The sequence below is a fragment of the Catharus ustulatus genome, chromosome 1 (genome assembly GCF_009819885.2).
Source record: "Catharus ustulatus isolate bCatUst1 chromosome 1, bCatUst1.pri.v2, whole genome shotgun sequence".
Taxonomy (NCBI): domain Eukaryota; kingdom Metazoa; phylum Chordata; class Aves; order Passeriformes; family Turdidae; genus Catharus; species Catharus ustulatus.
In genome coordinates, this window is record NC_046221.1 from 65,967,266 (window position 1) to 66,039,354 (window position 72,089).

The 72,089-nt window shown below is 40.2% G+C and overlaps 2 protein-coding genes and 1 long non-coding RNA gene across 5 annotated transcripts in view; 1 reads left to right on the top strand and 2 right to left on the bottom strand.

The window, feature by feature from the left end:
* Positions 1-13,130: 13,130 nt before the first annotated feature.
* RNF182 (ring finger protein 182) lies at positions 13,131-42,172 on the bottom strand. 2 transcript variants are annotated; one of them, XM_033072408.2, is made up of 4 exons: positions 41,990-42,172; positions 36,163-36,291; positions 21,675-21,755; positions 13,131-16,288 (listed from the first exon to the last, which is right to left on the bottom strand). In XM_033072408.2, exon 4 carries the CDS (start codon positions 16,079-16,081, stop codon positions 15,344-15,346), a length of 738 nt encoding a protein of 245 aa, XP_032928299.1. In that variant the 5' UTR covers positions 16,082-16,288; positions 21,675-21,755; positions 36,163-36,291; positions 41,990-42,172; the 3' UTR covers positions 13,131-15,343. The 2 variants fall into 2 exon arrangements, with proteins under 2 accessions (XP_032928299.1, XP_032928288.1); XM_033072397.2 differs by lacking the exon at positions 36,163-36,291.
* Positions 42,173-53,891: 11,719 nt separating this feature from the next.
* Positions 53,892-67,424, bottom strand: LOC116995930. 2 transcript variants are annotated; one of them, XR_004417845.1, is made up of 6 exons: positions 67,360-67,424; positions 64,602-64,674; positions 64,205-64,262; positions 64,000-64,094; positions 59,053-59,225; positions 53,892-54,575 (listed from the first exon to the last, which is right to left on the bottom strand). It is a non-coding gene; the product is annotated as an uncharacterized LOC116995930 (long non-coding RNA). The 2 variants fall into 2 exon arrangements; XR_004417834.1 differs by lacking the exon at positions 67,360-67,424 and having other exon boundaries at positions 64,602-65,078.
* CD83 (CD83 molecule) overlaps positions 66,987-72,089 on the top strand; it is a 13,703-nt gene continuing 8,600 nt past the window's right edge. Inside the window, exons 1-2 of the mRNA XM_033058965.1 lie at positions 66,987-67,244; positions 67,373-67,503. Of these exons, the coding sequence (XP_032914856.1) occupies positions 67,202-67,244; positions 67,373-67,503 (174 nt within the window). The 5' untranslated portion in view covers positions 66,987-67,201. The remainder of the gene's footprint in view (positions 67,245-67,372; positions 67,504-72,089) is intronic.

Genomic DNA, 72,089 nt, shown 5'->3' on the forward strand with positions numbered 1-72,089 from the left:
CCAGATCAAATTCTTAAAATAAACTGAATTTGAAAGTATAGAGCTAAAGGTGGGAGCATTTAAAGAAATTATTAGAACTCATTTTAAAAATGCAGAGACATAAAAATAAACAAAGCAGTCTGCCTAAATTGGCTGTTATCCCCTATGCTCCAGCATTGCTTTAACTGTGGTTTTCAGTGAGATAGAAGAAATTTTTTTTCAAAAATATTCCTATAATTTAGGCACTGTAATAACCTGCAATCTACAGTCTTTCAGGACTCAGAGAGGTTAGGTAACCACCTTTTGTTCAGCTCCTCATTCTCTATCATTTTCATCCTAAGCACCTAAGACAAAATGTCACAGAAATCTATGGGTTGATTTCTATTTCACCTGATTTAAACAATACTAAGTGCTGCAAATGTGTCCATTACTATCTTTAAAGATCTCCATAATGAGCAGGAGTATATCAGTGATTTGCACCTCTTCTGTTACTATCATCCACGCTTAATAAAGAACTCCAAAATCATCTCCATCTCTTGTCAAAGGCATTTTATTTTCACATGTTCTATATAAAATTTGTTGATGATTTGTAAAATGCAAATGAACTGTGGCCAGGTTGATAGATTTATCTTACCATAATATTATGACAGTTTACTTAATCATTTTATTGTGTGAACTGTGAAGATTGCCACTGCTGTGGAAACACAGCAGAAGGCTGCAAGAATGCACAAAGACAGCACCTCTGGAAGGTAAAGATACAATGCTTGGCATTGCTGCTCTAGTCTTAAGGGGGGAAAAAGGAATGATCTAAAAAATCCCCCAAAGACTCATTAAGAAGGATTCTATTTGCGCATTAGTGTATTGTTCTAAATTTACTTACTAATTTTGATGTCAACAGCGACCAGCACTAATGAAAAGCTTGTGCAACACCAGCGAATTTAGTAAAATAAAAAAAAAAAATAAGGAGTTAGATTACACCAAACAGTAATTACTAGTTCAATATTACACAAGACTGTAATTAACAGTTCAGTGTTACAAACACTATCAAAAGGCAACTGATGACACATTTACACAAACACCATGCTAGCAAAGTTTTGATATTGTATGTTTTCTTTCCTTTTGCTAGTGGTTCAAATGGCTTAGGTAAACTGAATGCCAGTAGGGAAATCTAGCCAAGTTAATGCTCTCTACTGTGTCCCAGTTCAGGACAGGTTTTAACATGCTGTTTAAATTCACCTTTGTCTGAAATAAATTTCCTAAACATGTGTTTGATAGTAGTATGTGCTAAGACCCCATTTCTTACAGCTGCACACACATTAATATTTTCCTTTGCGCCACAAAGATACAATCTAAATTTTAAACCCCTTCTGAGCACGACAAATAAGAATTCAGACTCATCTCACTAAGAGGAATCTTATAATGTAAACCACACTTCTCTCCAAAACAAATCCAATAAAAGGAAGCCAGTTTTATTCACATGTAGTCAGGCCCTATGGAAAGGCTGCTGTGAAGATTCAGGGCTGATCTCATTCTATAAAATTGTGGATTTCCTGCCTTTTAAAATTGTGAATTCCCTGGACCTTCTAATTGTATTTTAGAAAGACAGCAAGGGATACCAGTCTTAACAGGAAGTAATTGATTATGCAAGCTGAACAACAAATCAGAAGCATAAGAGGAGCTCATCAAAGTAAAGACAGCCGGATGCCCGTGGCAGGATTACCTAATAGACTATGCAAACCCCAAACTCAAATAAATACTGCACAGGGAAATGCTGACCCTGGCACCTTTCTAGATTCTGCTGTGGGCCTTCAATTCTGCTGACAAATGCATGGCACCATTTGCCTGAGAGGAGTGGCAGGGCATGTGGACCTATTTACCAAAGTAAATTAGAAAGATAAAAAACTTCAGTGCTTAACAGGGACCATCCTTGCTGCAGGAGGACTCACCCATGAAGACTCCCAGGACTCAAATCTGTCTCCATGAGGGCCCGAATCTGTGTCTATCCCCTTTCCATTTCTCTGTGCAGTTTCAGGGTGAGCTGGTTGGACAGCATAGGCTCAAGAATCACCATTATCAGTAAGATCCAGCTCTTATCTGTGGGATTGGATCAGGAAAGAGGAATACCTGTGTCAGATGGATCCCATGAGACTGCAGTGGGAAGCTTTCAGAGAGTATCATGCTGTTACAGTGCTGCCCTCACTGATTTACTGCCTCAGCTTGTACAAGTCTTTGATCCTAAATTGCATCACTTTGCAATGCAGCATTTGTACGTGTGTGTTGCTGCATCATGCTGCAGCTTTTGTGCTTCCTGTTTTCCACCACTTCTGGCTCAGAGATGGCCCCACTCTGGTGAGCAATGATGTAGCTTCAGCCAATCATCCCTGTGTCCACTGAGTTGTAGCTGCCTGATACGGGTGGGGAGGCAGACATCAGAGATTTCCAGGCAGGGAAACCTGCTTAGGTCATCATGCTAGAGCAGCAGGTCCCCTCAGCAAATCTAAATTACCTTTCTACTGCCTCCTAAATCTAAGTAATCTAATTCTAAATAAGATACTTTCTTGAGTGTTGGATTTATAGGTTTACTTAGAAATCATGCACCCCATGGTTTATGGTAACTGGAAGTTTACCCAAGACCAGTTTCTTGAGGTTCCTTTTCTAGCACCCTGGAAGTTTCAGGTAGGAGCAGGACTCACCTGTGTGGCAGGCAGAGCTTCCCTTGCACCTTCTTCTGGAATCTAACAAGCTGCTCTAGGAACACACTCTACCATTCTCCATCTTCATTCTTCGCCCCTCGCTGCTGCAGCTGCAAGGCGCGTTTCTTTGTTTGTGTCACCTTTAACATGCTAAGTCTTACATGTTTATGGTTTTAAAGCATGCTGGTGGGTTTTCATTGTCGTCCACTAGGTGTAGGAGGCATCTTATACACCTATTCCCCTACCCACAACAAAGAAAGGAGAAAACCCCACCAGTGACTTCAGCAACATCAAGAACTTTCACATATGGGCACATCTTGCTATGGTGCTGTGCCTGAGGATAGGTAGAGTGTGCAGCTTTTCACAACCACGGAAGCTGTATGCCCCTCCCTTGGTTTGGGGAGCACTCTTGATACAAAAATTTTTTGGTTTTGTTCTCTCTCTGTTAGCCTGCAGCATTCCCAGAAAGACTTCACACTGTAACAGAGCTCAGATAGATCACCAGTCCTACCTCTGTCTGTGCTCTTTGAACATGAGCTATCATCTCTGATTTGCAATTAAGATGCTGTAGAGGGACTAACAGCAGGAGCTTCTGGTACACTGAGCTACCGAAGCTTTTGTCAGCTTGAAGAATTCAAAGGTGAAGTCTTACAGCAAAGCAGCTGGAAAAAAACCACTCATGAAAATCTCTTTCAACAGTCATGTGTTAAGAAAACTGATGTAAAGCTGAAAGAAAAAATTACATACCTGAAGTATTTTTAACTTGTTGTTTGCTATATGTAGTAAATAAATTGTTAACTGGAAAGGATTTAAAATATATTAATGACACTGCTTTGATCTGCTTTTTCACTTTTCTCTAACCCTTCTTGTATTTGATGGTGGAAATTCTGACTTGCCTGTAGCTAAATTACCTATCACAAATTTTTTGCACAAACATTGGTGGCAGGGATATCCAGGTGCAGGGAGAAACACTCATTGCCATTGTAAAGTCTGAGCACTATTCTCTGTGCTAAAATAATAGCTCCATGGATCAATAAGAGTTTCACATAAAGAACTTAAAAGCAGGAAATATATTACCATTCTTTGAATATACCAACACACCTACCCTCTCTCTGTCCTTTAATGTTTGAGACTCTGAATGGTGGCTTTAGACAACTTTTGAAATGCAATTTTCACATTCTTGTTTGTTTTGACTGATGTCTTAATACAATATAAAGTGTTTGCCAGAAACAATCCTTCTCTGTCAGACAAAGGCATCAAAGTAAACATTCCTTGATTTGTACTTGGCAGGTGTTGAAGTAAACTCATGCCAATAGGAATTTTCTTTTACTACAGTTTTACTGAAACAATTGGTTATTAAATGAATCTAGGTGATTCAGAGGCATGCAACTCCTACAGTGTATTTTTTATAGTAGATTTTTCCCTTTTACCTTTACCTTGGATTTTTCCTTTACCAGAACAAATATAGAATTTTTCAATCATTCAGAGCAATGGGTAGTCCTGCATCTACCTTCAAGCATAAGAGTGACTTGATCAGGAGAACCACAGAGAGCTGCAGGGAGCTGACCAGTCATTAATTTCCTGCTCCTACCCACTCCTCTTCAAAAAATGTGAATATACTTGTCTTTTCCCTTCTTTCTGGTATTTATTCTATCCTTCCTGAACTCTTGGAGAGGATCACTGATAGGTCTGAGACAGCTTTAGCAGGATCTTTAGCCTAGGAAAAACTTATCTGACATGCCTGTCAGGAGCTAACCAGTGAGTCTCACTTTTTCTTGCCCACTTTTACCTGTCACTGATATTAATTTTATGAGCCATTTGTCACAGACAAAATTTCCTTATGGAAGAAGAGTCTTTCCAGAAGGCTTTTTGATCCAGAATGGGGCTTGAGTTTTCATTAGCCTCCACCTCCTGGTTTCACCTGCCCACCATACAGCCTTCCCTACTCATTACACATCACTGTCCCCTCTGGGGACCAGCACTCCTGCTCCCCCACTTCCCTGTGCTTCCCCATGGATGCTGCCCTACACTTTCCATATAGCAAAGCGCTGGAGCAACAGCATCCATGTTACCCTGTTTATTCTGTCTGAATTTGGAAACCATCACTGACCAGCATACAAGGAATTCTGTGGGAGTTTTTCCTGTAGTCTGAGGGTGCGCTCACAAGGAAGAGCAGCACACGTGGCACAGGCTGCTGGGACAACCACAGCAGAGATGATATAAGACATATACCTTACTCTTGTCACTTTGTGATTTCCCAGAGGTGTCTGGCACCACATGGTTCACCTGTATCTCCTTGGTCAAGGAGACAGCTGTGATTCATGTTTCTTACAAGCAGACACAGCTGGCAGGTAACATCCTTCAAGAAGCATCTCTGAATGCTGTCATTGTTCAAGGTCTGGGGGTCACAGTCTTCCCAAACCTCCCCATCTCTTGTTGCCATAGGGAAGAACAATCAGGTGATGTTGAGGTGCACTCCTGCCAGAGGCTTAATCCCAGGTCAAAACACCAATGCCTCCAGCAAAAGTAACCATCAGATAATTCGCTGTTCACAGAATGTGTCAATGGCAAGAGGAGCAGGTTCGCATCCCTTTGCAATGCGCAAGCAGCTACTGATATTTTCTGTGTTTGAGGAGGGAGAGAGCAGACTTTTAGCCTTAACATATCAAGGATATTGGTCTAAGCTACATTTACTTTCTAAACTTCATTTACTTTCCTCTTTGGAGCAATGCTAAGTGCTAAAAGTTCAGTCTCTATATCTAACAATGCTGCCTATTTCCCCAATTTATTTTTTAAGCTGCTTTTATGAGTACTGTTCAACAAAGAAACAAAGAACTTGCCAGTGAAGATCACATTCTCTCTCATTTTTTTATATACTACAATTTACTACCTATTTTCTAAACCTATGCATAAAGTTTTGTCAAGAAAAACAGAAGAAATATATGAAATTCTGAGGTGGTAAAAATGAAGTTGAAACTTCATGTTTGAATTTACCATGGAACGAAAAAAATGCTTGCATTTTAATCTGAGCTTTTATTTCTACATAGAAATAGGGATAGACAGCACACCTCCACCTTTTTCCAAGGATGGGTTACTTTCAGCTCAGAGTGGGTTTGGCCTACAATTCAGGGTTCAAATATCTGCAAGCTTAGAGGCTGGTGAGATCTGGATATCAGAACGCTGATCAGTTCTGGGCTATCCCTCAGCTTAACAGAGAAAAAGGAAGCAAAGCATGGCAGGGAAGGTTTTGCAATTTAAGAAATAAGCACTGTGTGAGTTTTTATATCTAGCCATCTTTAAACCAAAGTCTCATCCATTCAAAATGCAAATTACACCAGTGGCCACATACTGGCTAATGTGAATAAATCCTCCTATTCAACCCACTTTTACAAGATTACATACTGCACCCCTGTGAGTTGCACTCCTTTATGGTCTAACTGCACCTGAAGCCAGCAGAGTTACATGACACACTTACTTCTTGCAGTCCTGCTAAAAGAAGGAATAATTCATGCCAGGGGAGTGTTTGCTGAGCGGCTCCATTTCCCTGTGCACGTGTGTGCAAATCACATCCATGTCCCTGCAGCCAGGCTCCACTGACACCTCTCTGACAGCAAGGGACAACCTGCAGCTGGCAGCCTCCAAAAGCAGCAATTCTGGTGGACTCAGGCTTTAGGAGAACCTGAACTAAGGGTTTCCAGGCAAGAACATCCTTCTCTAAACCAGGGATCAGCCCTGTGTTTTTAATTACAGTCAGTTGGCAAGGCCAGAAAATGTAGGACTCCAATGCAAAATACATGCTGCAAACCACTTTCTGGCTGCAACCTGGAATGCTTCCTCATAAATACTGTCATTTTATTTCAAAAATACATGGTTGAGTGATCATCCAGAAATTTGTATAGCTTTCATTTAGTTTTTTTGCAGTCTTCCTTTGCACAAAATGCTTTACATACTTGTGCAGCAAACAAAAGTACTTTGTCTATTGGTTAAAACACTGTGAAATACTATCACATACTCACCTTCAGTCTATTTTTTAAACTGTTCCAATGAATAAAAGGAATAAAATCTGAAAGACTTTAAAACCAGACATTAAGAAATATGCTTATCATGACAAATCTTTACTGAAAAATTAAAGTTTTATTGAGTGAAACAATTGCTTTTACATGAGTACTTCATTATTTCAGATAGGAATGGTTATATTTTTGCCATTTGCTACCATGACATAGTTTCCTTGTCTGCAAGACTATGGTGGATTTTATTGTTCCACTCATGAAATAAACACAAACAAAAAGAAATTCCCACACAATGACTCCTCCTCATCTAAAAAATACAGTTATAGAAGGCAAAGTCACAGCAGCCAAACTCCTCTCATAAAACTCACGTTACATTTGGTAAGCCTCAACTTGATCTGGAATTTAAAATTTTTGGTGACAAAGTAAAAAGTAAAGCAATACATGATTAAAACCTCCTTTTTTCATGTTTGCTGGATTGAGAATTTCACTCTCCGTATCCATAATTCACAGGAGTGTACACACACATTCTTCACATCCTATCTGTCTTTGTACATTATTTCTGCAATCTCTTGTAGAGGATCTACAGCTGTTTGCCCTCTCCACCCAAGCCCTATTGTGTGATCAAGCCTTTTCCTCCATTTTGTTATTTTTTAAAAATCTCGTTCCTCCCACCACATTTTCAGCACCTTCATTAACTATCTGCATGATTCATACAGCCTCACTGACCTGGTTTTATTATTGTGTTTAACTACTAAAGCAAACAAAAAAGTCATTTACAGAGAGAGATTTGCAGCTGACCCTGGAAGTGCCCCAAAAAAATTCAGCCTCAGAATTTAATTCTTTGCTGAAAGACAATAAGCTCTATCTAGTTTTAATGCAATAATAATGTTTCTAAGAGTCACTCAGTTTTCCTAAGTAAAAGATGGGACACTGATGTAAAGAGCATCAGCATGAAGACCTCCAGGGTCTGCAAGGAACCTTCTATGAGGACAGCAAAATCCTGAGGTCCCTGCTTATATCTGGTAGGACATCTGGAGGAAGAGACCCCAAACTTTTGCCCTTCTAGGCAATATGAAGAAGCCAGTGTAATGGGCTTACTGTTTAAACAGCATCATTATTAATAATAAGGATTTATCTGAGAGCACCTCTTTTTCTTGGAATGAAGACAGAAGGACATGAAAAAGACCACAGGTCTTAAGGAAGTAAAAGATTCAGTAAAAGCTGTTTGAAAGAAAAATGCATTCTTGCAATAAAAAAAAGCTCTAGGCTATAGTTTGGGATGGCTGCAGCAACTGGGTGAGGTAGGCAGAGGGAGATGATGAGTGGCTGTTCAGTCCAGCAATGTCAGGCCACGTGCTTAATAGAGCTAAAATCCATGCAGTCTATGCCAAGTTTAAATTAAATATTCTCTGGAATCTACTGCACCCGTGTGCACCAGACAATTCAAACAGAGATATTAGAATGCACAGGATAAATTCATGTTAGCGAGTTTATCAAGGCACATCCATATAATATATAAACTAACAATAATCAAGTGTAACACCTCAGATGTGCTGTCAGGACCAATAAAAATGGCAAAGTGATAGCCATGGCCATAGGAGTACAGTCTTACCTGGTCACATGGCTTATCAACAAATGGCACTTACTAGAATCTATTTCTAAATGCTTCATCCTACCTCAAAGTAGAAAAGAAGAAGCAGTAGAAAAGGTTCAGGCAAGTGCAGTGGCTGGTGGTGAGCATAGAAAGCCTGCTGCCTAAGGAGAGATCAAATAGACTAGGATGCTCAGCTTAGACAAAAGGCAGCTGAGGAGAAGTATGAGGGATAAAACCATGACATTAATGTCTTCAAGGACAGATGAAGTTCTGAGGATTGTAGAACAGTGTGCCATCATACCTCAGAACTACTTTCCTTATTGGAATAAGTAGGGCAGATGTAACAAGTATCTCAGTAGTTTTTAAGACAAGCAGACCTTTTCCACCAAGTATAGAATTAAATTGTGGCACTCTATGCAGTGGGAATGTATAGGTGCCAAGACTATGAGTGGTTAAACACTTAAAGGAAATTAAAGGATTCCAAATAAATCCACAGGCAAGGATCAAACCCACAGACACAGCTCCATGTCAAGAGTTCTCCAAACTGCAGATTGCCATGCATTAGGAGGCATATGACAAGCTCTACATCTGTATGGGCTGTTCATACACCTTTTTTATGTGCATCCACTACAGCTCTGAGGTTAGACAGACTCAGCAAACCTCCCACCTGGCTCAAGGTCAGCATAAAGCATAGCACTGCTTTTTTAAAGTAAATAGCTTTTCAATTCAAAACCACATAAAATCTAGCTGTCCACCTAAGATTTCCTGAGTCACACTGCTCCTTCTTGTCCTTTGAGTGAGGCAGAGGATTATCTAATATGTTGTAATTAAATCAGAAATGCAGTTACTGTTGTCAAGACATGAGTCATTTTTTCATGCACAGATCTGATTCCAGTGACACAGTTGCATCTTTTTAAACTCTGTAATGCAGGATTAATTTTTCCTTCTGAGCTAAGCTGTCAGCAAAAACTGCTTAGCAGTGAGTGGCAATCAATCCAGCCTTGTCTCTCAACAAGTTAAAGAGTTTTGACATAGTGTGGTTCTCATCTAGAGGTTTGCTTATGAAAAGAAAATTCAAACGCTTTTTGAAAGCTTACTTTTAATAAAATCACCCACTTTTAGAAAGAAAAGCTCTATCCAAAGAAGTAGGCTGTTTGCCTAAGCACCTCTTGAAATTTCAGTAATATTGCCATGCATGCACTTGGGAAGATGCATTTCTTCAGTTTCACTTGACATTCTTGACATTTTTCACTCCCTAATGCAGAAAGCAGTGTCAGCCAGGACTTGCCAGGAAATATACCCACTGGTACACGGAACACCATCTCTATGAAGTATTAGCTGTTCAGCTACTGGTTGCTTATCTCTTTTGTTACTTGAACAACAAGGATTATGAATTATTCAGCAACAGTATGAAATGGATAAATATGATACATTTCTCAGATTTCATAAAAGTTAAAATAGTGGGCATAGAAGAAAGAGACTACATTATGCAGAAGAAAAAAAAAAATGGGATCAGTATGAGGCAAGTATTTCCTAACAAAGAAGCCTATTAAATGGCTGAAAAGTCCCTTGTGGGAAGAGGTGGAGGCCTCATCACTTTAGATATTTAAAACCAGACTAGACAAAGCATTCATCTCTACAGCAGCAGAGGAAATGAATAAAATTACTTATTAGGCTTCTTCCTATCTATCTCTGATTTTTACAATTAAATACATTTTTAAGAATGCAAGCCACATTTGTATAGCAAAAGGCAGAAAAACAAAAAAAATCGTTTTCCAGTTGTAGTGTTGCCTAGCACAATGAAACTTGATTTAAAATTAAATTTATGCTAGCAATCCAGACTGTAAGATGACTTCTCTTTGTTGAAGGTCTAACACTGAAAGCTTTGCTCCTGTCACACGTGTCTCTAAAAAGATGATTTACTGTCCCCAGACTGGGGATTTATTCTTTGTGCCAGAACTCTCTGTGAACTGTGATGGTTCAACTTTGACAGAGGTGGCAGATGCAAAAGGAAGAATGGTGCTTTACAGAAAAGTAGTGGAGTACGGGATCTGTGCCTAAGGTCTGGCAGACTTACCAACTCCCTTTGTAACCTCCAGCACTAAATATTTACTAATGTCCCTCAAAGGATAACATCTAGTCTGCTAGTATGAAAGTAAAAAGACTCTCAGACTCTTTCTATCACTTTGAATATCTTAAAATTATTTCAAAATTCTCAGTTCCTCTTCTCCACATTTTTTATTTTTCTCTTTCCTTTTTTTTTTTTTTTTTTTTTTTAAATCATTGAAGGCGCTACTCTATTTAAAATAAAGTGCAGTCTTGCTTTGTAGAAATAAATATGAAGAAATGGAAAAATGCCAACCATGAGAAACCTTAGGATAGTCAAAATATTTAACACTGTGGATCTTTCACTCCACCCATCATCCGTGCAGGAAGATGAAATCATGGTATGGAACTCCTGTACAAGAAATCAAGACGCACAGCTGAAGTGAACTGTCCCAGAGGTAATGCAGGAGCGAGTGTTGAGCCATGGTGGCCCTCAGGCTTGGGACAGCCTCTCAGTAATTTTGAACCAGCCAAGACAAGGCAGGATATAGCCATATGTTTTCCTTGCTTTGACATCAAAACTGTTTTAACAACATGCTGCCATTTACCCACTGCACCCTGTTCACTCTTGCACCCTGTCTTCAGTTTGCCATATTTTCAGTATTAGCCTTGCTGTGCTGGACTGGGCTGCAAACTCAGTGTAGCAGAAAAGATTGTTTCATTTCAAAACCCTGTTTATCCACAGTTTCATGTAGACTTATTTCATGAGAGGGGGCAGAAAATTGAGAGGAATAGCGACTTGAATCTACCCCTAGAACCAGTTAAAATTAAGAAAAATAATGGCCCTATACCCAACAACAAGGAACTCCCTCAAAAACATCATTCACCTTCCTGTGAACCTCCTCAGTTCCCTTTCCTCAAGCTGAAGTGTAGCCACTTGGTGGCTAGCTTTGCCCCAGGTGCAAAGCTATGTTTTCCTCTTCTGTGCTTGTGTATCTGGCTGTGTGCTGCTGGACTCCACAGAACCAGAGAATTCTCTGAGTTGGAAAGGACCCACGAGGATCATTGAGTCCGACTTATAAGTGAGTGGTCCATACAGGGATCAAAGCTATGACCTTGGCATTATCAGCATCATGTGCTGACCACTTATCTGTATCTTCAGGTAATCAAGTCTGTTTGGAAGAGTCTACTTTTGGGTACACCGTAAAATACTGGCAACCCTGAAGTTTGCCAATGATGTTATCAGGACAAGAGTTTGTCTATTTTAAGTGTTTGCCTATTTTAAGTGTTTTATATTAGCATGAACAGTGGGCCTATAATCAATATTACTGGACCTACCAAAGCTCACAATGCACCTAAATCAAAGACATCAGCCCTTCTTTTGGCCAGTCCTGTAGCTTTAAATAGTTAACATGACAGTGGGAGTGTGTCAAATCTAAAGATCTGTTTAAATTAGAATGTAGCTCAATACTTTGCCTTTTGGAAAGTAAATGTACTCAACTGTAATAACAGTAGTGAATTAAATTACCAAATGAATTTTAAACCCCAGAAGGATCAGTCTGAAAAACATTAAACTGTTTGCAGCAGCTCTACCCTGAAATATTTATTCCAAACACAGCCCCTGTGTCCCAGGCATAGAAAAAATCCCCTTTCTGCTTTGCTCAGCTTCCCAGCCCAGCCCAGCCCAGCCCCACATCCTATGTAAGTTCCCACAGTCTCTGTTAACCCAGGCTCTGTTGTTTGCACTTTGGGCTCTAGGCTCAAGCCACACCTACAGAGCTTCATCCCTTCCCAAGTCCTGCTCACAGGATGGTCCAGCTCAGCACATCCTTCCTAAACTGTGCCCAGCAGCTGCTCCTGCATCATCCCTGAGGGGATACCACAATATCATACTGTAAATGAGCAGCTGGTGAGGATACAGTCTGCATCCATAGGATAAGCAGAATTAAAAACAAAACAAAAAAATCTCATTTGGACTAAATTAATCCTGTAGTAATGAATTTCTAGCACTTTGTACTTGGTTGAGTCATGTCTGGGCATAGCAGGAATAAATCCCACTGAAAGGGAATTGCCTTGGTGTGCAGGCAGTATTTTACAACCCCAGGAGACATTACTTTCCAAGGAGAGAAACGCAGTCAGAGAAAAGGAAGGAAAAGCAGGCATAGAAGTATGCAAGTCTCGATTTTAGCCCCATTTACATTGATTTCAGCACAGTAATTCCACTGCAGAGGACACAAGAGTTTTCAGTTCAAAGTCGAAAGGATGGTAGAGAATAAAAATAAGGAAAGAGTAATATCTGAAGTTCTTCTACTCTCAGTCACACAGCAAAAATTCTTCTCCACAAATAATTGAGATTTATCTCCCAGCAATTCTCAATGGCCATATTGTAAGTCATGTAGGTATTTTATGACCCCAAAGCTGCAATAGCGTGCTCTGGCTGAGTGGCAGCATAGCTGTAACAATCAATATGCTTTTGCACACTTGCATCTTTGAGTGGGTTTGTATTGCAGACCAGCCTGAAATAAAAGCATAAATCTAATGGTCTGGCAGCCTGAAAAGTAGAGAAGTATGACAAAAAGTGCATTAATTTGTGCTGTGATGTGTAACTGATACCACTGTCATTTTGCTACAGTGACTTTGCTACAGTGCTACAGTGTAATTAGGCTCTGTTTTAAAACAGAGTGCAAAATACCTGGTGCTGGAGTTAAGATGATCATCTGAAAATCAAAAGGAAAAGACAACAGGTAGCACTGTAGAGCATATTGTGCAGAAGTAATTAATATATATCACACATTTGCAAAACCTATATACTCTGTTAGTCAGCCCTTTATTAGAGACACTATATTCAGACAAGTTGAACAATTCCTAAAACATATAAACCCCTAACACTACAAATACATCTTTCCAAAAGTTATGAAGTTCTATAAAACCACATAGGTTTCTGGTTTTCTTTCTTTTTGACATGATTGTTGCTGTATACTTAAAATTTATGAGTTCATAGATGAATCAAACCTTGACTGGAGATGATTCCTCTTCTAACTACATGTGCTTTACCACAAACATTGAAAACAATTACTTAGGAACAGTATTTTCTAGGAATTCTGAAAATATTTTAGTTATAATTATTGTCATTACAGAAAAGTCTGAAACATTTCCTTTAATCGTTCAACACATAGCTCCATAACTCCATACACTTGAAAACTATAATTTCGCTGTAAGTTTTCTTCTTACATATGTGTCTATATGTACATACACACACATATATACGCACTATTATAAAATGAGTGTCAAGAAAAGCAGGACCTTTACATTTCCACATTTTCTCTGTTTGCAATAGGAGTAAAATTTTAGACACCACCTGTGCCATCTACAAAAATTGAACCAGATTAACTTCAAATCCTCTTGACAGGCTCTGCTTTTCCCACTGTCATTTTTTCATTCTTACCAAAGTCTGTTTGCTCTAAGAGTATATTGTTAGCCCATACATTCAATTTTCATGCAACAAATCCTTCTCCTTTTTACACTGCCCTGAAATGACTAAGACTTGTGCCAGACCCAAAAACCAGGCTTGCACTGCTCAACTCCACCCTGCTGTGCACAAGAAAACCAGTTTGCAGCTGTGGTGTTGCTAAACCTAGTTATACATGTGAACATTAAATATTACTTATTTTTGTGTTCCTCCAGCAGCTCAAAAAGCAGCCTAAACCATGCAACATACAAGCAAGCCTTACAGGGCCTGGTTCTATTTATGGAATGGTAAAGTATCAGTAATTCCTCTGAGCTCCACTAATGGAGACATGCTAATTGCCACATCTAGATTGCCATCAACTCACAGCAGTGACGGGAGAGTTCAGAGTATTAAACATTTTAAAGGACTACCCCTTAAACAGAAACCTTCCCAAAGTCACAGTATCTCCTTACAATGCTCATTCTTTGAACTCAGAACAAAAACAAATGTACAAACAAACAAACCCAAAACACCAACCAAACAAAACCCCAGTTAACCATTTCAAAATTTTTTCTTGAATTTGCATTAGTGATTGAAGATCTGTTTCCTAATGGTTGGGAATAAAAGTCTGTCTTGAGAGCTAAAGTAACATAAGCCAAATTCTCCAGCACAGCTACCACAGAGGATATGTGCATGAGGTTGGTCATCATGAGGTTGGTGGCTTGGAAATGTCACTAGTGGTGGTGGAAATGCTGGGAGGGAGGGTAAGCATAAAAGAACATGGCTAGAGAAATCTGCAGAGCTCTGAACCCTCAAAGGGAAGCCTAAGGTGTGTACACTGAAATAAGTGCACCTGGAGAACAGCAAACACGTGGCTGGGTCCCCAGAAGTACTCATTAGCAGGAAAATTTCACAGTGAGCTGCAACTGTGTGACAGGAAAAAAATGGGCTTCTCTTTGGGGAAAGTGTTCTGGAGATAAGTTTTTAACATTCAAAAAATATGTTGGCCTCCCACAAGTGTTTTTGCTATAACAAGAACTAAAAAAATGGTAATTTGTTTTATTCTTCTTATAATATTAACTAATAGAGTGATTTAATTTATTATAAATGATGATGGATTATAAATAACAGATATTTCAGAGCATGAGATGCTTTGGGTGAAGAGATGCAGTATTTGCATCTAGAAGGTGTCTGCTATAATAATTTCTTCCTGGGTGAATCCTACAGCCTGAACTGACTTGATCAAGCCTATAGAAAGCAAAGTCCTACTCATCTGAACAGTGGCAGCAGCAGCAGCAGGCACCAAGTTTGGTAATTTTGCTTTATCCCTTTTTAAAATTCAGCCCTTCAAAATAAAAATGTAATTTTTATTTTCAGTTCTTGGCTCAAAAAAAAGCTCAGGGTGAGGGGAGTCAAATTCAGCTGGGAAAAAAGGGACCATGTAACTAGGGCCACTGCTTCCATTTAGTGGGATGGACAATAAGAATAAATAAGAATACAAAGAATACAAAAAACAGGATAAATCAACTATGCTACACATCTGGTACTACACCTTATTTTACTGTATTTGTTATCAAGATGACATGCAGTCTAGAACTTCATGGCAAACACACTGGCAAAAGCCATAAATCATGAGAATAACAAGGCTCGAAGGAACAAGGCTTACAAAGACAACCCCAAGGGTGACTTTCTTGGATACCAGCAAATAAATCCCTAAAGGCAAGGAGCTAAAGTACAGCAACCCTAGCAACCATACTAGCACCCGAATCGAGGTCTGGAAGAGCAAAGATGTGCAGTTCCACACTGTCCAGTTGTGGGACACAGTTGCAACAGAGTCAAAACTTGTAGGCCTGTAAAATTCCACCACGGGGGTTGAGTTCAGAGTCTGGGGACTTTCTCTTTGTACTTCCATGATTGTTATAACCAGGCAATTGGAAGAGGTGTGAGAAGGGCTGACCAAAGACGCCAGCCTTTTGGGAGTCAGCAGCAGTTCTGTTGGGTTGTCTGGCAGGCACTTCTTTCCCTTTCCCCCACAAGCTAAATTCAGAAGGATGTTGTTGTCATCAGGAAGACTACTAACCTCATCGTCTGGCAGGCACGTTTCAAACCTGCAGAAGGGGCACACTATGACTCCTTGTGGGGAATCACCGAAGTCTATGATCTTGCAAAGGCATTTGGCACACACTCTGTGACAACACTCCAGCACTTTTGGTTTTCTCTGCCGCAGGTTGTAGCGGTTGTAACAGATCTTGCACTCAAGCTCATCTGAGCTCTGCGTCTCCACGGACTCCTCTGGTAGTTGGGTGGTCATTTCTTCAGATAGTTTTCAGACTTGTGGAAAGAGAAGTCAAGGGATGAAGAGGTCACTCAGTCTTACTTTAGAACATTTTCCTATCACCCATCTCAAACAGAAAAAGAGGAGATGACATCATTGAAAAGCATCAGTAGACATCATCCATTTTCAGCTTCTGCTAGGGATTGTGCACGGCATGTCCTTTATTCTGAGCCAGGCATCCATCTGGAAAAGCCAAAGTGGAATTTTTATTGAAAGCAAAGGCAAAAACAGGAAAGAAAAGGGGAAGGGGAAAAGGGAAAGGGAGAGAGGAAACTGGCGAGGGAAAGCTTTAGCAAATGAAATACACAATCCTACTTTTTATAAGCTGAGCTTTCTTTGCTAAAACTACCTCTAAGGTAGCTTTTTTCTGTGGCATACCAGGCCTATGTAACAGTCATGCTGATGAAACTTAGCATCATGCTGCATATATTTGTTTTAGAGTTGAAGCTCTGAGTGGCTTAGCCCATGAAATTCTCAGCAGAAGCTGCAATCTAATCACTGATCTATGACCATTTATTTAAGCTCTGGTTTCCCAAGGAAATGAGACTTGACACCTGGAGCTTTTGGTCTTTCCTGGTAACTTGTGAACCTGCTGTCCAGTTTCCAACAAATCAGCAGAGGGGCTGTAGTACTGAAGACAATTAAGTTGCTAAAAAGAAATGAACACTGGCAGCTGGGTAGAGGAGAAATGTTTATAATAAATAAATATTATCCATTTATCCTGGAGGGCAATGGGTGGTCAGCACACCCCAACCTCTGCTCTGATGGTAGCTCAGCCTGAGACGAGGGCAACCCAGGGGGAAGCTGGTGAAATAAAAAAGTTTGGGGAAGTGGAATGAGTATAAAAGAGGTCCAGGATTATTGCAAAGAGTTATGTGGGGACCTAGGTAAAATCTGTTTTGTTAATTTTTCTGTTTGTGGAGCAGCACATTTCCTTTTCTCTGCCCAGCTGCTATACATACTACTACAAAAATAAGTGTTCTTTAGCTTGCAGCAAATGTCTCCTTCAGTATGTGGCTGCTGGGGTGAAGACTTATGTGTCTTCCAAGGGCATTCACCAGATGCTCTGGTTTTCAAGGATGTCACAGCTGTTTCACACCTCAGCTAAGGAGAGGTCTGTGACACGCTTGCCCTGCTGCACTGCCAGTCTGCATAGTGGTTTTGCCACCAGACACATCTGCCTCACTTAAACAAATGTCATATTTTGTAACATGACTTCAGGAAACTGTGCATGTACTATAAACACAGCATTAACCAGGAGTATGTGCTCTGGGGATCAATAATCACCAGCATTTACAAAACCAGCTTTTATCTGCTAGAAGATAAAACACTTCTTCCAGATTCAGGCACATGCTTGCTCACAGAAATGAGGGCAGAACTGCATTGTGCAGGTTTTCAAATTCATGCCTTCATTGCTAGAGTAGCAAGGAATTGGCCACAGTCAAATGATGGGCAAAGTCAGCACTTCTGTCCAGCTGCCTCTCACATTATCAATAAGTATCAGGCACACTGATTATGAAAAAGTGGCCTATTTCAAGAAACTTATTTCTTGACTGTTTGTTTTAATAAACATGTGATTTCTTTCCCCTTCCATTGGGAAGTTATTACTCACTCCTAGCATTCAGATTTTTGTTCTTTTTTTGAGGACATGGCAGGAAGCAACTCTTTTAAGCAATGTACTCCTTCAGTCAATACACTTTACCTGCCAACCATCAGTGAAGTCTCTTTCATGGGCTTCTTGTTGTTGCTGTGCTTTAACTATTTTCCATTTCTCCATATCCAGCAGAAGATGGAGAAATATGAGAGAGGTGGATATATAACTTCTACAAGCAACATAGTTTGTAAAACTCACCTCCAGGATTTTAAAACAAAGATGCAAACATCAGACAATGCAGTAAAGGAAAAAAACATGACAACATAGTGAAAAAACATGTACATATTTCTCTAAGAATTGCTATAGATGTGGCTCCCTTCTCATTCAATTGCTTCAATAACTCTTTTCCTGCCTCTTCCAATGTATGTCTTTAGCGCTCTAAAGGTTTTCATCTCTGTCTTACTGTTGTTTTTATTATTTGTACTGTGGATACATTTGTGGCATGTTGCATCAGGCAAAGCAAACTTAAGACTATCCACAATTTTCAAAGTGTACAAGCTATACATCTTCTAAGACACAAAAAGGACATCTTTTACAGAACTTACAATTTATCCTTTATCCTTTGTTACACTGTGTGCTTCCTTATTAATTTCTACTACTCTTATTTCATTCCAAATACCATCTTCTAGATGCCTTTTAGGTTGATACAAATGTCATGAGATGCTAACCATCCAAAGGATGAAAAAACCACAAAATGGACCAAAGACAGTGAAATGCCAGCCTACAGGAAGGCAAAGAACTGCTGTAAAATTAAGAAGCCAAACAAAAAAGCGATGGTTTTAGGCTTTCACATCTCGGGGATCATTTACCTTCTGTACCTGAGGTGAATTAGGATTACTAACAAGATACTGTTAATAATCTGCTGGCAAATGTTGTCCTACAGCATAGAACTAGATTCCTAATTAACCATAAATCTTCCAAAATATGTGTCTGCTTCTCATGGAAAATTAAGACCTTTCTCTGAAAACTTCTGACTTGAAAAACCTTGATATTTTAGTGTTTATCCTTCTAATTAATATTTCCAGGCTTTTTACAAAATCCAACCCACTTTCCAACCAATTCTGTTCAGACATGGATCACGTGTCCCTGAACCAGTTTTCGAACTGAATGTGTTTTTCTGATTTTACCACCTTTGAATGCCAAAATTTGACATTAATACAAGGAATAACAAATCTATGGGACTAGCAATGTCCCAGTTGCAAAACTGGGATTATTAGCTCAATTTCCAAAGCACAGTGATCCTCCTATTGTAGTTTGTGTCATGAGCTGGTCTACAATTTTTTTTCAAACTCTTTTTTTAATATAATGCACTGTACAATAAAGGGCGACTTTCATCATCTTTCTCACTTCACAGTGCCTAAAAAAAATGTTCATCTGTAATAAAACATTATTGATTGCTTTTTCTTCAGTTAACTTTAGATGTTGGATTTCTCCTTACATGTTTTAGTGTGAATGCTGTTCATTACTCCTCTTTATTTATACATCTTTTCCTTTGAAAATTAAAATTTAATCACTAGTCCCTATTAATGCCTCTCATGCATTTTTTACCCTCTCAGTTCTATGGTAGTTTTAGATGCTTCCTCCCTCATTTTTGCTTTCCTGATTTGTTATGGAAATTTTTCCTTCTCAATAACCACTTTCCTACTAGTTTTTTTTCTCCCTTGGGAACTGCCACCTTTTTGGGTTTAATTAATGCTGTCCTTCTATTATATAGTACATCACATGCACTGTAAAGTTCTCTGGTTGGGGTTTTATTAAAAATATATGGAAACTGAGGCTTTTAAAGAAATTTGGATTCAAATTATTCCTCTTTCTTGAGAAAATGAAGAATTTCTTGAGAAATATGGCCAGCTACTCCTTCAAGCAAATTCTACTCAATATCAACGATTTTCTAGCTGGACTTTTGCATGCTTCCCAGATGAGTATTTGCTGGAATCAGGCAGAATAAGGAATTAAAGAAAGCAAGAGATTAACTACTGCTCCTCTGAATCCTGCTCCCTCACCAAAAATGTCACAATTCACATACTTCTACTTGTTAAGTGTTAAAAGCAATATTATGCGGGAGAAAAAAAGATCTTATCTATATGTTCATGTTTCATCTTCCTCTTTGAGACACTTTTTAAATGATGTCACAACAAGGTATGTCCCTATTATGTGCTCCATTCATATTTGGGCTGTTTTAAATATTGAGCTGTAACCTGCATGTTCTTTCTGACCTTGAAATCCAAGGGCAGTCATGATGAATCTAACTCTTTCACAAGTATGAAATTTGTAGTGCCTGGAAGATCAAAGTGAAGTCCTATGTCTAATTTTAAAGCACTGTATTTTTATCAATTCTGGTATTTGCCATGATTTTAAACTGCTACTTATGTTCAGTTTTTCACCTGAACCTGGACTTGTCTGCTTGTTTGATACCAAGAGACACAAGTTATAACTAGGGAAATTACAGATTAGGAAAAAAAAATAGTACACCAGGTATTCAAGCACTGAACACATGTCAAGACAAATGTAAATGCAATCTGCAACCTTACAGGTATCCTTGTCTGGATCCAACTCTGGTCAGGCCACTCTGCTTTGGAACTGAGCCCTGCTTTCAGCAAAGGGAACTGGATTTTCCTGGAGATTCTTTCTAAAACAAATTATTCTATGATTCAATGTTTTGCTATCTTGAACTCATTTCTATGTGATCTGTTTGAAAAGCTTTATCTCTTACTGAATAAAGAATCAGTCTGACAATTGTTTATGTAGATAAACAGCTCTCTAGATAATAATTCTTTCATTTAACATATGAATTAATTTTTACAAAACCTAGAGTCCTTCTGCTATCCTGCCTTCCACAGAATCTATCTGATGGGATCAACACAATGCAATTGCAGAACATTTCATTCCCGTGAGTATTATGTAGCACACAGCAGCTTTCTGAACAAAATACAAACTACTAGACACATCCAATGATGACAATATCCACCGCAATTTATTCAAGAACAAGCACATCTGTTATCCTATGACAAGCACTTGCCTTTTGTAAGAGTCCTGACTAGGCACTGTAGGAGTGAATCCATCATTCCTGTTGCTGCTCGACCTCTGAAACTCCCTCCTTCCATCCCAGTGCCACTTGTCCTGTACCTTATGTATGAACTCCTCTACTTGAAACTTTTATTAAAAAGGGAGAAAAGCTGAAGGCAGAGAGGCATCTTCTGGATGGTAGAGGACACAAGCAGTGCTCCACGTGACTGCTGGAGGGCAGACCCAGAATCAGGGGGGATAACCTCCATTGAGGGATAGAGGAGGTGACCCACAGGACCAGACTGAATCAATAAAAGCAAGCTCTTAGGTATGACCCCACACATGGCCAGACAGAGTGCAGTGGATGATCAGCCCAAACAGGACACTGGTCATTGATTGGTTTTGTACTAAACACTGCTCTGGAGCTGCAGACTTTCTTCCCAGGCATGGAAAGAGAGTTGAATGGGCTGTGCAACATGTTATAGCTCTTCTTTGCACTCATCTATCAAACACTGTGTAGACAAAGTGTTCTTATGAGAGGCCTGAAGCAATTACTTGTAGATGAAACTCTCAATATTGGAGCTCAGTCATGCTGACAGGGCAAAGTAGATGGGAAACTTGTGCCACTCTTCCCTAATGGAAGAACATCTTTGCCCAGTTCATCAAACCAACCTTTTAACATTAATCTCTCGCACTTTTTTTTTTTCTATGAATGGAATTTGCCAATATTTCACATATAACCTAAAACGAATATATGAATTCAGCAACTTCCATAAGATATCATCCATGTACCTATTCAACATGTGATATTTTTCAATGGTTTTAGAAGTTGCCTTTAGCTACAAGCTGAACATATTTAGGAAAGAAGTAAAAAAATATAGGTAGATAAATAAATACAGAGAAACTTACTTTCCACGAGAAAGAAGTTCTTGCAAAGGTTCACTTGCAGGGAGCACACGAAATTACTTTTCTTCTCCACATGGGCAAAAACTGGTAGAAAGGAGGGAAACAAAATTAGTAGAGCAGGAATACAGCTGGGAGACTTTTTAGTCTATTTCTCGGAAAGAAAGGAAGGAGTCCAACTTGTTTAGTTTGGATAGAAATAGCCATATGTTGAGATTTCTGTTAAGAGAAATATATTGGGTAAGTCTCATTTACTAAAATTATTTCTGTAACATAATCCAGTTATCTTTACAGATCTGTTGTTGATTTTAAGCCTCTTTCAATATTATGTGCTAAACACTCTGAAGTGCTATCTCTTCTAGCAACCACATATTCACAAATGTTAGCAATCCACTAAAAAAACCCAACCTAAAGGCAGAGCATCGGAAGAGATCAAGCGTACTCTGAAAGAAGAGTTGTAAAAACATATTGAAATACTTCCCTTCACAAATGTCACAGAACCTCTTTGATAATTTCTGCTTTTCCAAACACAGTGCAGTCTCTTCGCCAGCACACACCAGAAAGCAACCATCTCCTGTGGCCCACTGCATTCATGTTGGAGGAGCTTTGCTGCATTCTGACTCAGCAGGAAATGACCATCACACTAGATTTTTCCAGCTTGTCCTAAGCACAATGAAAAAAAAACCCACCCCAAACTGCTTTACTAATCTGACATTTGAATAGAACCCGTTCAAAGTGCCTGCAGCTATCACATGTTCAACCTGTTTCATGCCACATTTCTGCTAACAGTGGATGGGTTTTAACAATGGGCATTTCCCTGTCAACTCAAATCAATACAAGACCTTGCACAAGAGTTACAGAATGTGATGTACTGATCCATGCTTGGCTTATGGTGAGCTGTGTAAACTGCTATGAAAAATGCCTCCATTCTTTTCACAAAAAAAACTTAGTTTTCAACTGTATAGGTAATGAGGTTATTCCTCCAATAACTATGTGTGACAGAGAAACCCCACAACATATACAGCAAAAAGTTGTGTATTATTGACTGCTGAGACTAATATAAAAGAGAAGCATTCCTATCAGAAGTTGTTGTTACAATATTTAGAGTCTTTGCTCGATCTCTCTAAATCCTCTACAATAATGTCACAAAAATGCAAAACAAAGAAAATTATCGTTTTTCATATTTGAAGTGGAATTCATGGATCTCTAATTATTTAGTATGAGATGTCATGTAATTTTAATGCGCCATCTCATACTAAAAAGACTCCAAACAAACAGTCTTTATTATTATTATTATTCCTCCTCCCCATCTTGTTAAGTAAGCAGGGAGAATTTAATGTAACAAGGTTCACTTAATTCAGTGCTCAACACAAGCTCTCAGGGTACTTTTTATGTCCTCTGCCTGTACATATTCAATATCATCAGACTCCATTTCCTATTAACAGTATAAATTGAAAAAGATTTTTGCTATTCCAATAACTCACACTATGTGTCAGGTAGTAGTGGAAAATTGTATGAATACATAGTAACTCCCTTACTGAAGACCTACTATTCTCAATTGCTGATTTTCTAGCTACAGGCTACTACAGTAGCCTGTATGAATCCAGCAACAGTGGTATAGAAAAAAAATGTTTTATTATTTAGGCTTGTAGGCAAAAACAAAATCTCTTCCAATATTTCTTAAGAAGAAATTTTCCCTCATATAGAATTCATGAGCTATTTATATAGCAGTATGCCAAGTGACTACTCAATGTGACATACGGTTGTGGGTTGCTTTGTAGCTGTTTAAGAATAAAACTAATAAAGGACAAAGGATTGGAGCTTTTATTAGCAGTCTTGATTTAAACTGGCTTAATTAGATTAAATTGATAAGTAAAAAGAGATAGCTTGAAATTTGTATCTAAAATGGTAACACAATTTTGGAAATATGCTAGTTAAACAGAATTAATTCCTTTAAAATTATTTTTAATTCTCTCACAACCTGCTTACTAGGTCTGTTTAGGCATTTTCTCTTGCAGTTTTCTCACTGTCAATGGCTTTTCCTTTATGACTCTGAAACCAGTAAGCGATCTACTTCAGCTGATATATATTTCACAACAGAACTCATGACCTTATTACTACTTCAGGGAAAGGCTAGACATTCTCCTCTTTGGTAATAGGGGTGGTTTTTGGTAGCTTTATCAAATAAGATAGAGTTCTGCTTCTCTGCTTTAGTGCTTGTGCCCTTTAGGAGCTCTTCTGAAAGTTGAATAGACTGTAGGATATTGGTTCCAGAATATGACTTGAAAAGATACAAAATTATAAATAAATAAAAAGCTTCCCAGTATTTCTTAATATAGGCATAAATATTTAATCATATGGCCTACCGATATGTCTCGCATTTGTCTTTATATTAGACACTATTAAAAGCCAATACAATTTTGTAATAGGTTTCAGAACACATGCTGAGAGCACCATGGAATTTTACATCCTTGCTCTCCTTGCTACTGTATGCTTGAATATAAGTAATTAAAATAAGTCCAGAAATACATGAAAATAACTTCTGCTTTTTAAATAAAATTACTTCTAATAGAAGATATTAAGTGACATACTCAAAATGTAACATGCCCAAAATATAACAGAATTCATTCTCTTTGGACATATTTTCTATGTAATATAATTTGGGAGAGACCAGGTGAGACAAAATGACAGAAAATTTATCTTGATTACATAATTCAGTGAGAAATTCCTCTTCACACAGGGGAATAATTTTAATGCATTACAATAAGTTCCAATTAACTTTCAAAATAAGATTTATTAGAAAAAAAGTGTGGCATTAGCTTTGTCCTGATGGAGCTGAAAACAATCCCAGAATAGGCTAGAAAATAAGCTGTACTTCTTGCTTTTTCTACTACCATTAAGAAAAATCCACCAGATACAAGTATGTTTAGCTTAGTATATTCTGTTTCAGACATTTTTGAGGATATGGCTATATACAAAGATTTTATTATATTGCCTATTTTATGTCGATAATGCAAACAGAAAATAAAAAGGGTGGACATTATACAGGGCAGTACTGATACTGGATTTATGTATTCTTTACACAAATTTGCCATCAAGGTTTTCTTCGTTAACTACTGCTCAGAATTTGCATCTTACCCTGTGCAAAACAGAAATGGCAAAAAACAACTGCAGTTACTTCAGTCACAGAATATTTGAAAATTCTACTTCAAAATAATCCAAATCCAATACAGATGTCCACTTATAAACAACGTCTTCAGACCTGGTCTTCTATCACCATGTCCTTTTTGAAACACTGGTAACTAAAGTCTGATCCAGCTGATGCTGCAAATAGTCCCAATAGCTTGAAAAGAGAGGGGTCTGGGCAAACACTCTAACCTGGATTCAGTAAAGTGCAATTTAAGTATTTAATTTAGTTCTCCTAAAGCACACACCTAAAAATAGTTATTTCTGGGATAAAGATTATTCTTATTTTAGCAATGCAGCAAAGTTGGCATATAACCCCTCCTCAACTGGCATTATCATATCTATAATTATTAACATCATTATCCTCACTAGTATTCCAATATAACTAAGAATTGTTTATTTTAATCCTGTAGATGTATTTTTAAAAAGAGCAAACACAAAACTCTCAGATGCTATAAAAGTTATGGTATCGGTAGATGTAGTTGACATGCAGTAAAGTTGTATGTCTTCAACTGCATTCATGGGAAATGAACAATCCTAACAGACAAGTGCCAGTGAGGAGACATTAACAGCAACATGTACTGTCCTCTTACAATAGGTTTGTAGAAAAATTCTGTTTGGCCTGATTTATACATAATATGCAAAGAACAGTTACTGCACATACACCCACCGTTCTCCATGCAGGTACGCAAAACAAAATTGCAGGCCTTGAAAAAGCAGATGGAAGGAGTGAAATTAATTTGTGTCAGATGATACGCAGAGCTTTTATTCTATTCCTTTAAGGAACACAGGAATCATGTGAAACAAAAGCAGCTTCTAAGTATTAGCCTGGAAGTATCTTTGTAGCTACTGGGAATGATCTGGGACTACCAGAGATCCATAAATTGCTGCACCACCAATGTCAGAATAGCCAGAGTGTTCTGCTGGTGACACTTGATTAACTCAGATCAATGCTTATAAAGTAATTAAATTTCAGGGGGACTGATACTAACTGCTCAGCTTTAGCACGTTATTTAGTAGTGAAATGTGGTGGTTTTTTTATGCATTCTGAACTCTCAGTGAAAGAGTTGAAGTGCTACTAGATGAAATATTTCAAGTAAAGGGCAGAATCCTTATGGGTTGAGAGTCTATATGCAGTACCCTTTGGACTGGGTGAGAGGAGCAGAAGAAAACTGCAATTTATTCATAGGATGTATCAGAATCCAGTTAAGATTGCAGTGTATCTCCCATCCCTGTTTTCTGATAGAAATATACTGCCACAGCAGCAGATAATCCAATCAGGTCTAAATCGGATCAATATGAACCTGCAAAAAATCGAAAAATCTGCACTTAGGAAATGTGTTTCAGCAAGTGCTGCATAATTCTATTCTGGAACAAGGGCAGCCTGGACTTTACAAATTTTCTATCATTCAAAAGAGTTACACTGGTTAAGTCTCACAAACTCAATGAAGGGTATGAAACTGTCTTTTCTTTGACCAGAGCGACAGCATTTTGATGTCATCTGCAACGAAAGTGGTTGAAAGGTTAAACGAAATGTGAATGTTTGAAGTCTGCCAGTCAAGCATATTCAAAATACAAAATGCATGAGAGGAAAGCATCGCTTCGGACATTTTGGAAGTAATCAAGGCATATTCAGAAACACAGCTTGTATATTAAACTAATTAGAAAAGAAACCCCCAACCAACACACAAAACTGAGAGAAACTACATAAAATTTAATTCTAAAGGTTTCAAAAGCAACACAGTCCATAGAGAGCTATTGCACTTTCCTAGTAACCTATAAATTTAGTTTAGTGTAAATTAATAACTGAGACCAGGTATTGCTATTTTCTTAACTTAATCAATGGGATTTTAGTTTTAAGTGTTTTGCAACATGTACTACAAGATTAGAAAAAAGAACACTAACAGGTTATGAATGTCACTTGTTGTAATAAAAATCCCAACATCAGCACAGCAGCTCTTCAGCAAGTATTCCCAAGGATATTAGGTTTTCTATACAATATCACAAATGAGCAGCTTGGCTAAGGCTTATGGACTAAAGTAGGAAATTAAAAATATTTCTTGCCTTTCCACTGAGTAAGAAAATAATTTTTTGGTAGAACAGAAACATAACCAAGAACATTTTAAAATACCAGATGTTTTAAATGACAGTTTTCTTTAAACTATTTAAAATAATGAATCTCCTCTGCTCTGCTTTCACTTAAGCAAGTGAATACGAGGCTTCTGAATATTCTGCTGTGTTAGTCTCTTTTCAAAAATGTGATACTAGAAAGATGTGCTAGGAAGTGAACTAATTAACTAGACATTAGGGGATAACACATATTTCACTGTTTTTCATTTTCGGTATGCCGAATGCATAGAATCTGCAAAGACTGAAGATCTAGGAAAAAAATCCTATATAGAGGTATTCTCTATTCAAAAGCTAAGAAGCTTTAGCCTTTATTTATACCATTACTTTTTCATGGAAAGCTCCATGTTTGAAGCACCAAGATTGCACACTGCTGTTTGTTAGCCTACTAAACCAAAGTTTATGAAAGTTAACAACTGTTGCACTAATAATGCGAAAGGCAGCATTCACTGTGAATCTGACTTTCTCACATCTCTGCAAACACCAACCACATAATTTGCAGCAAGTTGAAATATACCTTTTCCCTTGGGCTTGGTTTCTTGACAGAAAGAATTCTCCGTGAAATTGATTAAAATCCAATTCTGCTCCAGAGTCAAATGATTACAATATTACTTGAGAGCATCTGAGCTCATATTTGTCCTTCTCTGCTTCTGCAGGACTCTTTCAGAAAGTGCACCCAAAGAAAGTGCACCCTGAGGGGCATTTCTCAGTAATTGTGGTGGATATATTTTGCAACAGCGAGTACATCTACACTTTAAACTGCAGCGCAGTGTTGATATAACTGAGCTGGATTCATACTGGAGCCAACCTAGCTATAATAACACGTAGCTCTGGATGAGCTAAGTTAATCTGGCTTGTAGGAGAATCAGCCAACCATATGTACCATTTCCACTCTATCATCCTGTGCTAATATGCTGAGCTTTGTCTACAACCTGTGCCAATATATCTTGCCTATCTGTAAGCATCACCGTAGAGTGTAAAGCTACAGAAGACTGCACTTTGAAATATGATAGGAGATACCCTAAAAGACAGCAAAAGTTGTACCTTCCACTTTTAGATACGTCTGTTTGAACTGGATATCTGAGGATTAGTAACCATGGAAAATGGAGACTTTCATCTCCACTTACTAAAACGTTTATGCAAATGTTGCTATTCACACAATGTCTGTCACTGCTCCTCCATACAGATGCCTTCCAAAGTTTTTTCCTGCCCATAAACACCTTCCGTGTTTGAAGTGACAAGGCTTGCAGTAGAAGGCTTGAGAAACTTGAATTTTCATTATTTTTCTCCTGAGACACTCCTGTTTCTGAGTGGGCTTCACAGAACACTTCACAGGACAGATAACAAGACAGAGGTGGACTGAGGGAGAAGCAGATGCTTCAATTGTGAATTTTATGTTTAGTAGATTCACTAGACAGCCCTAATACCCATTTTGTCTTGTTAATGAAGCATTCCTTAGCCACAGCAAAAGGTGATAATATATCACGCTGCCTATGCCCAAATCTCTAGCTTTCAATGATCCCACTGAATTGCATAAAATCAAAAGCTCTGCACAGCATTTTCAGAGATGCATTTTTGGTATTGTAAGCAATAAAAGCATTCTCTTCTTTTTGGTCAGAGTGGTCACAAGTCTTTTGATAGGAAAAATGACAACATGGCATACGCATAATCCTTTAGACTAAGATCCTCTTGGGTAAATCAAGAGTGATTCAACCAAACAAGAGGCAACGCTTACAAATATGTCAACAAATCACATTGGCTTGCCTTAAAAATCCCTTTGTTTGAGAAAAAAGGTCGTTTTCCTCTTGCTTTCCTTGTGGTAGCCTGTAGCTGTAAAGATGTGTTAAGAAAAACTTGAGGGATTTGTTTGTCAAAACTTGTCACTGAGTTTAGCTTGTAAAATGACAGCACGAATTAAATCTTGGATGTAAACACTTTCTTAGGATGCACATGCAGGCCTTTCTCAGGCAAAATGCTTATTTATTTGGGTAACAGGGAGAAAGCTGGTAGAATCAAACTACTACTGTACGCTTTTCTTGATTGCTATTTCATAGGATACCTTTTTGACATTTCTAACATTTGTTACTGCCTCATTTATTCAGTTCCTAAATCTGTAATCCCTGCTAAGGCAAAAGTCATACTGAATTGACTAGAAAACTGACACAAACAACCATTTATTTCTCCTTGGCTCTGCTACTGAAAAAGAAAATAAATTGAATTGTCACATTATTAAATCTTGGAAACAACTGTGCTTCATAATATATAACTGCAACCAGGGAACATCACCAGTAAACAACTATGATGGCATCTAGTCATTCATAAAAACCACAGGATACTGTTCCCTTCCCCAAAAAGATAAAGTTCTTTTAATACACTGGGTTGCGCAGAAAGGAGCAGACAAGATCTCAAGGACACTGTTTATGAATACACGAATTGTGGCAGCCCCATTGGCAGGATATCAAGTCTGAAGGACTCACTGATCGAACATTATGTGAATGAAGTATTTGATACACTCACACAGACTCAGTATCACACCCAAATGAGACACTGCAGCCTTAGATGTGTCTCATATTCTGTGAACACACCAGGTGGAACCACAGGCTTATTACACCAGTGCTTATGAAAGAACTTGAGATGCCTCTCACCATCCATAGCAATCCTTAACCATTTCACAGGGTAAGATTTTAACTCAGCTAGTCAAGGGAAACAAACTAAAGCACTATGCATTATAATTGTCTTTAAAGCCTACAAGGCATCTTACAGCAACACCTTAATAACCACATCATTAAGCACAAGATCTAAATGGAGCAAAAAAGGACCTTCAAAGTAAATGCTCTCTATCTTTTCTCTCTTGCTTATACTTGTGCAAAGACATTGGGCTCAATCCCTTTGTGATACTGATGTTGCCTGAGTGCAACTGATCACAGAATACGATTTATAAGATTGTTACCTGGGAGTCCTTACAGAGGAGAGCTGTGAATCAGAGAAAAGAGAGTAGCGGTATGATGAACTGGAAAGACTTTGCTGTAGGGAGTGGACAGAGAGAGCTAAGTGCAAGTGAAGAAAATTTAATTTTAAATTAGCATGCTAAGGAAACACAGCAGGAAGTGTGTACAGGGGGAGAAGGACTGAGTGGAATAAAACCAAGTTTGGTACACAAGGTGAATTTGTGGGGGATTTCAAAGAAGCAGAATTATACACTTCAGGAAGATGACCAAAAAGAGGTATAAGGAGCTTAGGTAAGAGGAAGGGAAGTGATGGAAGCGTCAAGTCAGCTGGGAAAGTGTAGGTTACAAGGCATATGTTACAAGTGACAGGAATCAAATTAAGGAAGTATTAAGGCACAGACAGAGGTGGGAGGTAAGGAAAATGTGTGTTATACAGGAATAGACGATACGAAAATTTGGTAGTAATCTGAATATGAAAAGAAATGGAGTAATGAAATATACCTTCTGTTGCCCACCACACTGATGAGAATGAATGGGATAAATAATAATAGAATGATAGAACACAGAAGTATTTGGGATCAAAATGTAGCACTCATTTTGATACTGAAAACACCAGCAAAATAGCTACAGTGAAATAGCAAAGTTCAGGAGAAAGCTGTTTTATTTAGTTGTAAATTTACTTCTTGAATTGTCAGACCACCACCATGACAAACGGCTTGGTTCATTTAACAGAGAATTCTGCTAAGGGTAAAGGCTGGTGGGGCTCACAGCAGATCCTTCAGTGTTTTTAAAGGAATTGTATTTTATCAGACAAGTAGTAAACCTAAAGCACAACTCCCGTGCTAAAGTTGACAGATGTGCATGATTTTGAGTAACATGCCTTCATTCTGTATGTCCAGCAACATTGCAGCAGAGTTGAATGAGAGAGATTACTTATGGCTCCAGCCTCATACAATCAGCTTAGCACCATAAAGAATGCGACAAGATGAGGTCTGCAAATTGGATAGTTCAGTCTGGGCTCTGTATTTTTTTTTAAAGTGGATACATAATCCTCATTGTTTGTGATTGATCCTGTCTCAGCCAACAACTGAGATGACATTTCAATCCCAGGTCTCTGAAGTTCAGAGGTTTACAGCCTTCTGATCAGAAAGATACACTGAATGAAATTTTTTCAAGTTAAAGATTATTTAAAACTAACTTTTATGCTCAGAAATGCCCTTTTTATTGTACCTAGGTGATTTAAAATAATTTTTAAAAAAGAAAACATGGGTAGTTCAAAAAAATGAAGATAAAAGCACAAGATTTAAGAAACTACCATGAACCTATACAAAACTAATCTTATCACCTGTGCAGTGAAGTTCATGGAACTTACTCCTGCTTTCAAGTGACAGAATTACAGAACAATTTATATTGGACGGATCCTCTGGAATTCAACTGGTTTAAACCTCACATCTTGAAAAGTCTAGAAGACAATACTGCAGCCCTGTGTACCAAGAAGTTAGAAGAGCTTAAGGTGAGATCTTGCAGAATGGGAGGGTGCTGATGGTACACCAATCCATGCACTCACAAGCACTGAGACACAGACAACCAAAAGTCTGTTCAGCACTAATGATGGAGATACAATCCTTGCAATGGTGAACTGGACATGCCTCATCCATTTCTTTTTAGGTTGGCAAACACGTGCTGCTCCTGGATGTGCATTTCTGTTGTCTTCAGGCAAGAGCAAACAATCTATTCTTCCCACCCACTTCTGTGAGTCATCAGGCTTTACTCACTGACCTGTCTCCTGAAGTGGGTGTCCTTAGAAGGTCAAGTAGATGTTCCCTGTTATCTTGATGACCTCATCTGAGTGCCATTCTCAGGGTCCTTCTCGCATGGTTACTTTGGTGCTTCTACACCCATTCGATCCCATTCTCACCCAGGTGCCCACTACAGTTCCCAACAAAAGTAGAGACAGGTCTGAAGGGCCTTGTCCATTTGAGCATTATGAACCCTCTCCATGCTGGAGGGCTCATAAAACCCCCGGGCGGTGATTCACAGCAAGGAATGTGCTTTTATTTCAACTGCACTATCAAATAAAGATAAAAATGTATATATATTAACAGGAACATTCACATTTCCAGGTATTTTTCTTTATAATGTATTACATCTTTGACTATTCTGATTTTCAAAAGCAGGTCTAACACGCAGTGCATTTTCCAGCAAGTGTTACAAAGGAGGGAGTGCATTGCTTTACACACTATGCTTCCATACTTATAAATCCATTACTATATATTCAGGAAAATGCATAAATAAAAGCTGAAATTGCAGTTTTCACAGTGAAAATGAGCGCTAGTATTTCTTCATAAAAGAAATCACAGATAGAATATTGTTGTTAGTGACTGTTGTTCAACTGGAATAAAAACACTGCCTTTCTGAAAATGCAGAAAAAAAGAAGTGGAAATTGAAGGCCAGTTGGATGGGGCTTTGAACAACTTGGTCTAGTGGACAATGTCCTTGACCTTGGCAGGAGGGGTGGAACTAGATGATCTCTGAAGTCCCTCCAATCCAGACCATTCTATGATTCCATGAAAAGTAGCTCAATGTATTTCTTTAAACACTACATTAGATAATTAGATAATAGATAAATGCTTTAATTTACACACATATACAATATGTATGTGTAAAACAACATTTAGCTGGATAATTTTATCTGATATTTGAAGAAAATAATTCAGTCATAGCTGTGCTGTGCAATGAGTACTTGAAAGGGAGTGACACACATACAAACACAGACATTCCCCGCCTTTAAGCCCACTTCACCAGAGGATACAAGATGTCTCTATTGAAAAGTTGATTCAAGGCTGAAGAAAAGGAAGATTTAACAGAATTATCAGGGAGTTACTTAAATAAAAGAGAAGCTTCGTTTAAACAATTTAAAGTTGGGACACAATGGCATTATCACAATGCTGAGTATTAATTATTATGTTTGCTCTTTCCGGCCTGTCACAATGATGAACAATAATGATTGCACAATGTGAGATATTCACCATTTAGCTAATTCACTCAGTCTAGGCAGGGGATCAAAGATGTTTCTATACTGTCTATTCCTTAACAACGGCCCTTTTTGGTTTCAGTGTAGCTGAAAGAAACCCAAAAATTGGTGTGACCTGTACATATATTGCCTGTCATATCTCAGAGCCTAAAAGCCAGCTGCAGAAACACAACAATTTAACTTCAGTCTTCCCTGGGCAGCTGGCACTCTGGAGAGGCAGAGTAGAGATCTAGGACTTCAGTTCCCTTTCTCTCAGACTTGCAGCAGACAGAAAAATCAGAGAAAAAAACATCCTTAAGTTTCATGGACATCTGGAGCTGTATGCAAGATGTGAGCTTTGTCAAGTGTCCTCCCTGGAACCAGTGGGTTGAGCTGAACAGACCCCCAATATTTACCCATTTCCTATCAACACAATTCCCTGTGGTTTCCCCATTATCACTCTGCTCATCAGTGAGTCTATGATGCTTGCTGTTTGCTGCCTAGCACACTGCATTTCTTTTTGCAGATGGGTGAATAACCATTCATATCTCTGACTGGACTCTTTCTTTCGCTAGAGATCTGCAACTGGATTTGTGTGAGGCAGCTGCTCAGTATTTGTGTGCCAGTCTGAGTGGTCCAGTATATCATGGTGGACAGATGACGTCAGTTCTGGAGCCGGCAGCACAGGAACTGGGCCACTGCTTAGTGCTATGAATGCTGATGGAATTGCTTTCCCAAGATTTGTTTCTTCTCTCAGAACAATATGATCTTGCAATATATGGGTTCAGTTAGATTTTTTTTTCAATGAGTCTTCCAGCTTTGCCCATTGTCTGAGCGCTCTGCACTCCTTCAGTGTATTCTCCAGAAAATTTGATACAAACATCGCAGTGTGCTTGGTAGTGTAAAATTAGGTATTTCAATAGGCCTACTGCCAGGGCAGAAATTTCTTCTCATCCACATGCCAGTGCAGAAATCCCACTCATAATTAATATTTCTTCCTAAAAGACCCTTATTGCCCATCTTCTCCACCATAAAAAAGCACAAGCCAATACAAACAAAACTCCCTGCAATACACGCAAGCCACTCCAATCCATTGCAACTCAAAACTGATGCCAAATACTATTACCTCCTTCTTTGGAATTTTCTGACATACCCTACTTGTTGCACTTCTGTCTGTTTAGACACTATATTTTGCACAGCAAAAATTTGTGTTAATGTGTCTTGTCTGTGAAAGTTATTGTTAATGTTTTAACAGCAGATAATTAATCTAAATCCATCAGCTCTGTGCATTACTATAACACACACACAAACACATTTGAATTTTAAATTTTATGAATATACAAACATAAAAGCAAGTGTTGAAGTCCACCTGCATCAGCCCTCCAAACATTCCCAGACAAATGCAACTCTTCAAACAGGATCAAAGGAGCTCAGGGACAGCAGTGATGGAGAGATATGAGCCTTACTTTTCAATATAGACAGTCATGTGCTGATCATTGTGTATCGTTTATTTCCCAGTATTTACAATTTCTCATAGCATTATTTCATGCCTCTTTTTGCTCTTTATCTGTGCATTGGTTGATGTCACTAATGTGTGAGCAGCAAAATAAAACATAAAAGGTAACTCTTTGAAACAACTTAAAAAAAAATAAATCTCTGTTCCTATGAGGACAGCTTTCTTGCATGCAGACAGATGAGACTGTAAGTGAAATAAAAGAGGGAAAAAGCTAAGCATAACATAACACTGCTAATGAAAGAAGTGCAGAGTGATAGAGTAAAAAGGAGGAGACATCAAATATGCAGCAGGATTGTTTATTACAAGTTACTATTTTACAGTCAGTGGATAGATAATTCTGGTTGGGACACCTGCACAGAATTATGTCCACAGTTGTACTTTACTGATCACATTGTGTGAAATTGTTTCTCTTCCTTGAGCAAAAGGCAAACAAAAGGTTACAGGGATGAGTGTGTTTGTACAGTAATCTGCATCACTGAATGCAGAAAATTTCCACACCTGTATCTACGAAGTCAATTTATACCCTTGATCTGTCTGGCAAATATAAATATACATGTCCATATGTATGCATAATTTAAAATACCCCAGCTGTCTTGAGAAGGTACCATGTATAAGTGTGTGTGCACACATGTATGTGTGTTCTAGAACTAGAGAAAAGCTGTTACACTCTTAAGATACCTACAGAATTTCAAATGCACAACATGCATTGTATGAGCTATCTGTATAAGTAACAAATAGTGACTGAAGCATCCTGTTAATGTTATAAAAACTGAAAATTAATTATAAGACTGGCACAACTGACATTTCCCTTCATGAATAATTTTACTTTACTGAAACAGAAAATAGGCAGGCCACTTAATTTTTAAAAGGGCACAAAGTTCAGAAGGCTGTTCAATCTATTCATAGCCATATCTGAATATCAAAACTGCACTTAAAAAAGCCACCCCAGAAAGTTTCTTTCTATGTGTTTTTTGCCATTCCTCCCTCCTCTCAGTCTCAAAGTCAATGAGAATTCATATTTTAATAAATCTGTGTCAATATGCATCACTGAAGCCTTACATTTACACTGATGAACACACAGAGAACCACACTTCAGCATGAAGCAGATGTTTTGGCCATGTTGCAATAAATTCATGAAAAGAATCTTCTTAAAGCAAATGCTGCCATTAGCACAGGGAGGTACACCAGGGGAAGGGAGAAAGACACCACTGCTTCTCCAGTGCTTGTGGAGACACCAGTACTTCTCCATTTCATGCTAATAAAATGCTTTTAACTTGCCTTTCAGGTGGCATAGTTGGGAACAGCAGTCATATAAGAAAGCTGCATTAATCCTTAAGAAACACATGACACAAAACTTACTGGAAATTTAGTTCACTTGGGATTTTTGGGGGATTTATCAATACGCAATATTATTACTTCACCTTAACGTCACCAGTACACCATTCGTTTTCAGTTCTGACTTTCTCTTTCCAAGTCTTGTAAGAGCTGTTTCTCTATTTCCCCATCCAGAATAGCACCCTTCTTCAGATCCCTACCTCTGTATAATCTCTATATGCTTAAGCTCCGCTGAAAGTAGATGTCAAGTGTGATCCTATTGTCTTAAGAGGATACTTCGTATTCTAGGATATGATTTGGCTAAATACAACAAGTCAAACAGAAGTGTGGTGCTTGAGAAAGCATTTTGGTGTGCTTCCAGGGACTTACCTGCCAGCTGCCAAGCTGGCTTACAGCTCTAGGCTCAATGTATTCACCCATCCATCACCAAAGGGTCTGAATGACTGATAACAAAAACAGATGATTCATTGTTGGTATGCTTTCTGTTCTCTCTTTGTCCTATGGAAGACATGGCATTTTAAGATTAGGGTTGATATTTCAAGTGAATAAAAACCTACAATATAAAGAGGGAAGTTTTTATATTACTGGATAGATATTTGTTCCCAATTTTTAGTTAACAGAGAGGGCCAAAAATTATTTTTTTTCATTGTTAGCTGATTTTTAAATGTGTAAGTACCCACGCCTATCATCTTGAGTGTAAATACTGCCAGAAGATGCTCTCCCTTTTTGGCCTTTTTAGATAGATCAGACTAGTAAGATAGTATTTCATTTCCATTTACTTAACAAGTGTTATTCAAGGTGTTGACCTTGAATTTAATAGCACAAACATCAGGGACTTATCTCAGAGGCCTATTAGAAGGAAAAGACAACTTTAGGTCTGTCATGGTGACAGTAGAGAAGAAAGGAGAAATATATCAGAATCTTAAAAAGTACAGAGAGCATATCCACCTAACAACTTTGATATAAATAAAATGAGGAATTAACGCACACACATAAAAAGCTCTTGTCTTTAACATTTAAGTACTTGCTAGCTGTATTGTTAGTGTATCAGATTACTGTAGGAAAAGCTATGACTATTCAGGTAAGCTGGATACCTAATTCACGCTGTGAATACAGAATCATAGATTGGAACAGTTTTGGTTGGAATTTAAAGGTCGTTTAGTCCAACCTCCCTCTAATGAGCAGAGACATAGAGAAGACACAGAGACAAATGGTCTGAGTGTGAGATCTTTGCAACACGAATTTAGCAACATGGGACAGGTGAGGAGAGAAACACAGCTGAGATACCATTACCTTTTGGGCTGTGGTGAGAGTCAAATGAAGAGATTTTGCACAGTCACAATGTTCACAATCTATATAGGATTTTGAGCAGTTTGGACAATTTCTCACAGGAACAGTGAGATAGACACAAAAAATACTCAGGAGCTGAATAAATCTCCTTCAAAGGAAAGATTAAAAGAGCTCAATCTGTTTAGTTTGTCAGACAAAGAGAGGCAACTTGATTACAGGAATAAGCATCATCTACAAAAGTGCTCTTTGAATCAGTGGACACAGTAAAATGTCTGTAATATACTGAAAGCAAATCCAAGTACTAGAGCATTACAAAACATCAGCATTCCACTGAATATATATATTACAATACAGTTTTAGTCATACAATAACTCATCATTTTCTTCCACAGGAAGCTTTACTGACTTCACAGTATAGTCAGCAGTTGTTTAGTGAATTTTTTTGTTTATTCTCATAGTATAATTTGTGGCCCTGCAATTCACTCATTGTACCATTTGAACCTAGCACCAAACACAGCACTGTTTATTTTTTCGACTTTCATTTAGCTGTCACTTTACCAGCATAGAAATGTAATTCAGTGGACTGAAAGATACAGGAAAATAAAAGCCCTCATTACACACACACATTATACAACACTCCACCTGGTGCTCCAAACACTACTCAAAATTGTTGCTTAAGATGTTTATAAAATTCTAGTGAAATAAACTAAATATTTTTAATATTGGTAGAAGCACTGGTAAGCCTTTTGGAGCTTTTTTTGAGAGTTACTTGTAGGAACTGTTTAAAGAGTGGAAGGCCAGTATCAGCTTGAGTTTTGAGCATGTTGGTTTTTAACAGAGAATACTTCTGTGGAAATACTCCAGGTCCCCCATCATGTATTGGGAGGCAAATGGCATCTGCAGGTTCTTGGTAAACACCTGCAGTGTAGCTCCTCAGCGGTCAGCTTTACTTTCACACAAAGCTATTCCACAGCAGAAGCTTCAAGGTCAGATGCTTCTTCAAGCAGACTCTGATCAGGTCACTGCTTGTGAGTCACCAAGGGGGGAATATTTTCTTTCCGCTCACAGGAGAACATCTCCTGCCTGAGTACAGACTGGCTATCCATCTGAAATGGGAGTTTTCTTTCTTTGCTGTGCACTGCCTGCCAAGATCAGTTCCCCTGCCTGGAACAACACCTGCCCTGAAACTATTATGGAAAGATTTGGGTTTCCCGAGCAACACCTTCTGCGGTGGATATTGCCAATAGGGTCCTGAAGGCTTACAAAAGGGGGTCTGCAAGAAGGCTTCAGCCCTGAGCTGGGCCATCCACTGGAAGGAACTCATGCACAGTCTAATATCAGATTTTCCTGGCTGGGTTTCCACCAGCCTGTCCCAGTCTGAGTCCTGTCTCAGCCTGGCTCCTCACACCAGTCCCAGGTAACTCTCCCACCATGCCTGTTGACTCCTGGGCTCTGTCTGCATCATGGGCTGCACATAAGCCCCCACCTTCTTCCTCACCCATTCACCCTCAGGTTTCCTTACAGTTATTCTCAAAAACAGATTGTCACACCCCTTTTTTCACAAGGCTGCCTTTCTGCAAATAACTTGGGCAATTCCCAGTTGAAGTAGTTGAAAGCTGAGAGATAAGACTGTCTGTCCCTCTTCCTTTCTTCAATTTCTGAACTAGCACCAGTGGTGGTAATCTTTATAGATGTTACTTTCAAAATGCAATATATATCTACAAAACACTCGTGAACCTGAGTCTTTCAGAGAACTACAGCTTTGTAACACTTTGGCTAAATTTCTTGGAAATGGCAAGAGAGATCAGACAGAATAGAAATGGATTTGAAGTCTCTGCTCAATGCTCTAGTGATGCTAGAACATCTCAGGTTTTCATGCTATCTGAACTAAACTTAAAGTGCTGAGTTATTTCAACTACTACTGAATGTTTGTGTCCACTCACTGATGGTGGAAAAGATAAAATGGGAAAAGGAAAGGCACGTTGAATTATGGCATTTATTACACCTAAAATGTTGTGTTGCATCATCTCTGCAGGAAAAGAATCTGAACAAAACACATAGGATTTTGTTCTAAAAAGTGTAGAACTGTAGTAGGTTAAAAGCTGTGAATCTTATACTCCTTGATTTGTCTTTGCAAATGAATTTTAAATCTAAGGTACATTTTGAAGAGGCCTGAGATCTTTGCAGCTTATCACAGCACTTTCACACTTGGAGATGTTTTGTTTTGACAAGAAAGTCACAATTATCTTATGTTGCAATGTGATACATAAGGTACACATCTGGCCATACTATATTACTGTCAGAACAGTAGTTTTATTGGACAGGCAGTGCTTCAGCACACAATGTGTGCAAAGGCCACAGGAGAATTTCCTGAGCTTTGCTCTCCAAGGATCCCTAGTACTCCTTAGCAACCTTGCTGGGAGGACTGAAATCACAGGCTCCAGGCAGCAGGTGATAAGTGTCCCTGTATACCTGAAAGAGTTGCCGGTTACAGCAAGCACATGCACATCTTCAGAAAAAAAATATTTAAAGGCATCAAACTAGGATATAGATAAAAATGTTAAGACTGAACACAGCAAGAAGAATAGCGGCAAGCAGGCTCCTGTAGTGGCCTTATATCAATGCACAGAGTGCAGGGCTTAGATGATGCTTTCAAGAAAATTTGGCAACAGGCTTCCTACAAACTTAGTCTGGACTGAGGAGTGCCAGAAAAGTGCAAAATGACAGTCGGAGAGATTGTGATCTAATTTCTAGATCTGTGGGCCACTAGAAGCCCTTATGCATGCCAGGCTATATTGTGGGGTGTATTATATACACTGAACTACTGCTTTCTTTCCTGGTACTGCCTCAACTACTACATTTTTTCCACTAATAAACTTCATCTAGTAGAGTGTACAATTGTTCCACAAGGAACAATTTTGAGACTGAAATGCTACAAGGCAACATAGCCATAAATATTTTGCTTATCCCTTTCACTTTCAAAGCAAGATTTTCTGATGCTTCTCATTCTCTGCCATACAGTTAAGGGGGTAGAGGTGTCCAGGCCCTTATTATGCACAGCTGACCTTTTATTTCCTGCAAGTGCACTCAATTTCAGATAGCCCACAGCGTGGTCTTGAAATGCTATTTTCCATCATGCTAAACTCATCTGAGGTCTACATTTTTACACATTTTGCGAACTCTAGACTTTGCTTTCCAGTGTTGCGTGAAAAGCAGAGGTCATTCAGAAGGTTATAAGTCTTTCAACAAAACAACTGTTGTGACACGTTTGAAAGAAGAGAAGGACAAGCATTTATAAACACTGGGAAAACCACTGCAATCAACATATCTAAGAAATTCCACTTTTTTTTTTTGATGACTGCTGCTTCTAAAAAATCTATAATTCCACTCCACATATTGTTATTATATTACTGATATAAATGTTATATTGAGGAAAGTTCAAACTTGATCAATATTCATTTAAAACTTCATTTTATTTATACATCTCTTGCAAGAGAAGCCTGTCTCCATTTTCTTTTCTACTTGTATTCATGACTGCTGAAGAGCTGTATCTTCTCTTTCCACCGTTTTCACATCATTTGCTTAATGGTATTTGTAGCTCCACTTTTCACCCAGCATTTCATTTATATACTTCTCAAACTTCTTCCAGTCAATGCTTAGGCTTTGAGTTTTGATACCCCGACATTACATTATGTACAATGTTTTCAGTCTCAAATAATCTGGTATTTAGACTACATATTACTTAAAATGTCAGCTCTTGTTCACCTACTCAATAACTGTGTCCTCAGTCACAGTGTCCTCATTTCACATACTATTTCTCTTTTCCCCCTTATTCACAGCCAGGAAGATTCCCATCTTGAACGCGCTGCTGGCTGCATATGTGTTTCAGCACAATTTTGCTCTGGCTCAGGATCTCCTCTGTTTCCTAAATCACTCAGCAATGACCCACAATGACTGCTCCCTAGGACCTCATCATGCGGGGTCAGCCTTCTCTCATCATCAGGAAGTTCCTTTGAATTTTAAACTTCTGCAGAAATCCATGTCTATTCACACAGCACTACCATTCGGATGTTATTGATTACAGTCACCACAAGCATTGCTCAGGCTAATGACCTGCTAATGACCTTCCCATCCACTCTCTGACATTAGCATCTCAGGAGGTGAAGACGGCTTATTCTTTGCCTAACCTTGGCTGCCCGAGATAAGCAAACGTTTATCACCTCTACCATCTTAGCCTTCCGACTCGGAAAGCTGCGGACTCGTTTTACCTAAAAGCTTTCGGTACACTTACTCCTAAAAACAAGCTGTAATTGTCTTGTTTACTCTACAACACCAATCCTTCTGATTTTTTTTTTTTTTAATTAAATAGCGCATTTTAAGGCTATTATCCCATTCATCATTACTTTATAAAGCTGAAGAAACGGAACTCTGTAACCCCAAAATTTCCAGGGGCTCACATTTTTTATAACACCACCAACAGCAGAGAAATTATTAGCATTACTACGAAGGGGTGACGGCGAGGGACGAGGAGCAGCGCAGTGCCCGGCGGGCAGGGACGAGCCAAGCCCACCGGTTGCCACCCGGGGCTCGGAGCCCGCCCGTGTCCTCGCCTCCCGCCGCCGCCCCGGCAGTACCGGGGGTACCGGGGGTACCGGGGGTACCGGGGGCAGCCGCCCCGTCCCGGTGCCCGCGGACTAGCCGGGAAGGGGCACCCGGGGCGCACCTCCCGCAGCCCTCCCCGCTGTGCATCGGCTGCCACAGGCGCACGGACGGACAGACGGGCGCACGGACGGACGGACGGACGCCTCCCCCTTTCCCCTCGACCCGCAGGGAGCCCCAGTCCCTCCTGCAGCCGCCCCCCGGCGGCAGCATCCCCTGGGCGGGCCGGGCATGCGGTGTGTCCGTACCTGTCGGGGTGCCCTCGGCACAGGCGGGCGCTCCCCCCGCAGCCCGGCGCGGCAGCGGGCGGCCGGGCTTTGTTACTACTCGGAAGAGCCGCGGCTCAGCGCCGTCGCTATAGAAACTGGCTGCGCCTCGAAGAGACACCGGCGAGTGGCGGGAGGGAGGCGGGAGCCGGGCGGAGGTGTGGGGTGAGCAGCGAGCCGCTCATTCAGGAATATCCCGGCCTTTTCCTCCTCCTCCGCCCGCTGCCAGCCCCCGGCACCGCCCAGCCCGGCCCGAGGTTGGGAGGGCGCCTCGCCGCCCTCACCTCGGCTGCATCCCCGGACTGGGATGTGGTCTCTCGGCTCAGAGCATCCCCGTCCCAGCCCTGCCGTCTCCTCCGGGAGACTTGTCCCCAAAACACACACACAGGTACGCTTACACTCCGAGAAGCGATCCCAGGGCAGCAGGGACCCAGGGAGCACCCATGACATGAAATAACATGAAATAACCCGCAGTCTCGCTCCTGCCCCCCTGTCTTTGAAGCTTGTTTGGTCCCAGAGCATCACCACCAAAAAAACCCCAAAAAACCTCCAAAACAAAACAACCCAAAAAAACCCAAACAAAAACCCCCAAAAAACCCCCAAAACCAACGAAGCTGGGATCAATTTTTTTAGCAACAGATTTTCACTTCGTGAAAGTGGTTTAGTTCCACATCCTCAGGTGATGAACTGCTTTTGTGTGGGAACTTGCTGCTGGGACCCCTCTGGACGGTGATTCACGGTCCAAAAGGGTGCAATGGGGTTTTTCTGCAGAGTATTTAGTATGATGCAGCAGACACTAAGGGTTGAGGATCTGAAGGGTTCGTCCTGTGTGCTGTAAAAAGGAAGGCAAGCATGGGTGACTGGGAGGAAGAGGAGGGAAAGGCCGAGAATGGATTAGGGTAAAGCAGCCAGGTGTGCGGGAGATATCATTGTGTCCTGATGTGTTTGAGATTTAGGGTTATCCCGAGTCTGGGGAGTGGTGTGTTTTCCTACAGCAACAGCCTATGGTGTGTCAGGGACGCCCATCTTCGCATCCTTCTCTCTGCTTGACATGACTGACAAAAACCGAGGCAGTTCCTCCTTTCTTCTTCCTTTCCTCCTCCTGCACTGAAAGCCCAGCAGTATTGGCTTGTTGGATCTGTCCTCTTCTAATTTCTCTGCCCGAAACACTCTTATTCTCTCAATAGTAGTAAAGTTGAAAAAACATCTTTTGAAGTGCAAGATGGATCTCCCCTTTTCTCTTTCCCTGGTCTATATTGATTAAATTGGACTTCCCAAGTTTTCCACACAGAAGAAACCTAACATATACGGAGCAACTTGGGGGCTGCATTATCCATCTCAGCTACTGCCAAGCTACAGGGGATGACTATTAAGTATCCGCACTGCAAGTCACTGTGAGCTGATGAATCTGTGCCAAGAGCTGCTGGCACACTGCAGAAAATACTCTTTAGGAAGAGTTTGCCAAAGCCAAGAAAGACCCCCACAGGAGCTCTTCACAAAGCGGCCCAGCTTACAGCAGAGCTGCTGGCAGGCCATCACACAGCCAAATGACAATGGCAGCACAAATGAGGGACAGAGAAGGTTGGGTAAGAAAGACGGGACTCACCATGTATTTATCTACCTTAATTGCACGCTAAATACCAATTTAAGAGTTATAAAAATAAGGAAAATAGTAATATAAATCCAGTCAGACCATAGCTGAACTTAATATTTGTTTGTTCTGTCTCATAGTGAATTTGCTTGCTTTGAGGAGGAAAGAGTAACATTAGAAAAGTGAAAGATCTGCAGCATCCTGTATCTCACAGCATAGGAGGAATTCTACCTATTTTACCTGATAAAAAATATGTTCACATCCTTTTAATCTAATGGAGTATCAGTATTCATAGTAGCTATAATTTAAAAAAACCCAAAAACCTCAAAATCCAAAAAATCCTGTAGAAGCTGGAAAGCATTTCATATTCTAAAATCTTTTGGAAGAGTAAGAATGCTTTTTAACTTAAGATGCATTTAGAAAAGAAAGCTGAGCAACAAAAACATTGCTCAAAGAAAAGGTCATTATTTTGACAGCAAGAAAGCAATGCTATTGCTGTAATGCCTATTCATTTTTCTTACAAAATAAATTCATAGCACTTTCTCCCAGGTGGAAACACAGGAAGGGACAGAAAAATGATAGGAAAGGCATGCTTACTATCTGGTCTTCACTAATACAAAGCACCTGAGTACTGATATCTTCTCATATGCTCCTGGGGTTTTTAATCTTCAATGCAGTTTTACACACAGGCTTCTGAACACTTCCCTCTCCAGGCTGAAGGTAAAGAATAGCATTTCCAGAAGGGCCGGTTGAGACAATTGGGTGATATTTTAAAGGACTTGCAGGAAAACTCAATTGGACGTGTCTTAGCATTGTACAGATATCCATGCCTTACAGATTACTTTTCCTGTCAAGGTTATAACGATAATTTACTCACAGAAATGAGCCATTTTTTGTGCATAGACATCACCTGTATCTTTAGGATGTAACTTTAGCCAGTTCACTGTTCAAGTGCTTGTAAAGTGGTTTTTTTTTTGTTTTTGTTTTTGTTTTTTTAAACTCGGCTTGAAATTTTAACTGGCTTAATGTCATTTGGAACTGAACTTTTGCAATAGCATTTACAGAATAGGGCACTAACTGCAACCATGCCAAGTTGTTGCTTGGCAGTCACAATAATTCTCCACTTACAGAGAGGGGAACGAAACATACAAATATTAAACCCTTGCATTGCAATAATAAAACAGTACTAAAACAGCAATTGCAGTTTGTAACATTTTAACACTAAGCTATCCTGCCTCTGCCTTTTGATATTTTGTCCCTGTATCTCCCAGTTTGGCTTAAGGACAGTATATTTAAAATCTACATGTGGAATGCCTTCTGGTAGCAATTTTTAATGAGCATCTACTTCTTTAGGGTCGGGTAACAAACCTTCCAAAAAAAAAAACACTGAAAAAAATGTGTGCTGATACAACCATGGCCATCTTCTGACTCAGCAGTGACGTGTGTGTCTTTCTCAGTGCAGTGGATATTTTCCAGTAACTCGGTGTACTAAAGGAATTCATCGTGGGACATTGAGCAAGTGTTAACATTCATTTGGAGTGGAACAGCTTTTGATGGTGTCCCCTCTCTTTCACCATTTGTCCTGACTCCGACCACCATTCATCCCACCAAACACTTCTTCTATTGGCCTATTTGTTTGCTGGAAGCAGAGTTAAGTGTCCTTAACCAGCACCAGAACCTTGAATAAAGTATTCTTCAGCTGATGGAATGAAACACATTCTTATCACTTCATACGAAAACAGAAGATAGGAGTAAGCTATGATAAAACTGAAGTAACAACATTTAATACTAATATTAATTATCATTACTACTATTACTATTGGGATTCTGGTGCAGCCTCTAGGCTGTACCAGCACCAGGCACTGTTTTCCCACAGAACAAAAATGTGGGTAATTTCTGACCTGAGGAGTTTACCTCAGAATTAAATGTTTTTCCTGAGGGCCTGAAATGCCATTAGTTACACATTTCGGTAGTAGCAAGTGCAGTGGGACCTAATTTAATTGCAGCCTTTTAGATATGTGTAATATAAATTTTAAATGATGTAATAATTGTAATAATAATTCTGACAGGAGACAGTGAAAAAACATTTTTTCTGTGTCTATAGGCTAGCAGTCCTTTTGGAAATTAGATACTTTGGAACATGGAAAATGAGATGGAGTGATAATTGAAGGAAGCAATAAAACATGACTATGCTAAAATAGGAGATGAACTCTTAAGCTCTGTCTTTTGTAAAAGGAAAATATGCTTTCTCCAGAGCATTTTTTTCTTTACCTTGGGAAGAAATGAATACTTTAAACCATTGCTTGAGATTTCTGGATGTCCTGACAAGGCTGCAGCAGTACAGAAGGACTGGAGTGCCAAAAGGACAGAGGCCTTTCCCAATTCTGCCTCCTGGCTGCTTCTCAGAGGCAGCTCTGGATGGGCAGAACCACTATTCTGTATCTTGTGTTTTTAACCACATTGTGAAGATGCTGGTGTAAGGAAAATCAAGCATGTATACATATATCCAGACCTGCAGCTGATCATTTAATAAAATAATTATCAGAGGTTTATAAAGGCTTCTACCAAAATTTGTGATGGGAGAGAAAGTACTGTGGGGCATTCAGAACTGTCAGAAAGCAAACACAGCAGACAAAGGGAATAATGCTGGGTTAGTTTAACACTGGATGGTATATTTTGGGTTACTCACACAACCTACTGGGGCCTTAATCAAGTACAACTGCTCAGAAAAAAAAGTCCCTCCACTATTGTGGAAAAAGCTTACTGGACATCACTGTTAAACAAAATGCTAGTAGTAAATTAAAAATCAGTCTGGAAATATTGTAATTCCCAAAGGTTGGTTATTTGATACAACTTGAATACTTTGTTCAGTTCTGGGAACTCGGCTGCAAAATAGATACAGGAGACACAGAGATCATGCGGACACTGGCAGTGCAAATGATTACAGGCTGAGGGTGAAAATTTTGTATCTGGGTGGCATTAAGAAAGAACATGATAGAGCTTTATAGAAAATAACGAATGGCAAAAAGAAGATAAATCCTGAATTTCTGGGCACCTTTTTTCATAATTTAAGAACAAGAGTTCATCCAATGGAATTAAAAAGATATAAATTTGAAAGTGATGAAAGGAAATACTAGCTATTAAAGTGAAAGCATTCACTGTTACATGAGATTAAATTTGGAGAAAGGACTAGATTGTGTAAAATGTGTAAAGGGATAAAAATGTTAATATTTCAATGCATAAGCCTGTCATAAAGCCAGAGAGACAGGGAAAGAATCATTAACAGAAACTCATCTTCAGGCAGATTATTGAATTTCTTGATACTTCTTCTACTGATGATTAAAGGGTGAAGCTCTGACAACAAATGATACTAGTTCTCATTTGAGATGCAGATTAATTTTTTTATCCAGGAAGGACTAATATCCCACAGTCACCCATTTGTGACTGAGTGAATATCCTCCCCAACTGCACTCTTGGGTGTTTCTTTTTCCACAGTTTGCAGAGGACAACACTGCTGGGAAAATGCAAAATATTCCTTTTAAACTTATTTGTACTAGACTAATTCCCTCCAAGGACTCAGATATCAAAAGACACATCCATGTGACAAGTGTGGATCTGTATTTGTATGATCCATGATCTAAGTAATCCTGCTGAGCACCCTCTGATTCCAGTTTGAAAACCTCTTGATTACTGGTGCTAGTAACTTGCTGTGTTGTTCATACTCAACCCAGAGTAGGGGTAGATTGAATATGTGACCCATTAGCGTTTCTTCAAATAGATGCAAATTTACAAGGTGAAAACCATCAGAAACTAGGTTCTTCAGAGGCAGAATGTTTCCATTTTTAAAAATATGTTACAGTCAGTCCCCAGTCAACGAAATTTTCCCTTCAAGCCATGCAGTCATAACTATCACAAAACTCCCAGCTGGAGACATTAAGAGAGTTTTTTTCCTCCAAAATAATATAGATTCACCAATTTTAGATAGATATTTTTCATATTCAGTACAACAACATGCTAAATGTGCCTGGCAAAAAGAGTAAGGACTTCATATATCTTGGGAGAGATGACAATGTGACGAGAACACTCATATCCCAAGATGTTCAGCCAACTGAAAACTACTTCTACCTCACAGAGATTTACTTATATATAAACCTGAAAAATGCTTAAATTTGATAGTGAATTATGATGCAGTACAAAGCTCTACTACACCTGTGACATTTTGTCCTAGTTTCAGGCAGGACAGGGTTTATTTTTTTTTTTCAGTAGCCTGGAGTGGGGCACAGCCAGACCCTAATATTATTTGGTACCACCTCACATCATTGCCAGGGGCTGGGGAAAGGGAATCTCTTTTGCTTCCAAGGACAAGGGCGTCCTTTTCTGAGAAATATGGTCGGGAAGAGCTGGTCAGTATTTCTTGTGGTTTTCCATGTAAATGGTTTCTTTGCCTTGTAACTTCTGTCATTAATATTGTTGCTGTTACTGTTTGTTTTCTTATTTCATTGCCGTTTCCAGTAAATTGTTCTTACCTCAACCCATGATCTTTGCCTTCTGTGCTTTCATTCAGATTCAGCGGAAGGGGGAGTGAGCGGCAGTGTGGTTTTAGTGGGAATACTAAACTGGAGAATACATTCCTAAACCACAACACCTTCTCACTCTTTTATAAGCTACGGCATCCCAACAAATCCTCAGGCTCAAGCTCTCTGTTTAGTATGTGGGAATCACAGTTTTTTCAATGCTTATTTGTGTGTTAGACCAGTCTGAATTGTTCAAGCAAACTCACCAGCCCACACTACACTTCAACAGATTCAAAATGTGCCCATCTTTTCTTGCCTTACATAAAAAATCCCAATTGCTGGTTCACAGATGGAGCAATTTGGTACCAGCAATGGCTGTTCCCCTTCACATTTCTCATCCATGTCACAAAATACGATGGCACAGCTAAAGCAACTGCAGAAAACTGTAACAATTGCATTTCAATAGTCGTTTGCCATCAACATTATCCATATAATGTTTTGTTCTTTTTGTTGTTGTTTTTTGGAGTCAGGATGAGTTTTCATGAAAATGTTGATGAACAATTACATTCCCCACCCTTGCCCCAAGCAACAGTAAGGAAGAAAACAGCAATCTAACAGTAGGTCAGCTTTCTCTGGGATGTGATTCTATGTCTATCAGTGGCATGACAATGATAGCATTCACATTATGTTAAGTTACAGGTTGGACTTGATGATCTCAAAAGTTATTTTCCAACCTTGCTGATTCTGTGATTCTGTAAAGTTTGAAAAAATCAAACCAAGAAAACAAAACACTGCAGCTTCTAGGTTTAGAGTCTCCCCAAAATAGAGAAGCCAAAGGAAGATACTACAGCTTTTGCTTTCAACTTCCTCTTTACTTTGAATATATTATTTTCTTGTTTGTTGGTGAACTGCACACAAAGGAATTAATGATGCATATAGTAAGAGGGCCACTGCAGGCAGAATAGATTGAATTAATTAATATTCCTGCATCACTAAGATCTGTAAGCCTCAATAGTAACTTCAATATCTGAATCAATGATTTACAATTAATAAATGATTACTGTCCTAAACCCAATTTTGCATATAATTAATATAAATCTTATGTGAAATGTTGCTTGCCTTGTAGAAAAAACCCAAAACCCAAGCCTTAAATTATCTTATGATAAAAGTCAATTGTAGAGCCCAAGTGAAAAACGAAAACCGAATAAAAATTTTTGAAAAGAAAGTAACTCCAGGATTTGAAGAGAACTTGAGTAAAAAAGAAGAAATTCAAAAAGATAGGCTTTCATTGGGGAAAAAAATGTTTTCAAATATTATTATCATTGAAAGAAGTCAACTGGTACAATCTACATTTAATTTGGAGTTTTGCTTCACTCCAATTTACCTGATAAGCACAAAACGTAAAATCTGTTTTTATTTCTGTAATCAATAAAAGTCTAAAACTGGTTTAGGTCTTCACTTTTCTACAGCTTGTGGTGAGTGTTTAGTATAGATCAGTCATAGAGAGATTTTACTTTCCAACTCATCTTCAGTAACTAGGTTGTATTTAGGATTGTAAATCACAGTGGAGACTTGTAATGTGGAAGGAAGAAGAGAGTAGCTGTTTGAAATAGATCCATATGCAAACAGCCAAATATCTCCTAGAACTTGTGCCACTGCCACTGACAGATATTCTATTTCATGCTGGTGGTGCTCTGCCAGATAAAATTTGGGTAAACCTGGTAGAAGGCAAACTCCTGAAAAGGTGATAATTCTTTTGCCAAACAAAACTTATTTTGAAATGGATGCAGCTGTTAAGAATAATCAGGGAATACTGTGATTTCCTTTAGGTGGGTCAAAAATAAGGAATCTATGCTTAAGGGACACATGGACATTTTGTTTGTTTTGAATCTTGTATTTTTTTGCCCTGTGGATTCTCTGGAACTGCTGGCAGAGAATGACATTCCATATTGCACCCAAACTGTTGCACTGTAAATGTGAAACAGTTTCATTTAGAAAATAGAATGCTTTAATCTATACAAAGTAATATTTGACCTTATTTGAGAAAAAAAGCAACAAACTACAACAAATAACAGAAAGTTCTGTAAAGCATTTATTATAGGATACCTCATCTTAAAACATAATTTGGCATCTGACATGTCACTTACGGGTTTGATGTTTCACTGGCTGGTTGGAGAGACAAGGCTGTATTTTATGACTCCATGCATGGTACTTTTAGCTTAGGTGGATGATAAGCTTTGAGTACTGCACTGGCTCACAAGTTTCACGGAACATTTCAACCATCAGCGGGAAAGTTTCACTGATGTGGATGACAACCAAGGTGGAGAGATGCCCCTAGGGTAAAGGAATGGTGAAACAGATCCCTGCACAATCTTATACTGAAGAGTTAGAGAAAACATGATTTAATGCCTATCAGCTCCTACACTTGAATTCTCACTGCCTGTAGTCACATTGATTTTGCCTGTATCAATACTGGGTAAGACTGCGGTGCATGTTATGTCCTACCTGGCTCCAGCTGGAAACCCGCTGGGCTCTCAGCAGGCAACACATTCCCCCATTTTTGCTGTAGGGATAGTTGGCATTGATAATACACTTCTCAAGCTTCCAAACAGCCTAGCTGGTGGCAGAAAAAAGTTTTCGTCCCAATACACCACTCATTTTATGTTGGCCTTATATTCCAGGTGTGTTCAAAATGCTGATATCTTGAAAAAGAAGTAAGAAACAGGAGGAGGGACAATATGTTGTAGAAATAACCAGCTTTTCTGATTTCATTTCCACCATTTCACCATCATGTCGCAACTTTTTGGAAAATGTATAATAAAATTATTGCTTAATTGAAAGGAAGAAAAACTAATAAAAACAGGAATTACACAAAGCACCTTGACATAAAGTACAGTAATTTCACGAATACAAGCCGCAGCAATTTGACAAAAATTTTGGTGGAAACCCGGAAGTGCGGCTAATACTCGGGGGCAGCTAATATGTGAATAATTTTCTGACATTTACAACCCCAGACGTGCCAGCCAGGGCGCCGAGCCAAGCACCGGCCAGTAAAAGCTGGCATTCCACAATTGTTACAGTGTTACTGTGTTGCCCTGGCTCCCTGCAGGCAGCACGGGGGGCGGGGAGAGAGGCGGGAGAGCTCTCTTCTTCCCTCCTCTGCCGCAGCCCAGGGGAGGACGGGGGGACCCCGCGCCGCCATTGCCGCGGCCTGGGGAGGGGCGGGGGAGCCCGCACCGCCATTGCCGCGGCTGGGGGAGGAGGAAGGGGGCTCTGCCCCCGCTCTCCGCCGCCGTGGTGGGAGCAGGGGGTGCTCCGTGCTCTGCCGGCGCCGTGGCGCGAGCAGGACGCTCTCCCCGTGCCCGGCCAGCGCCGCGGCGGGAACGGGGCCGGGGCGAGCAAACCCAGAGGCGGTGGCCAGCCCCGAGTGGCAGCGCCGGGCTGGGCCACCTGGCCCCGTCAGCAGCCCCTAGCGGGCTGAGCCTGCACAGCCTTAGTTGAGCCAGTAAACCCCCCGCTATGCTGCGGTTCTGTTAGTATTTGGCAACTTTGTTGCACGCGGGTCCTCGCTGCGAACGACAGAGCGGCTTATATTCAGGTGTGGCTTATTTATGGACAAAAACCAAAATATTTGCCAATACCCAGAGATGCGGCTTATACTCAGTGTGGCTTGTATTCGTGAATTTACTGTACCTAAAAGGGCTAGTGTATTCTATTTTTCCTTTCTAGGGCATTCTTATCCTAGACAGGGTAGGATATTTATGTATATATTTATATATTACTTGTAAGAATAAATCCTCATTAATTTATAAATATATGTTTTAAAAATCAGCCTACAGGGTTATAGAGTATTATAAGATATTGATTTAGAATACTATGCATCCAGAAATCTGATTCATTATAATTTAAAGAGAAATTCCATACTTTGGCAAGAAAAGAAGAAATTGCTTTCAGGAGATGCATTTTAACATTTTAAAGGACAGCTCCTATCTTTGAAAGAAGCTTAGAGGATTGAAATACTGAAGGTAGCTCCAGAGGAGATTAATTCACAACATGCAGGTGAATGGGTCAATTACACAAACAATCTGATTTAATCACAGGGGTTTACAGCTTTGTCACTTTGACAGAGTAATAAAGAAGTTTATCATATCCTGTAGGTGCTATCAGACACTCTGGCCTGCTACAAGGATGTTGTAATCACACTTGAAAGATTTTCTACGGTCATTATTAGTATATAGAGTGGTTACAATGGCAGTTGTTTTTTTTTTTTTTTTCCTGCAAGGTGTAATCAAAGCTAATACCTTTTTCTCCTTTTTCTCTACTTTCTCCCTTTGGCTGTGAACACATCAATAACAGATTTAAATATTTCAAGGTCACTGGAGTTAAGCTGACTTTGGAGAAAAGCGTGATAATACTGCAGGCCATCATACTTGTAAGAATTTTTATATTGTTCAAGTGTTTGCTTAGCTGCTCCTAAGCCCAGGAGGTTGGATACGTAGTGAAGATGGAATGACATAGGGTATTACAAATCTCTTGGCAGATAATACGGTGTTTTATGCAGAATATGTGTCAACACTTCATAGGTATTTGTGTGGCTGTTTTCTTGACGAGGTGATGAAGTGGCATTTCAGGAACATCCTTAGTGAATGCTACAGAACTGCAGTTGAACATATCCATCTGTGCACTTTCTACAGACATCATTACAAACCAGGATGATACACACGCTTCCTGAGATTGCCCATCCAAGCAAGATAACCAAAAGAGAATAATTTGCTAATTTTCCTCTGCACACCTGCAGTATTATGGCTACAAAATGAAACATGCAGTATCTTATTCAAAATACATGTTGAAAACCAAGTCCTCTATTACAATGAAAACTGGCAGAATCTGAAAAGGTTTCTAGCAATGAGCAGCTGGTGTGATCAGCTGTAAAATTTTCTAGAAGCAGTACTGAAAATGCTGTAATTTTTTTTTCCTCTGTAAGCATCATGAGTCTTTGCCTGACTAGCCTCTAGTTAGGCTATACAGGGTGTTGTTGCCACCTAGAGTCAGTTCAGGAAAACAGAAGTTGCCTGTTTTCCCTCTCTGCTTAAAGCAGAAGGAATCCTCCAACACACCCAGACACCTCCCATCACCTTGTCATTTAGCCCCGTTTTTCTTCCAGTAAAGAAAAAACCCCACCCAGAAAACTCCCAAATTCAAAATGTAAAAACCATAGAGGTGTGCTTCCAACAAGTTGCCCGTCTTTATGTGGATTTGTGGAGAATGCAAGGCAGCCCGTAGCCTTACTTTCATCAGGGTCTGCAGAGAGACCACTTGCACCTGTCAGTGACCTTTGAAGATGCAAGCAGAGCTCTGGCCTCTCCAACTAATCAAGACTAAAACTAAACCAACTTACTCAAGAGTGACAAGTGCATGGGATGCTGTGCCAAGGCTAAATGTGGAGCTGCTGGGCTGCTTTGCTTTGGTGGATATTCAGGACCAAACGGCTCACATAACATTGCTTTTGGTTGCACAGAGAGACACAGGGTCAGGATGGAAATGAAATGTGGAGATGAAAACTGGTGGAAAATAAAGTCCTGGTGAAGGTCCAACAACAGGTGCACATTCATAACTTTTCTTTTATGTATGTAGAGTATCCACTTCTACACTGGACAATAAAACTGTTACTTCTGAAACAAAATCAGTTTATTCACTTCTTTATTTTATTCAATTTATTCCCAGACTAACTGGAAAACAGAAACTGAATTTTTACGAAGATTCCAGTATTATTCTCACTGCTTTCTCTTGTGTCCATTTTTAATAATCTCTGCTAGAAAAAGAGCTCCAAACATGAGCCTTTGTAATCCTTAAATGATTGACTAGGCATTTCACAAAGATAACTCCTTGACTCAAAACTTTAGAAAGGTAAAGTATCAGGACAGAAAAGTAATGAGGGTGAAGTGGTGGTGGAAAAAGGTTAGGAAGTCATCTGAGGAGAAATTCACATTTTCCAAATGCGTGGGAAAAATATTACAGATCTGTATTGAGAAACTGTAGATAAAAGTAGAAAACCAAGGGCTTATGAAAAATATTTGTTCCATCAATTTCTTCAAGCTGAATATGCTTTTCAGAGATTTAGAATTCTGCCAGCTGGGATCACTTTTTATTGACATTTATCACTCAGAACCATCAAGAATAAACATAAAATTCTGCTTCCACCACCAGCAAGAAATGTCTCAGCCATGGTATACACAGTACATATATTGAAATGTTTGTGATATTTTAAAATTCATGTAATTCTTCTCCTTTTGCTAAGGGAAGTTGACATTTTCACAGACCACTGTAGACAAATACTCTGTTCTCTTCTGGAAATACGGCCAGGCTTCCTATGACTTGTAATTCCCCATGTTCATTTAAGAAAACCATTCACCCTGACTGGTTAACTGTTGCTCACTCTAGATGAACAGCAATTAAACTCTTCCTGGGAAAAAAAAAAAAAAAAAGTATTTAGTTTTCTTTCTCCCTTCATCCTCTTCCCCTCCCTGCCCCTGGCCCCCCAAACTTCCTATTCCCTTTCTGAAAAGAAACAAATTAGAATTTTTAGTTCAGGAGACAGTTTACAGAATCATCTGTAAGGAAATGTCATCATAAACAAATAACACATCCACTTCTTGTTAGGGTGGCTCTGTCATTTTGAACACTTGTAAGACGCTGGTTTCTCTTCCGCATTTGAAATACACAGAGTAAACTGTATGTAACACCCAGACCAATTCAGAGGGTGAGGAGGGAACACAAGGAGCTTTTCAGTAATTCCTCCTGGCCATACACAGTGACAGATCACAGCTTTTACTTCGCCAATCTGTTTTTACTACTCTGCTCAGGACCATCACAGAGCATTACCAAGGGAGGATTTTTTACTGACATAATTGGCACAACTCCCTGAGGTAACCAAGCCTCTCAAGGAAGAGAGTTCTTGTCCTTGTCATGAACACCATAATTTTAAAGCCAATGGCAATGAGATTAGTTAAATGAGGTGTTTTACAATAAGAGTACAGTGACCCACAGATATGACAAAGCCACTTCAGACTTTAATTGGAAAGAATCTTAACTCTTGTGAGAAATGTACTTCTTAGAAGGGCAGAACTGTAGGGATGGTTGGTAGTGAAAACCACTCAACTTGTAATTCTGCATTGAAAGCTGCCAGACCAATTTTTGAGAAGACTTGGAATTTTCCAAATTATACAGTATTGCATGTAGAAAACCAGCCGCTATACTTCAGAGGCCACCAAAGCAAAATTTTTCAAAACTTGTATTTTGGTAGTTTGTAAAAAATAAATAAAAATAAATATAATTACTGTTCATTTTATAAGCCTTCATTACCAGAATTGAGAACTCATGGAGCAGTTTGTTTGGCTGGTTTGCTGAGGAATATTGACCTTTGGCTCAGGTGTGCTCTCTAGAGTGTGTTTAATATGCCTCAAAGGAAACATTCAAGCAGCATCTGTTCTTTGTAAAAAATGTATGAAGAAGTAAACCAAAACTCAAATCAATATAAAATGTAAATCTCATTACATTTTAAATACGCCTAAGGAGAAATTACAGTAATTTCACGATTATAAGCCGCACAATTTTGACTAAAATTTTGGTCCGAACCCAAAGTGCGGCTTATAATCAGGTGTGGCTTACGTACGGACAAAGAACAAAAAGTTGCTGTTTTAGTTTGGAGGACAGGTGTCTGCTGAGAAAGGCGGGAACTTCTCTTTGAAATGGAGAAAGTAAACCCCCTCCCTCCAAATTATCATAATTTTTAAATCAAGGGGCTTTCAGGCAAAGATATGGGAATTAGGAATAACAGTTCTTTACTAGGAAAATTCAAATAGAAATACAGTACTACAAAGAAACAAACTCCAAACCCTGACAAAGTCAGAGTACAACCTGACACCCTGTCAGGCAGGGTGTTGCTAGCAGTCCCATTAAATGGTGGCTGCATCCTCCTGCAGTGACAGATGTGGTTCAGTTGGAGCAGTGCTCCTGTAGAAGGTGCAGTTTCCCTCCAGAGGTCCAGTGGTGATGTGGAGAAATCCAGTTTTCCTCTGGAGTCCAGTGGAGAAAGGGGTTCCCTTAGTGTCCCAAAACCTCTGTTTTTATCTTGGTAAGAAGTGCTGGGCTCTTGCCCCTGGCTGGAGCAACTTCCAATAGGATGAAGTCCCACAGTGGGACTCAACGGGCCATTAGCAGAAAATGACTCGCTGGAGGAAGGATGGGGTGTGAAAAGATAAAGAACAATGCCCTGCCTGGTTTCAATGGATGGCCCATTAGCAGAATATCTCCCATGGAGATAAGGATCACTGCCCCCACCCTCAACAGATGGTGATAGAATAGATACCTTTTATCACATTCTGTAATTGTAACGTGTGGCTTATAATCAGGTGCGGCTTATGTATGGACAAAGAATGAAAAGTTGCTGACATCCGGAAGTGCGGCTTATACTCAGTGCGGCTTATAATCGTGAAATTACTGTACTCACAAATGTTTAAGTCTTGAACTTGCCTGAGAAACAAATACTTTCATCAAACAAGAAGGCTTTTTTGCTATTGAGAAACTCCGCATGAATAAGAGTAGCAACCTCTGCACATTCAAGTCTCAAAGCAAAAGAAGGGGAAAAGGGACAGATTGAGAGGGGATTTAATTTATAAAATGTTGGAGAAGAGAAAGATGATAATTTCAGCTTTGAAAGATCTAGAATTGGATATGCAAAGCAAACCCCTTAGTCTCTAAAGAACATACAAGTCCTGCCAAATCCTGATTCTTCCATCATTCCTTCCCAGAGAAGAGTATCAAGGCATGAAGTCTAAGCAATGGCCACTTCCTTCTGAGCTCCTTTACTTTCTCAGGCTGTTAGTGAAGTAGACTTGTGCAGAGATGAATCATAATCCTTATAACAGTACCTATTTCCCTGATTTTCACATGATTTAAAAATCTGTGTTTTTATAAACGCAAGTGCTTTCTTAATAGGATAATGATTTGTGTCTGTCAGCATACCTACAACCAACTAGCTATTCCTAATAACTTCTTGAATCCATTGGGCAATTTCAACTAAGATTAACAGAGGAAGAGGGTTTCAAAAACATCAAGTTCCTACCAGTTTTGTAGAAATAAGTGGCTAAGTAAGGGAAAAGAATGCATTAATGCTCCCCATGGAAGTGCAGAGGTAGAAGCTCACCCTTTATTAAATGGGTGATTATCTCACTGAGCAGCAGCCATTAGTTGTGATTCTCATGGGACTGCTTGCCATTTATTAGCTGCTCCTCCTAGCACATGCAGGGATTGCTGTAGTCAGAAGAAAAGCAAATTTCCAGAAGCAGTCCAAAGCTGGCACCAGGTGTAAGGCTGGCATCTTTTTATGCTCTGCAGTGGTCATTTGCTCTGTGGATATTCAGAGAACATGACCATGGTAACAACAAGGAATTTGATTACAGGGAATTAAGCTTAGTTTTGCAACTCATTTGCTGGAGTAGGTTTTTCTCCAGCAGTAATTAATATGAGCAGAGATGATCAAAAGTGTCAGACTTGTCCAATGACATTGTCAGGATTCCAAGGGCACCACCCACCCTGCTTGTGCTACAACTGCTCTGGGGCTCCCCCAACTCTCACCAGGGACCAGGACCCCATTTCGACTCCTCTAGGGTTCTACCCCACTATAGCCAGGGACCAGGAGCCTGAACTGTGAATTTCTGTCCCAGAAATGTCACAGCAGGACCAGTTTGCAGCTCCTCACAGCTCTGCCCTGCCTGGCCACAGGCCCATTTCCATCCCCATGGAGATGCTGGATGCCTGGGGCCAGGGCTGGGGCTGCCTGGGGCTGGGACTGCCTCTCCTCAGGCTACCATGCTGCTGCCATCCTAGGATTTCTCCCCACCCACCCCTTGTAGCACCCTGAGAGCCACTCTATAAAACTACCAGTGCTCTTCTCTGAACCATATAATGGGATCACTTCCCACCTGTACCCCTCAGTCTGGAGTTCAGGTCCCTAGAGGAAAGGAGACACCAGAAGAACAAGCTTACAGGGCTTCTGAAAACTTTCTCCAGTTCCTTCTGCAAGCTAGGGGGCAATAAAGGAGTTAGGGAAAAGCAGAGAGAAGGAAGTTTAAAGACAAGAAAATTGGATAGAGTGGTATCAAGGCTCTCCTGGTGATCTCTTGGCCACTTTTGGTGCTTGCCTGGTTAGGCTGTTGTTCTCAGGACGTTTCTGACCTCAGCTGGTCACCTATTCAACTAAACCTGATAGGGATCAAGAAGAAAATGCCTTGGCCACCATAGTCCACATCCTAATAAACTGAATTAGCCACAGATACCTCAGTTATGTCAGTATGTCAGTCTGGTGCCTACGGTGTGGGCACATCACCACTTCTGACAAGTCAGTGACCGGGCAACCACCTGTGGTAATGGGTGAGCAACTTGGATCAGGAGCTTCTTAAATCACCTCAGCATGAACCCCCAGAGCCTGAGAGGCTGGGCTCCCAGGACATAAGTCACTTTAATATCTTCACTGTTTGTCACTCCTTCCTCTTCTAAAAGGCCGCCAAGTTGTCTTTGCCCACTCTGCAGTCTAGTTCTATTAGAGGAGTTATATTTGTCACATCTCTAGTGAAAACTTTCCATTTTTCATTTCTCCATTTCTCACTGCTCATCCTCCCACGGCACATCGTCATCCGTTTCCTCAGCCTCCCCCTCAAGAAAGAGTGGTTCCCCTTTCCATCCCTTGTGGGTATCAGCAAGGTTGCAATAGTTTTGCTGATGACAGCTTGTGAGCAGAGCCCTAGGCTGAAGGGATGAGGGAGCCTGTAGGAACTGAGTGTCTGGGAGAGTGTCCCACTCTTTTGAAGAAAGTGGTTCCCAGAGACTTCATAGAAACTCTCATGGGGGTGCTCCCTTGTCTAGATGTCCTTGTCCCCCACCTCCAGGAAAGCTAGGCTCCATTCCCGGCTACCTCCCACGAAGCTGCTGTTCCAGTGGCAACGGCACACACGGTGCTTTCACAGTCTTTGTTGGGTGTTGCTGCTCTCCATTTTGCTAGGTCTTGTTTTCTTCAATATGTGGAGCTCTCAGGCAGTAATCTTTTCTTTGAAAGCTAAAACAGAACAAAGGAGCAACTGTCAGTATATAGAAGAAATGCAACCAAAAGGAATGAACGTACGTTAACCCCAGCAGTATTTACAAAGTAGAAGGTCCCTTGTTTCCAAGTCACCATTTCTGATTCCTGTGGAATGCACCTGCTCAGGGTAGTTGAATGAAAGTGTTTGTAAGAGTGTCCTTCTAAGCTAAAAAAATGAAGATCCAAAATGTACCAGAGGGCAAAGCAATGTAGCAGTATATTCAAGCATCCCTTGCACTTTTCCCTTTCTGGATGTCAGTGACAAGGAATAAGAGAGAAACCAAAGACTTGCCACGGGATGAGTCAGAGAAACCAAAGACTCACAGCAAATCCAGAACAGTGGTGGTGGGTGACATAAAAGGAGATCGGCCAGAGGAGGAGTTTTGCCCGTCTCCTTGTTGAGGCATTTGAATGGCTCCTCCCTCATGGATCTGTACCTGGAGTTGGGTAATGAGCCCATCAGACCCCTTGTAATGTAAATCAGCAGTGGCTGTTTACAGAATGAGTGGGCAAGGAGTTCTCAGTTTGCTCCACTGACCACTGTGAATCATTTCCATGCACAGGTAGCATCCAGTGCAGTTAACCCAACATCCCAGTGCTTTAGGTCATGACACCTGAACAAAAGATTTCAGGGCAACACACAGATGCACTGACAATCTCTTTAGGATCGTCACTCAACAGACCTATCTCCAGGCTGATCCCAAGCTGCTGAGGTGGGGGAAGGCTCTGTGAGTGGCAGTCTTATCTGGCGAAGGGACAGAAATGATCTCATATCTTGAGGGCACATTCACTTTTGCAGTGACTTTTCAGGAAGATACAGTAGTAGAGGACTCCTGATGCTCTATCAGGCATACATCCATGTGGTTTTGTGATAATTAAAAGAACTGCATGGTGATGAAACTGCTGGATGCAATACCTGCTGGCTGGATGATGTGGAAAATCTGGGCAAGCTTTTGGAGGAGGCTTGAGAGATTCTCCAGACACAGTGTATGGAGCAAAAGCCTCAAGAAAGGAGGAGACAGTTTTGAGGGTAAAATGGGTGCAGTCAGATGGTAATTTGGAGGCCAGGAGTTCCATAGTACCTTCATCTGAAATGCCTCCAATACCATGAGCAGAGCTGAAGTGGGAGAAGCAGAGAGACAAGCTGTCAATGACTGGCTAGGAACTAGCTGAAGACAAAGGATTTGAACTTGTTTGAAAAAGGGAAAACTTTCATTATGCATGAGTCAGATTCAGGTAAACTAAAATAAAACCAGTGGCGGCACCTAAAAAGATATTAGGAGAATTTTTTTTTAGATTGAAGGAAGGGAGAAGCTGACAAGTGTTAAAACATGATTCAGGATGGCATATATTCAGAACAGGAAGTCAGGAAAACAATGCTCTGCTGAATAAAAATAATTTGGTGAAACTTTAAAAGGGAGTATGAAGAATAATCAAACAAGAAGGATGTCATAGTATAACAAGAGAAAAAGAAAAGATGCATTTTTTATGAAAGCTAGAGGTCTAACAAACAAGATAACTTTAAACAGAAACTTGATGGCAAGGAAGCAATTGATCAGATGCTTTAGAATTGGGATACAAAACATAAAAAAAGAGACAGAGGAGGGAGAAACAGTAGAGAAGTGGTAATGTATATTAGAGAAACCTTAATGCCAAATCAAAGTAACAAGCTAGTTTTGTTTACAAGCAGCTCAAAACCTATATAGCCTGACATTCCTGGCCTAAGTCAGAAATATGCCATATCATATCAGTATTAAATCAAATGTCTGTGTCTATTACATGCTGAGGGAGATTGGAGTTGCTGACAGAGCAAGAAATGCAACAATAGCAGCAGGTATCAATTTCCTACTTGTATATTGGATACATGTCACACAGAGCATTGATGCTGCATAAAATGAAAATACTGTTTCTGCATGAAAGAGCATACAAAAGAAGAAGGAACTTTTATATTAGCCTGCAGCAGCATGCAGAAGCTGGTTCAAAATGTCCCTGTTCAACATACTTAAGGAAAGAAAAAGAAAAAAAAAGCCCAAGTGACAATATAATTATGTAAGAGCAAGGAACTTTGTAAAAAATAAGCTAAAACAGATGCCTGAGGGCTAAAATACTTGCCTGGTGGCTATTTAAACATAGCATGTAATGCATGTAAGAGTACATTTTCTCTCTCCTCTGTGTATGGACAAAGATTTTGGAAAAGAAAAGCTGACACAGTTAACAGCCGTATAAAAGTATTTATTAGAAGCAGAAGACTTTCTTCACAAAATAGAAGTTGTGTCCAAGAATGGAAAATAGAAAGGATCATAAACCCTGGAAGTTAAATGAAAACTACAACAAGGTCATCCATATAGAAACACATCAAAAATTTCTGGAGATATAAAGGTCCATCAGTAAGGAGTCTGAAAGAAATTAAGGCACCATGGGACAACAGAAAAACCCTTCACGTGAATAACCTATTAAAAAAGGAGGGTAAATGGCCCTTGTCCACATTTGAGGGAGGTCTCTAGTGATGCTTGAGGGGGTTTTGTTCTTGGGCTCCTGCTGTTTAACCTATCTATAAATGAACTGGAAAAGAGGGCATATGGTGAGAAGACAATCTGGTGAAGGCACAAAATTATTACACATTGTAGGGGTGAGTTGCCTTAACTCTTTTCAGGCTAGACAAGTATTCTGCTGAGGTGTCAGAGCATGCCTGCACTGATCTCATGCTCTTCGAAAGGCCTGGAGAAAGCCAAATGATCATGAGAGACAGCAGAGGAGAGAAGAAAGGAAGCTCAATGTCAAAAGGTCAGGAATGTACAGATAGGGAACCAGAGGAGGATGCACCCCACCCTGAAGGCATTTGAGGAGCCAGCAGGCAGTTGTCACTGATGCTGTGTTGGAGACTTCAGAGGAAAAGGGAATGGATACAGGCACCGCAGTCACCAGGATTCTTCACCAGGCTTCCTCTTTCTTCTGCTGGCGATGGCAGGGGAAGTTGATCAGGAAATCCCATGACTCAGTGGGACCACAGATGGGGAAGGTATTAGAAAAAAATAGCCAAACAAGTGGTCTGGAAGGCGCCAGGAGAGGGGCCTCAGCTTGTCACAGCTGTGTGTGTACATGGCTGGGTCCCTGGATGGCAGTCAGGGAATCCTGTAAGGATTGCTGTCAACACAGGCTGCTCCCAGGAGGAGCTCCTGACTTGCATTCCCCGTGGGCTAAGGAATCAGCTAGGAGTACAAGGCAACATACTGGGATCCCTAACTTCTTCCAATGTAAGAGGTCCCATAGAAATTGTCTAGGGAAATTGTGCAGGCAAGAGAAAAGAGAGAGGAGCACCAGGAGGAGTAAAAATTTCCGCAGCATGATTTGGGGGCAGGCATGCTGAACTTTAGACCTCTAGTAAAACAGTGCTGGGTGTAGCAAGGAGATGCAAGATCTAAGAAGGACACAGGGACTATATGGGGACTACCATTGCAGAACTGAGCAGAAATGTCAGGAGCAATATGTCTGCTCTTTACCTTCTGGAGAAGGCAGTATGGATGACCCCACATGTAGGGCAAGCAATGTAGAGTACTAAAATCTGCAAAGATTTCTGCCCAAGATGTCCCCAGGCACCATCTACCAAACTGATGAAAAAAGAGGATCCAGGGTCCTGTTAAAAATGAGATTTCAATGTGCATCTCCAGTGGATGCTGCAGTTTGAATACAGCACCTTGGGCTGCTTGACTACCTGACAGCTCACTGTCTGCTGCTGCAGACAAGATGATGTACTAGGTGCAGCTTCAGTACAGCCTTATCCTAATTCTTACAGTCATGTTTATAGACTTGAGATCATCTCTTGCTCCCTTCTTGCTTGAATGCAATTCCTAAACTCCCTAAAGTGTCTAAAGAGGTTTCTCATTTTGGATGTCTCCATTGTGAATCTGTTCTTTGGGTCACACTTCAATTTCTACATGAGTATGCTTAATTCCTACTTTGAGAAACAGGGCTGGCACATCTCAAATGGCTCACTCCAAAGTCCAGGCATTTCAGAGGACTGGCTGTTTGTGTATAATTAATTTGGTGTTATTTATTGAGCTGGCAGCAGCAGACAGTCTGTAGTACAAAGCTCTATGCTCCCTGCCAGGTCACAGTTCCAGTGTTTTGGTTTCTCAGTGTTGCTGGGTCGTCACTGTTTAAACAGCAAAGGCAGTCCCTGACCCAATATCTGCCATAAAGGGGCAGAGAAGGGAACTTGTCCTTAAACTTTCCTCACTCCAGTTTGTGAATAATTTACACACCTCTCATTAGCTGCAGCCTGGAAAATCTCAGTTGCTTTTACTTGCTGGTGTGGGCAGTGTCAAGATCAAGGCATGACAGGAAAATAAATGCTATGGCTGCAGCTCTGCTGGGCCCCTAAAAATACATGACTGCTCTGTCTTTGTGGCTGTGGATTCTTCTGTCACTGTTCCTTCAGTTGATGTTGCATTGTTACACACAGAATATTATTTAAAAACAGTTGTCTGCTAAAACATATAGCAAAAGGTTTCCAGTTTTGCTAGCTGAACCGAAGCAATTTTTATTGCTGCACAGGAGATTAATAATAATAAACAAACAACCCCCTTCACCAGAGGCTTCACAACAGATATGAAGCACATTGATGGACCTTATTCACAGCAGGAGCTTAAATGCAGTGGAACAAATGATATTTAATAATCATATCCCAAACACAGAAAAATCTATGCCTTGACAAAAATGCTAAATGCTGTTTTGACATCTTTGTCTTAACCTTTCAACCTTCATTGTGGAGAGCTCTATATTCCTTGTAGAGACCTAAGGTTTCGTTTTCTCTTCAATGCTGTGCTTCCTGTTGAATGCTCACACCTGGGGGAAAACACATTAAATAAACATTCTTATATATTTTGCAACCACACACTGGAGTGAGAACTCAGGAAAACTCTGCTACACAAGTATCTGAGGGATGTAGTACCTACCTGGTTCAAGGAAACAGGATACGATTCCATGAACAGTATTTCCAAGGCTCTATCAACACTGAAAAAAATATACAGTCTTGACTTTTTAACCTTATCCTACAAATCCATCCCACATCCTTGTGCTTCTAGCCTCATTTCCCACAGAGAATGAAATTTCTGTGATCATGCCATCTGGCTGTCTATCAGCCAGTATGTTCTGAACCCGCTTTCTATCAAACTGACAGAGGGATCGAGGCTCAAAGAGAATTAAGTGCCTATGAAATTCATGAAAATCAGCAGCTGGGTCAAAGATGAAGATCCAAATGAGCACCCTTGCTAAGGGAAAGGTAGGCAGAACGCAGCAGTTCTACACACTGCTTGCTAATGTCAGCCATCAAGTGTGCAGTTCTGGACTCACCAGGGCAGATGCTGCTTCTTCCTCAGTAGTGAGCGCAGGCAGGGGAAGGAGAGCAAAAGGCAACAAGGACACACTGTACGAAAGGAGGTCTCATTAGGTCCACAGAACAACGCATTTAATGATAAACTTCCACTTATTCACCTAACTGTGCGGCTCCTGCAGTTGCTGAGGGTCCTCAAAGACGTGGATCTGTTTCTCATGGGGAAGGCTGACAGGCAATCACTACCTCTTCACTCCCACACCCTGACCCGTGCCGCAGAGCTCCCATTGCTCCCGCTGCTCAGTGAAACTCGAAGCAGGTTCCAGGGCTCTGGAGACAAGAGAGATCTGGAGATCTTTGAAACCGTAGAAGGGATATTAAAAGTTTGGAAGGAAAGTACAGCCCAGTTCAAAGTTTCCCTGAAGAAAAAAAACCCTACCAGGGAAAATTTAGAAACCAAATGATTTCTCCTTCCCTAGTAAAGGGAGTTTCAGCTTTTGTTTTTTGTATCTTGCTCTCCTGCTTCACGCAGTGTGCTGTGGAACAGCAGCTGAGCTTGCACATACTTCTGGAGCAAAAGGGCTGTTTTGCTTGAAGTTATGCCTGTTCTGGAGGGAAAACCAGTGTGTTTTTAAGAGCCCTATGTTTTAACTAACTGAGGAAGAATGTTGTTTAACATCACCTTGGCAAGTGTGTGCGGCATGGACATTGCCCAGTGCAGAAGCCTGGCCCTTAGCTTACCTTCAGTGCACTTCTGTGTGAGTGAACTTGTGACCCCAGGCTTGCCACAGCCCCCTGGCTGCGGCTGGCCAGGCCACCAGGGGAAGGACTGCTGTGGGCTGAGCTTGCTGTGGTTCGACCACGGGGGTTTCCTCACGATGAAAAGGGAGATGGAGAAAGGTTGTGCCTCTTGATGGCTTTATGAAGGGTAAACATGTAGCTCTGCAGGACTCACAGAAAGAGGCCCTTGGGTGAAAGCTGAGTGCCCTTCTTGGAGATGGGCTTGATGTGTGACCAACACATGGGAGCAGAAAACCATCATTTTAGTCAAGGACAGATGTGAAATATATTAAATGGAGCCCTCTTCTAAGATTTCCTCCTACAGCAGTACATCTCCCCTGCACCCCCCATCCCACTTCTATCTTTTCAAATACTCCATTATTTCACACAGGAGAAAGAAGTGATTTTCTCTCACTCTCAGGAGATCCACTGGGTTTTATATTTCACTTGTTCTTTCTAAGCAATAGATTGAGGTCCTGGTCCTTGAAACCAGAAAACATAAAGAGAAAAAATAAAGCTCAGAGCCTGTTACATTTACCATTATGGTCAATGAAGATAGAAGCAAAAAGCTTTAAAAGTAAGTGGGCTATTCAAACAGCAAGGCCTCCAGTGAAATTGCTGTCTGACTTTCTTCACAGAATAAACTGGAGTTTCCAAAAGTGCTACCCACCCACAGCATTTATCCATCTGAGCAACACTTTTGCATGCTGGGGAGTTGTCAAACTGACTTCTCACAAAGTTTTCTAGAGGTGATTTGGATTTAGGGTGTCCAGACTGGAGTGGCTTCCAGAACCCTGGTTTTCAAAAGGGGCTGACTATATATTCTCCATCCATCAAATTTTGACCCCCTTGCCCCTCCCCTAAATAGCTTCTCTCCATCATGATCTCAGTAGCCTAAAGACAGCAGCCACAAGGGTTTGCCAAAAATAACATCAGCAACTTTCGGTTTCAGGATTTGTAAATGCTTCTGTGATCGACCTTGGACTTCCTCAAAAATTCTCCAGGGGTAAACATCTCTCACAGATCACAGGGAAAGGACTTCCCCTCCCCCTCCAGATATCTAGAGGGGATGTCCAAATGGTTCCTCTTCTGGGAGCTGCCTTGACTTTTTTCCACGACGAAATATTCCAGCATATAATTTGTGAAGTTATGCCACTCCAGATGCCTTTGTTTGTCTTGAGAATGACAGAATTTGTTAAGAAGAGAGAATGTTCTATCTCACGTGTGCCTACTTGCAGTTAAATGTGTAACTCTACTGAAATAAAGTTTGTTTAGCTCAGCCATGCTGATAATTCCTATATAGCTCTTAGTTTTCCACAGTGCTGTGACCTGAGGTCTTAAATGTGGTTTCAGAAATGGCACATCATAAGGCCAACCTTTGGTCTTAGGGCAAACCTGTGCTCTTAGAGTTGCAGAGAGAAGGTTGAGAGGGGATTTTGGGCTGACAAGCCCTTTCCCCTGACATTTTGTCACTCAAGAGACACTCGCTCAGTACCGATTTTCATGGCCTTCACACCAACCCACAGTGCCTCTTGGCCAACCTTAAACTGTTCAGATCAATACAGAGGGGGAGAAAAAAAGAAAAAGGGGAGGTGAATTGCTACCAGTGCAAGTGACTGCAGAAATGGGAGTGACCTCACAGATCTAAAGGGGAGGAGCCTTCGTTCATACATGCAGGGATTTTCCCTATGACGAAAAACCTCAAGATAAGTCTGGGGGATTCCCCAGTCTGCCTTCAGAAATATCACTCCAAAAGCAGTCACAGCTTCACTCTGCTCTCACAGTCCATCCTGCAGAGAGGCACGCTGTTGCTGCTCTGTGATCTGAAGCAGTAAAAGCCATGTCTTTGGGACTCTGCACTCTGCTCCTCATCCTGTGCAACGGTAAGTGGGCAGTCCCGCAATTTTCCTTCTGGTCTTTCATGTTTGTTTTGTGGGGATATGTTTTGGGAAGACAGGAAGGATTGTGTAAGCAACCTCTTTTAAAGGTGATGTGTACCTGTGCTTTGCAGTTTGGTGCTTGATCCGTGGGACTTCTGTGATGATCCCAGATGTTGCTGTGAGGTGTGCTGAGGAAGCGGTGCTGCCGTGTAAAGCTCTTCAGGACTCCTCAATCTCCCACCAGACAGCGTCTTGGTATAAAGTAAGAAAAAAACCTAAGTTACTTGAGTAGTCTGCTTTACTTCCCTATCTGATACTGGCTTGTCTTGTATGAAATGGGTTGTTTTCTACAGAGGAATCCTCCCATTAGTGCAGCACAGAGAAGGTAGCATTGCAAACCTTTGAGCTGACCATAGGGAACAGGCCTTTTCCATGTCATTGGAGACAGGCTGTTTGAGTGTGATTCCCTGAATTGCTCTTGACCTGCTTTTCTATCTAATTATTGCTGGCTTCTGTGGATCAAAATTTAGGTGATGCCCTATGTACAACCTGCCAAATACTACTCCAAAGAGAACTCTTCCATAATTTTCTTCAAAGCAAAAAAAAAAGTATTTAAGCCTTGCAACATCAATGATGTTGCTCTTGCTTAATACCCTCCAAATAGGAGATGATTTTTTCTTTGAAGTACAAGAACTAAAAAAGTACTGACTATTCTTTAGGAAGATTTGACTTAGTGGGGTGGGCATAAGGGCAGGGTGTGAGCAGAAGGCAGATGGAGAGCTCCTCCATTCCCCACTCCCAGCCATACACTCCTGCTGTTTATCATGGGCCAGTCCTGGGGGTCCTTTTGTTACCTGTTAAGTCAACTCTCTGTTGCTGGTTAAAATAGTGGAAAATCAATCTGTGAATAAAGATTTTGTGGGTTACAGTGCTGAATTATTTTCCCATGTGATGGTAGAGCAATGGAAGGGAAGAGGACAAAACCTTATTTATGGATGTTGAAAACCGTTAATTTATCTCTGCCAGAACCTAAAGCCACAGCCTTGGCTTCCTCAGCAGTTCGGTCAGATACAGTTCTAAACTCATTTCCGACAGTAAACCAACAAACAGTGTGTGTTATTAGATACAGCTTCTGAGGTTGAAACTTGCATCTGAGTTTCATTGCTGGTACAACAACGAGCACCTGCCTACAGACTAGATGAGAACTGCACCTCAAAAGAGCTGTTTTGAACCTCTGACTGCCAACCCACCAAGTGCAGCATCTTTTTCCAAACTGTTGAACTAAGTGCAGGTGGTAGACAAAGAGGAGAGAATAATGCTTTTAGTTGAACTTCACTATGGGATATGGGATATGAGTCAACTTATTATTTTTTGTTTTCTGCCTCAAAAGCTGGATAAGGATCTATATTTCCCATCCACATATGTGCTAATATTGAAGGCTCCCTTTCTCCTACAATGTCCAGGAAGGGCAGAGAGCTGATGGAAAGCAAACCATGCTGTCTGGTGGACCTAGAGGAGTTGAACAGAAGTGGTAGGGAGTGGGGGAGGAATAAACAGCGAGGTTGACTAGATCCCAGAAAAGTCTCCCCCATAGCACGTTTACTTGTTGGAAGTCAACAAAACCAAAACAAAAACAAAAAAAACCCAGGCTGAAGTGTGGGGAATCCTCCAGAAGCATGTGTTTCCCCAAGTCCAGTGGGAGCTGGGAGGGCCAAGCAGCAAACAGTAGCCAAAAGCCATTCCGTGACGAATAAGAAAAGCCTATAAAGCCAATTCTGTGTTGCCTTGTAGCTCTTTGCAGTTCCACGTAGGGACAAAATGACTGCACGTGCACAAAAGGGTGATATTTGATGATGTGGGGGCCCTCTCTGGTGCTGCTTCCCTTTGCAGCAGACATGCTGTTACAGTCTAGACTGCCACTGTATGTCCCCTGCCCTGTCCCTATAATCCCTGCTCCCTCCATGGTCTCCTTGCTCTTCCTGCTTGAACTGCTTTGCAATCTTTGAAAAGATTGATTTTCCAGTGTCCAGCATGACAGAACCTCGCACGTATTTTCTCTGCTGGCACAAAAAGTAACAAAAGTCTTGCTATTGTCAGCTCTTGCCACAGTCCTCAGGGGCTGATGGCACCAACCAAGGTACTGCAGTCTTCTGTTTGCTTGTCCCATGAGGGAGGTGGGAAGTGGGGACAGGCAGGCGGTGACGCCAGCCCAAGCCACAGTTGCAGCCATATTAGGAAAAGCAGAGTACGAAATTTAAAAAGCCTGACTTCTATGGGGAAAAGCAATCTAGGCTCAGTGTTTTGTGCTGGACAACCAACACTTCTACTTGTGGGGCTAGCTAAATAAGCAACAGCTTGAAGATCTTTCTCCTCCCCTCTCTACACTTAGACTCTGTGCTGCTGTCCCCACTCAACACTGCAAAGGAGGGTGAGGGAATGGTAACACACTCCACCATTCCCTCACCCAACACAGGTAATTACTCTGTTATTTAAAAACAACTACTGAAAGATTAATCAATAAACACCACATATAACCCCAAAGGACTAATTAAAAGGTAATTGCAACAAATTGTATGAAATTTCAGGCTGTAAAGTTCAAGCAGCTGTTAGGCAAAATCTTTTGTATGAGGTCACTTTGAACTGTGAAGTAAATGCAAGCAATTAACCTTTGCTTCTATTGCTTTGAAAAAAATGATGGTGGCAATGTTGCGGTGCTGCCTGTGCAGCTGTTTGCACCGGGTGAATGTTCTGTGAGCAAACCCCTCCTTCCCACTGGCACCTCTGTGTGCTCAGACCAATTAAGGGCCAGTTTGTTACAATCTGCTAAAAAAAAAAAAGGTTGTAATGTAAAAGTATTTGCTGTATAGAGAAGTAACTGTCTAATGGAGTTAATATTCTGGTGTCCAAATCCAACTGAGTGTAATAAAGAAGGTTTGCATTCAATTCTTTTGCTAATGTCTCACACTGCAAAAAAGAAGCATGGATGTGTTTGACCTGCTGTGCATCCAGGATTATTGGAGCTAATTATTGTCATGCAGGAAGTCACCTGTGTAAGTGGTTCTGTGCAGAATCAGGACCACAGTCAGTCAGCCAGTCAGTCAGTCAGTCAGTCGGACAAAATTATTTTTGCTTAAAAAGATATGAAGTAGGCTGGCTGAACACACTGGGGAGAAGGTAGAGCACCAAGTCCTCTTCCAGTCTGGTGCAACTCTCATTCCATTCACTATGAGGCCATGGGAAAGAATCCATAATGATGATAGTGTAAAAGTGTGGTACGTTTTTAGGAATGCTGGGCAGCCTGCATGCCATAAACAAGCAGCATGGAAATTTGCCAGCTGAGAACTGAAAACTAAGTGTTTTTTTTGCCTAAGTACCCAGGCACTGGGAATTGTCTATAGAAATGCTGCTTTGAATCTCTACAGCCCACCTACGAGACAGGAATCTGGGTAATGAAACTTTACTTATCCCTCTGCCTCGTAGGGCTGTTGAAAACTGAACAGTTTCTCTTTGTGCAGTACACTGAAAATGAGAACCACTTCATAATTATGACTTTATATCCAGTATGAAAATCAAGTTTAAACACACACAAATGAAGTCCCAGTGGATATTACAGTATTTTCTTCATGTGATAACCAAAAGAGTCTTAATCTAAAACAAATCTTGAGGAACAGGAAAGAAGGCTGTGCTTCAGTGAAGAGAAATCTGTTAATTTTATAGCACTTCCTTGAAAAATATAAAATTGTGGCAGAATAAGAGGGGGAAGTCATATTACAAAATAAGAATAAACATTTTAGACATATAATATTGACTACACCTTCCTTCAAATGAAACTACTTTTGCTAAAAGTGCATAGCTGTGATATATTAGCAGAGGAAAATATTTGCTAAATTATTTCAGCCAAATTTTTAACCTAAGCAAAGAAATGCAGTCCAATGCTCCTCAGACATCAATTCATCCCCAAGTAGCTTCATCACACTGATGATTTAGACAGGAAGGGAACAGTGGAAATGATTTCATGACCAAAACAATTCTTTTGTCTGACATGAGCTAAGGCTGGATGCCCTTAGCTACAAAAAGTCAAACCAAGCCAACCAACTAAACAATAAAGACTCTGTGTGAGTCAAAGGGCTTTTCCAGCTGGCTCATGTGTCACACATAGTTTCTTTGGTGTTTTTTGGGGTTGGGTTTTGGATTTTCTTTCCTCATCTCTTCCCCCCTCCACCCAAACCCCTCGCCTTTTTACAGCACACTCCAAGTTCACTCACATGTGCCCACAATTTGTGTCTGTTATTTTCAAATTTAAGTTTGGTATCTCTACATAACACTGTATAGGAACCATATGGATGCACCTTTAGCACTAAGCGAATGTGGAAGCGTTTTTGTGCTGAAAAATTACACCTATTAAGCAGTTTCAGCTCAGTTGTGTTTCATTATATGTTGGCTATTGGGCATTGCCAGAATTCTATATATTTTGCTTCAGAAAATAAATTCCTTCTGGCTCTATGTAGGTTTTTAGCTCTCTATAACAGTCAGAAATTTCAACTTGGCCATTATGCCTAGTATAAGTTTAAACAAAACCATTTTTGCAATTATCTCACCTTCACTAGAAAATAATCTGATGTTAATATGTTCCACCTTTATACTGACATCAGTTTTGGACCTCAACCATTTTTGCTGAAATAAAAATCTACTTTTATGGGAAAAGTGGTTTATATTGGCATTTTGATTTACCTGGAAGACAGTGTACCATCTTAGTGTGGGAAAATTTTGATTAAAAAAGGTATTTAATGAGAGCAGAGAACATGAGTTAATGTGAGAACTGCTCACTCTCACATGCTCATGATAAAA

Coding starts and splice junctions, on each gene's coding strand:
- RNF182 (XM_033072397.2), bottom strand. CDS start 16,081: ATGACCACCCAACTACCAGAGGAGTCCGTGGAGACGCAGAGCTCAGAT.